A 72,089-nucleotide genomic window follows, 5' to 3' on the forward strand; every position below is an offset into this window, starting at 1 on the left:
TTTCCTTTTGTCCAATGAGAGGAAAAGAGATAGATAGATCCCTGACTGTAGCTGTAATGGTTGCCAATTCTTGATCAATTGCTTAGATTTTCTTTTTCAGGTCCTCGACAAGGGAGTTTGAGGATGCAAAGGTGTGGGTGACGACCTCAACCATCTTTTTCTGATTATCCAGAATCTTTGAAAGAACTTGGTTTTGGGCCACAGCATTTTCTACCTGCCAATTTAAAGCCGCTTCTGCCAAGGAAACCTGCTTCTTGGTTCTATCTGGATTAACTCCAACAGGGTTTTTGATTTTTCACACTTTTTTGGTGTTGGCATGAGGATGATCAAAGCTTTCTAATGGAGGGAAATTCTGTGAATAGGAAGGTGAAGCTTGATCAAACATGTAACATGGTAAAGGTTTTTGTGTATGGTTTTGGGCAATAGGGAGGGGTTGACATTTTGGTATCTGGGGAAGGATCTTTTGATAGTATAGGATTAATGGAGGCTTCTGGTTTTGGTTATGCTCTTCTTTACATGGGGAAGGAGAAGGAAGAGGTTGTTTCTTTGTTGAATACAGAACATAGTAGTCAAATTTTCTAGAGGATTCTCCAAGGAGGTCAACTTCTGGATCTCCTGCTTCATATCTTTCTTTGAGTTTTTGCTAGGAAGCTTTCTTCTTTCTTCTTGAATTATCTTCTTTAAAATCTTCATCTTCTTGGCAGTTAGCACAATTACAAACATCCCACCATATGTGGCCAGAAGGTGATTTTCCTTCATAACAAGGCTTTCCATCCTTGCCAAATGCCTCTATTTTAAGACCATTTTCACCAACATATGAAACCGGCTGGAGCATTGCCATTTGAGTCAGAAAGACTGTTACATCTTTCTTTCCTGGAGGGTCCGTTATGAATCTTGTCTCCACTTCACCATTTGCTTTTTTGATAAAGAAAGGCTCATTTGATTGAATTGGCTTAGTTGCTTGATGAAGCATCTCATATCTTGTAATCCATGATTCTGGAAAAATAGAAGTCATTTGTTCCCTATTTAGTTGTCTAGGAACAAATGTACACATTGATGTCATCCCTAGATCAACTTGAATCAGTAAGGCATCATTGGACTGAGCTAGATCTGGTACAGCCATATCAAAAGCATGATTCTGGAGTCTATATGCCAGCTGATAATGAAGTGTGGCTGCAAATGTATCTTGTACCTGAGAAGCACCTGTAATCTGAACTTGTACTTTAAGAGCATCACAAAGATGAGGATCTCTGAGAGACATGTTGAAGTTGGGAAAAAGGGTGACAAAAACTGTTACTGCATTGAGAGTGGTTTGAACAGTTCCAATGACTGCATTCTGGTATTCTAGAAATCTGGAATCAAGAAGTGAAATTCTGGAAGCTATAGGAAGCCCCTTTCTTCCGTGGAAGGTTAATGCCATCCTTATTGCACCAAAATGAAGATGAGTGTACCCTTGTTTTTGCCATGGAATCACAAACTCTCTAGGAAGGGCAAGAGTGATAAAATTTTCTGTTTCACTTACTGGGATATTAAACTGGTCAAACTTAGAGGCTTGAACGTATTCTTTTACAGTAAAAGGACGAGAAGGGCCTAACAACTTTTTTATAGATTGTCTAAAAGAGGTTTGAAGTTTTTCAAATACAGTATAAGGATTTACAATAGGGAAATCAGTAATAGGGATCTTACTATCTTCAGGAACATGAGAAATTTCGTACAGATAGTCTAACCTATTTGTAGTAGATTTGCGAAGGAAAAGATTTTGGCAACTAGGAATCCATCCAGAAGAAAGATACAAGACGACATTCTGCATTCCAGACCATCATTATCAATGGACAGTCATGCCTTTTGGCCTTAAAAATGCTCCATCCCAATTTCAAAAAGCAATGGTAACTCTGTTCCAGCCCCTCTTGACAAATGCATTAATCTATATAGATGATATCCTTTTGTTCTCAAAGGACGAAGAGTCTCATGAAAAGTTGCTCACTGAATTCTACAATTTGGTAAGATCACAAGGGGTAATGCTTACAGAAAAGAAAATGGTCATAGGACAGTGTTCCATAGACTTTTTGGGAGTAAATATTTCAGAAGGGAAGTATACTTTACAGCCTCACATAGATGTCTCTCTTGGTGAATTTCCAGACAAGCTCACAAGTGCTAAGCAAATACAACAGTTCCTCGGAATTGTAAATTATATGTCAGATTTCATCCCAAAGATTTCCAAGTACAGGAATTGTTTGGCTCAGTTATTGAAGAAATCATCTCCAGAATGGAATTCTGTTCATACAGAAGTAGTCCAACAGCTGAAGAAATTAGCAGAAAAGCTTTCCCCTTTGCAGATTCCAGGCCCAGGTAAACGGATATTGCAGACAGATGCTAGTGATGAATATTGGGCAGCAGCCCTTTTTGAGGAACTTAATGGCAAAAGAAACATTTGTGGATATAAAAGTGGTGCATTTAAGCCTTCAGAACTTCATTACCACTCCACTTTCGAAGAGATTCTAGCAGTTAAACATGGGATTGAAAAATTCCAGTTCCATCTTATTGGGCATAATTTTCTAGTAGAAATGGACATGTCCTCTTTCCCCAAAATGCTCCAATTCAAAAGGAAAATGCTTCCACACCCTCAGTTACTCAGATGGTCAAATTGGTTTTCACAATGGTCTTTTCAAGTAAAACACATCAAAGGCAAAGATAATCTCATCACTGATTATCTTTCTAGAAAGCCTCCTGCCCTTAACACCACCATTATTCCTCCACCCTTGTGTGTATATCTTATTAGTGATCCATCCTCATCCTCAAACCCTCCCATTGCAGAACCTAATGATATCCTTACTATGACAGACACCCTACCTCCAGAAATAAAAGACCAGATAAAAACTTTGACCCTTCAAGCCAGATCCAAAAAAATCATTAGAACCCTTCATGAATACCTTAAAAAACACCAGTGTCACTTTCTAGCTGTTTCTCCTGACATAGACCAACCATGGAAAACCCCTTTTGCCTTTTGGGTAACCAACTGGAATGTTGCGCATTACCTTTACATGTGGTATTTACTCAATGAGTATTACCTATGTCTTCATTTTGAACCAGAATTCTACAGATACATTTTTTTCCCCATGGAAATAAATATTTTCACAAATTCTAGTTTGAAATCCTGAAAAATGATGCCCATAATGGTGAATGGACAATGTATCCAAAAACAGAACATCCAAGATTTGGTCACAAAGTCACCTCAGCATGTCTGGTAGCCAAGCTGAATTCTAAAAATGATATCCGGGCAGATGGAATTCTTCACCCTTCAGAGATGCATTGGGTTACTAATTCAGATGGTACTCTCCACACACATTCAGATGTTCATTGGGTATCCTGTTATCATGCACTCACCATGGCTGAATCTCTTAACAAAGGAATCCTCCCTGAAATAATACCAACTGATCCAGACATCTGCAGACAACAATAGCCACATGAAGATCATTGGGAAATGCCTAATCCTCTTATAGGATACGATGACCCTTACTATCACAATCATAATCCAGATGACATTGACGAAGAATGGTTCCAAGGAAGAGATGGATGGGATTAAATAGCATTATTATTATTTTAAAAAAAAAAAAAAAAAAAGCAATACAAAGTCCTAGAAACGTCTTCAGACGTAATCCTTCATCCGTTACTGTTCACTATCTATCCCTTTGTCAGAAACATATCTCTGAAGAAATCCACTCCTGCACATAGGCCCCTACGTAGCATGACACTTGACAGAATATTGTAGGTGCATCTTCAATAAACTTTTACTCTTTATTTTCACGTAAGTGCATCTTCAATAAACTTTTACTTTTTTATTTATTTGCTTTCTGGTTGCAAGTTTATAAAGTGAATATATACGTATGAAAAAATTGGTGTGTTTGCTTATGATCTCACCTAAATTCAATAGTTTATGGGATCAAGTGTAATTGGAGTGATTGTTTAGGCTGGAAAAATATAATTTGCCTTAGTAATTAGGCCTTCATCACCATAATCCAACCACTTTCTAACTTGTGTTTTCACACTTCCCAACAATAGATTCTTGCTCATATCAAAGTGGTACCTTTCCTCTAGGGTTGTTCATTGGCTAGTATGGCCGGTTTTGGGAGGGGTTTTTGGGCCACGCTGTTGTCATCGGTCTCCTTCTATGGGTAGGTTTCTTGACAATAAAAAAGTTATTCACATAGCAAGCAGAAATTTGTGTGTGTGTACACGTGAACCAAATCACTTGTGTCAAGGAACTATCCATCCTTAACCTTCATGTGTGAGGTGACCAAAGTATATATTCACCCTAATCATGGATTTCTCTCATGTCAAAGTGGCATATATCTTCCCTCCATGAGCTGGTGGCATGGCTTGAGTGTATCCTAAGGTGACTTGCCTGTAAGCACACCTATTATGCTACGAATGCATGATCAGTGTACCATTCAACCTGTCCCCTTTGTCTATGACTCTATATCTACCGCCCACCTACATGGAATACACGCTGGTGTGTACCACACGTGGAATGTTACTGTTGGACACTGCACACGCAAAATGCAAAAATCTATGACTTTTGTCATGCAACATATATACAAAGAACCCTCATCAAAGGATGAATCACATTACCCTTAAAAGATCAATCAAATATAATCTAGATGATGACTAGATATAAAAGTGTAGTTTTCTTGAGTTACATTGATGGAATTCTAATTATATTAATACACTAACTCAATGACAATCCACTATTTTCATAAAAAATTTCAAAAAAAAAAAACATGTTTTGTTTTCACCGAACCCCTTAATCAAACCAATACCATCAAACATACATCATTCTTTGATGCATGCATGGTATTATGGAACATATCTGAGCTAAACTGTAGTCAAATGTTTTTTCATTTATTTGCCATCGAGGAGAATTGCCGGGGATAATTGAAATTAGATAATGGGTTTAGGCAGACATCATAGGATATTCTTCCTCAAAGTGTAACCAAACCTCTAAATTTGTTTTTTCTAGCTCAAGAAATTATTTTACCTAGTTTAGGTAAGAGGACATATAGGACCCTCAGAACCCATACCTTAAAGTTGACATGATTTGTTATAGGTAAGCAATCGCACCGATTTTTGGTGACTCTAATTCTGACACACTATGTTAGGTTTTAGATCCCTATAAATTAGATTTTTTAACCTAATTAATTAACCAAATGAATACTTAGGTTTATTATTCAAATCTAGGTCAAAACAATAAAGTCATATCATGTAAAGTAAAGGAAAATAAAGAACACAATGATATGATCACCCAGGAAAACTAAATCGGTAAAAAACCTAGGAATGATTTAACTTAGCTATCCTCAAGGTAAAAAGCAAATCTACTAGAAAGAATTGAAGTTTACAATAAGACTTAGACTACTAAGATCCTATTGCTATTATACGTAGAACTTACTACCATGACTCCATGATAGCTCCAAGTCCACAAACTACTTTTTTCTTTGAACTTTGCAACAAAAGTACCCACACTTGTGACTTTGAGACTCCACTCAAAGGTTTAGCAACACAAACTCTCTTGTTTGTGACTCCAAGACTACCCTTGAAAGTTTAGATCATCAGCGCCTTTGATGACTAGAGAAGGTAGCTGTTAAGACATATGTGTTTCACTTGTTAAGAACATATGTCATTCTTTTATGTAATTGGCTAATCCTTTGACAAAATGCACTTTACTTGTATTTTGGTAGATCTAGGTGTTTTTAATACTTCAAGAAACAAGGTTTCAAGATCAAGTGTTAAAGTCATTCAAGTCTGTCCAAGAAACAAGCTGAATAGTACAAATTCATTAAAGGTCGACAGTTGGCTTGACAGATACATCTATCGAGCTTAAGAAAGTTGTCTCAGCACATGTGCTCAACACCTGCTCGACAGCTCTTATCTGTTGAGATTTAAGAAAAACAGATTTTCTGTTCTATTTTCTTGGGATCCGTGAATGTGTTTTTGGGCCTTCTTTTCTCCTAACCCTAAACATATAAAATGATTATTTTAAGGACCATTAAAGAGTTCACAAGTTGCACAATTGTTGAGCAAAGTTTGTTCAAGCAAACTGTGGCCGGAGATGAAGTTTTTCCCTAATTCATCATTCTTGTGAAGAAGTTGATGTGTTTGTACATCATAAGGTTTTGTGACCAAGTATCTTCTTGATCTTCATTGTGTGGATGAACTGGAGAACTTTGCAGCCAACAACCTTCTCTAGTTGGTGATTGAAGTCACGCACTGGAATCCGCGCAATTGGTTAGTCACGTAATGGAAGTTGTGCATCAAAAAGAGAAATGGTCACTACAGAACAAGTTTAATTGGGTATTGAGGTAAGAGTTCAACTGTAGGTTGGTATAAGGTACTGGAATTTCTTTACTTGTAACCGCTTGTTGTGATAATAATGGAATTTCGAAAGTGGTAACCTTAAAATCACTTGATGAGATTTTTGTTGTGTATGTTTTCCTCATTCATAAACAAATCACCGTGTCAATTTATCTTCCGTTGCATATTTAGTTTAATTGGTGATTTGTTTGTACTACCACGCAGTTTGCATGTTAATTTGATTAATTAATAACTTGGCTAATTGATCAATTAATTTAATCACAAGAGGTCAATACGTTTTTGGCCTATCAGTAGCAACTTCTACAACATTAGATCTTAAGATTCTTCAAGGAATAACACCGATAGAAGACATGGGAGAGCTTTCTAGGTACAAAACCCTAGATACAAAGGATGCACACTCTTCTCTCTTTGAAAATCCTTATTAAAAATGTGTTTAAGGTTTCCTTTATATACTAGAAGAAGTAGATCTGAAACCCTAATCCTTTTTGAGCTTGAACTGCTGTTGGGCCGAACTTAGAAGTCTACAGACCCGTATTTCGATCAATCGAGCCTATCTCTTGATTGATCGAACTAGGCGAATTTTAAAATCTTCTTTATGCAACTTACTTGTTTTTTAATCTTAACTTGAATCACCTTGAGCATAGTCTAATAGTACCTATAAACTCTAGGATTTATATCTAGATAAGTTTGTATTCACGATTTACCAATTGTTCTAAACTTTTAGAATCTAACACATTATATCTCACACCCCATCACAATCTCACAATACACACTATTAAGGGGTCATGCCAAGAAGGAAAACTGGGTTTTATGACTATTGTCTCCCAAATTTATCATTAAAAAAAAAAAAAAAAAAAAATCTTTAAATGGCACCAATTAACTCCCTGTCTCAAGTTTAAGATGATTCATAAATAATTGAATGCCCTAATTCGTAATTTCCTTCCCTTTTATTTTTTTTCCCGCATCACATTGAACTCTATTTATGCCCAATCAATGTTGTTATTTGTCTTGAATTAAGCAAATTTGCATCTCAAAGCTCATTGGCTGGCCGCCATAAGATTCTAAAGGACAGATACAGTTTCCTCTGGTTGAATAAACTAATGTCATTCATTAATGTAAATGCACAAAGGACACTCATCAGAAGTTCAGAACATACAAAATTAAGGCATGTTATGTATATGGTGGCGTAATTGACACGCCCTTTTACATGATTTTTGTGATCCAACTTGTCTCGGTTTGTTCCATTCCATGATACACTTGGCACCAAATGAGATTTCAAAGAAGAGTAATACTTCCTGGAAATAGAAGACTACAAAAATGTCATAACTTGAATTAAAAGAAAGCTATTTTAGGAAGTTCATCCCTATATATAGCCTACCGTAAGTTGAACATCTTCACACTAAAACATCACCAAAGTAAGAGGAGAAAAAAAAAACATAGAAGATGAAGAATCAAATTTGTACTGGTGTCTTTGCTCTCTTCTTTCTGCTTCTTGTTACAAAATGGTCAAGCGTTGAAACTCAGACTTGCCAGCCTAGCGGCAAGATAAGGGGGAGAAAGGCTCCTCCAGGACAATGTAACAAAGAGAATGACTCTGATTGTTGCGTGCAAGGCAAACTTTACACGATTTACAAGTGTTCACCGCAAGTGTCTGGCCATACAAAGGCGAAGCTAACCATCAACAGCTTTGAGAAAGGTGGGGATGGTGATGGACCATCTGAATGTGACAATCAGTACCACTCAGATGACACACCTGTGGTGGCACTGTCAACAGGGTGGTTCAACAATAAGCAGAGATGTTTAAACTATATTACCATCTATGGCAATGGAAGGAGTGTTCAAGCCAAGGTGGTTGATGAGTGTGAATCCACTATGGGGTGTGATGCTGACCATGATTACCAGCCTCCATGTCCTAACAATATTGTTGATGCCTCTAAAGCAGTGTGGAAGGCCTTGGGAATACCAGAAAGTGATTGGGGAGACTTGGACATATCCTGGCCTGATGCTTAAATTAAATTCCAACATATTTTAAGTATACTATGCCAGAGTGAAGCTTAATTTGTTGTGATTGTTATGTTTGTGTATATGTATTGCGGCTATTGCCTATGCAAAAAGAAAAAGATTGTTATGTTTGTGTATAATCGTACTATGATGCATTGAAGTAAGAATACAGTGTATGTTTATTTTGTTGTTTTCTTTGTCTTTTTATATTTCTTGGTTATTCTAAGTATTTAGTGCACTATATCCTGTAATTATATCTTCAATATACCTTATACAGCATCTATTTGCCCTCTTATTGCAAGTTCATAAAGTGAATATGTACGAAAAATTCTGTAAATGTACCAATGATCTCACCAAATTCATGGAAAAGAAACTTTGGACTTATACAAAACCTACAACAAGATTTCTGCCTTAGATGGTCATCAGGAATTCATCACCATATTCAACCAATTTGTTGTATGACTTTCCGCCAATTTGTTGACTTTCCGATATATAGTAGTACGATGTATATAATTTATGGTTAACTTTTTTTTTTTTTTTGGTAAAAAATTAATGGTTAACTTTGCAATCTGCAAATGTCACTATCTTTATTTTATTTTATTTTTTATTTTTTATGATGTTAGTTCCAATTTCCCTCCATTTGAAATGGATCTATTTCATAATTCAAATTAAATATTGCAAATATAAAGGAATAGTCAGTGCCACATCATTTAAATTTTAAATGATAAGATATCAAATCATGGAAATAATTCTTAATCATGTAATGGACTGGTCCATTTCAAGTAAAATAGAGATGATCATATTCCTGCCATCAAACAAAAATGTAGCTTTGATAGGGTAAACCTTGAAGAATCTTTACATAGATTGCTGTAAAACTGGATGACATATTTAAGCCTAATCACCAATTTTCCCTTAGCCCATACCCTTGCCCAACATTGCACTCGATTTGGTTGAAATGCATTTCTTACCTTTGAGGATCAGAAGCTTTCACCGTTTAGCGCAAATCACATCAGAATGGTAAATTATCTATTTTATTCTGGAGAAGCCATTAAACTATTCTCAGACGGCTCTGAGTTTTCGAAGTTCAGGTCAAAGTAGCTAAAAACCATGACCAATTAATATTCCAGAAGCCAGTAATATTCCAGTTGAATTTATTCAAGTAACATTGACAGAAAAGCTGCTACTTGGGAAGTAATCCACTTTCAATCAGGAACATAAACATGTGGTTTCCACCTTGAATAAACCATCCCATAATATGATAAATCAAGCACCAACATAAGAATTTTGTAAACATTGGATGCTAAACATGACAACTATAAATAAATAACTACCATCGAGTATAAGGCTTGCATACATACATCTTTATCAACTTCCACAACCAGACAGAAATAGGAGATAGAACATTTACAATTACTGCCAATTACTTCCAAATAAATCCGAGACCCAAAACACAATGGCAGTAGAAACTTTTTACAGAAAATCCCAACAACCTGTCTACAACATGCTATCAGTCCTAGCCGGCAGCCGACGGAAGAAATTAACAGGTAATGATGGCATCTTATGACGAAACCTGGGGTGCCTCAGGAAGTAAAACCCAGACAGAAGAGTCAGCACCTGGAAAGGTGTTACATACAACACAATGGCAGCTGCAAAACAGAAGATCATATATATAAATGTGGCACGAGGATCTCGCCAGCTTAGGAGGGCCTGGACACGCTCCAGTTGGGAAGCCACATCACCCACAACAGTCTGAATTTTCCCGGCCACTATCCTTAGCCGATCATACCTTGCCCGAACAATGTCAGTCCCCCGACTGGTTGGAAATGCATCAAATTCTTCATCAAGCTCATCAGGGTGCACTGCATCTGCATAAGAGATTCTTGTGTCCATGTGGGGAGGGTATCTTGGGCGGTACCGGAAATTCCAAGCTCCTATCACAAACATGTATAGAAAAACAGTTGGCAGAATCAGCTCTGGGAAACACACCAGCATCACAAAGAGAACATGTACTAACACCGTCGTGATAGGGTTCTTCCACATGCAAACATCACCAAACCACCTTCCAACTGATAGTAATCCTGAGAAAACTGTCATCAACCGAAAAAAGTTCGCCTTACTACGCCTCATGCTCCAAAGATGAGAGTTTGCATCAGACATGTACTCAACTATCTCCTTCCTAACAGGGGGTTCTGCTCGACCAAGCCTAGCTGCCACTATGTTTACAGCCTGGTGACGCAGCCATTCCTGCTGCATCACACTCAATGGCCTTACGTAATGCATCTTTGGGAGAACAGGTCGAGTGTATATAAACATCATGCTCATCAGTGATGTGCTCGAGAACCGTATTGCTAGATGTATTTCACCCATTTTTTTGACACCAGAGGGGTGAAGGACTAGCAATGGATACGAGTGAGTGTAGACTCGGCCAGTCTCAAGAGTAGAAATTCGAATTCGAACTTTGCCAATTTTCATATCTTTGTTACCATTTGAACCACCAATCAGGCTGTTATCAAAAACCCCCACACTGAGAACCGTGGCTGGATCATAGACTTCCCAAGTGTACTGCTCATTGTACTTTGGGCTCAAGCTGTTGACTATTGTTCGAGTCCTGACCCACTTGTTCCCATACTTTGCTACACAATAAGTGTCTGATGTGCCCTTACCATCCCTTGTTTTCATAGGATGGAGCCCACCAGCATTCAGAATGCCAAGTTCCAAAACACCTATTGATTGCTTCCAAAGGGGCCTTGCTGAAGGTCGGAGGTCACTACTGTAGTGAGTAGGCTCATCCAGCACATGATACCCTCCTTCAAGACAGATACTGACATGGAGTCTACTAGAGAACTTGTCTTTCTCTTTCTTTCCATGATCTCCATCCATTGCGGCTGACATGGACTTCTCAATGTTGACCCAATGGCTTCTGATCATTCGGTTATCAGCACGCCTCTCAACTCTGATCAAAGGTATAACAACCTTCCCAATGGTCTCATCTTTGTTGGGACCTACACGATCTTCAATTGAAAGGATCAGATGATCTTCAAATGGTTCAGCAGCAACAAGCATGAATTCCTCATTCCAGATTGCATTCGAACCCCTAGCTTGAACCACTTTTGTCTTCAATAACTGACCACCAATTTGTACCCTAACATATGCATCCGGAAAACGAGACTTTTCAGATACAACCAAGTCTTGTGCCTCAATTACATTGACACGAACATACCACAATCTTGGTGAATGGTAAACTTTAGAGCGGAGATGTGAGGAGAAGGCTGAAGAGCCATCAGAGGAAGTAAATGTATCTGAGTGCCAAGCATCAGGAAAAGCCTCATCAGCTTGTGTGCCATACCAGACAGCAAGCATCAGCTCCCCCGCTTTCCTCTTCTCCCCACTCTTGTCTTCAAGTCTATACCATTCTGGAGCCAAAGGACTATCAGGTGGAACCCGTGTAGGAACTTCATTGAGATCAAACTTCAAACGCCCAACAAAATCATCTTTTAGCATATCCTTGTCCTTCACTACAACATCTAGGCTAGACCACTGTATATTGTCCTTAGCAAAGGCAAACACCTCATTCCACTCAGGATTTTGTTTTTTCTCAAAGTGCTTTGTAATTCCTTTGAAGTTCCCAAGTTTTACTTCAACAAAAGGGTCGAGGCTCCCTGTCACATCCTTAGAAGGAAGATCACGAGCTTTCACAACACGTACAAAAAGGTAACGTATTGGTTCAACAAGATCATATGTGCTGGATGGCCTATTTGTACGTATTACTCGCCCCCCAACAACCCGACCCCCTCCAAGGTGAGGACTCGTCTCTTTAAGTGAATAATCGTCAGATTGTGATGATGGACCCGAGTACATGTGAACAACTTTTGAAACCTGCGGTTCAGATTTCATCGCTTGCACCCCATAGTCGAAACTTGGCTGGGTTGACATGGGGGGAATGTTAAGCTGCTGTGGCTGTGCAGGATTCAGATTAGGAAGGTGATGGAATGTGTGTCTTGACTCGGCTTTTTCATTGGAGAATGGGTTTGGAACAAAACTAGGAACTTGTTTGTTAGGGCCTTGACCTTGGATTGGACGTGATCCTGAATTCAGAGAGGCTTCCATTGCAGGAAGTGGATTTGAAGATCGTATAGAAGGGTCATCAGTTACAAAGACTTTCAGACCAAGCTCTCCTTTTACACGTGACAAAAAGCTTTTTTTTTCCAGAGGGTAGTGCAAAACAACAGCATCAGAATATGGCACAAATGATGTCCCTGTGAGACGAACCCTTCCAAGGAAAGATCTGCTATTGTTGGCCTTATTATAGCTATAAACATAAGCATCAAGGGTGAGGTTAGAGAGGTTATTTGGATCAGAGACATTGAAGTAAAAGCTTTCATTCCAAACAGGATTCAGGTCTTTTTCTTTAGTAGTGGTACGAAATTTTTGTCCATCAAAGTGGAGCTCCACATAAGTATCAGATAAGCCTTGCCCATCTTTGGCTATAAGGTCATGCGCACTCACAACCTCAATCCCTAGTTTGAGATTACTCATGGGTTTTTCAATTAAAATTGACAAGAGACTGATAAAATAAATATTGCAGAACTTGGCAGGGGAGATGGAGAACCTGAAAAGGAAGGAGCAAACAGTTCAATATTGGTAAAAATAACCGACATAAACAGTCAGGAGAAGAAGAAGAAGAACCAAACAATTCGCACAAATGGATTTGAATACTAAACAGTAGAACATGTTAAAATTTAAATATCAACCACACTAACAAAAGAGAAATTTGTTTTACCTAGTATACCTACCATAAATCGATATTCAAGATGACAGTGATCCAATTCAATATCTTCGAAAAGAAAAGTAAAGGGTACAGGTTGAAGATATTTAAGTTAACCATGAAAACCATGGAATCTAAATGCAACTCAACTTAATGTAGTACATTTCCAACTATCTAGAGTCGATACATTAATCCTGTTTGCCATTTTGATCAACGAGGGTGCACATTTTCTGTTAATGCAGAACCCATAGGTCTTCTAATACTGTCTCAAGCTCGTCATTTACTACCCCTAAGCTGATGGGAAGCATGAACTTAATTATTTAATCAAATCTAAAATTCCTGCTCACAGTGTGCACCCATACTCAACCTCAATGAGTAGGGCTAACACCTGGAACTTTTTAACTTTGAATAGGAGGTAATAGAGTGACGATGCCATGATAAATTACATTTTTCCCAAATTACTAGGCTGGTGGGAAGTAATAAATTTAATCATCCAATAATCTAACCCCTTGTATCCATAGAGTGTCTTTTACTGATTCCCCAATTATCTGACCAGGAGACAGTGCATCAGGCATAAAGTAAAGGCAATAAATTTCATGACTCCTTAGCGAAGCTAACAAGATTCAAGACTACCTTGAACCCCCTTTTTTTTTTTTGGAGCAAAAAAACATTTTAAGACTACTTAACAAAGGCATTAACTTCCACATACAATTATTGTAAATTTAAAAATTATGCAGCAGAATATGGGGTTCGAACATAGAATGTTTTCTCTTACAATAGTTTCTTTTGATTTCCCTCATACTTTTCAGTAACCAAAAGTATCATATATTACCATGAAACTCCTAAGAAACATAAGAACAAAACAAAAACTGGTAAAAAAAAAAGGGGTAATTTTAAAGAAAATAATAATAAATCCATAGGTTCCTTTAAAAACATAAAGAGAGCAAAAAATTTATGTAGCTTTCCCTTCAACAAAGTCCACAAAAAGCTTCAATATTCTCTAGCTTTCTAATAGAACCCACGGATTACAATAGAACAAATTTTTAAAAATGAACATAAAAAGGAATAAGCATCAAAAAGCCCTTAACTTTTCCTTTAATTATTTTTAGATTCCAACTACAATAAAAAAGGAAGACAGGATATACAGAGTCTTCAAAAAAGATCTCATTTTTCATCGGAACAGAACAGAAAAGATTTTTTCCGATTCTCTCTCATGAATCGGATCCTCCAAAAAAAATTTAAGAAATTAGTGAATACGCAGAAGCAGAGAACCCAAAATCAATTTTCCGGGAAAAACTTTTTGCTGAAACAAACAGATGAACAGACAACTAATCTAATCCATCCGGTTATTCAAAAATTCCAGGGAATACTAAAAACCCAGAAGCCAAAAGCTACCTTTTAAGGAAAACTTTATACCCAAAAACAAAAAATTTTTAACTTTTCACAAATGGGTCAAAGAAACCATTTAGCTCAAAAGTCCAAAACACAGCATATTACATATACCATAAAACAAAAACAACAAGCACACATACATGCATACAAAATCATTTACAGCTGATTAAATTCAAACCCCATGTGTAAAACAAAGTTAACGATCATACCCAGAAAGAAGAAAAGGCAAACGCACCTTAATTAGAGCTACAGAGTTTCACTCAGGAGATGAAGAGATAAGCTCAGAGAAGTTGACGTTAAGCTAAGCTGAGCATCAAAGACTCAAAGAGCCTAATATGTAACAAAGAAAAGAAGCAGAAATGAGAGCCCAGGAACTTTCTGAGATGGTTCAAAAAGAAAGAGAGAGAGAGAGAGAGAGTCGTCGAAAACGAGTAAAATGGTTCAAAACTAAAGAGATAGAGAGAGAATATTGATTATATGAACAGAAAGGTCTAGGTCTACTTTGTGAATTGTGTGTGTGTAAGTGATATTTGTCATTTTGTCTTTGTTCATTTGTGCTTCTGTTTTTAGGCAGACTATAAAAGCAGAAAACATATGGAGACGAATTTCTAGGTTATCGTGAATGTGCTGCTGTGCATGGACTCGCTGCACTGGTCAAACACGTGTTTGTGAGTCTCTCCACCAATAAAATTGTAAAGTTATAACTTCCTTGCTAAGCTTTTTTTTTTTTTTTTTGACGGAGACGGGAGGTCTTATTTAATAAATAGTTTATACGTCGCCAACAACCGACCCTCGGCGTTTAGTCCTTTACTTGTCCTCCATTCTCTTAAAAATTACTATAGTTTTTTATTATAACTTTTTTCTTTTTTTTATGTGTATTTATTTTTTTTAAATAGATAATTATTTTATATTACTTAAGAGAGTATGTTATGTATAATATAACTTGTCTCACCTTTCCTTAAAAATTATCATAATTTTTGAGTGAAGTTATGATATGCTTTTATATTAAAACCTCTTTCTTTTTTTCTTCACCCTTGTGTGTGTTTCTTTTTTTTAAAAAAACTCCGAGGCGGTCCAAATTCTCACATATTACAAATATACAAAACTGAAACAGTTACTTATTTGTAATACAAAACTGAAACAGTTACTTATACAGACCAAAATAAATAAATAAATAAATAAATTCAGAGTTAATACCTTGTTCAGTTTTGCTAGATGCACCATTCATGGCACTTTTGCAATTTTTTGCCACCTGTATCATGCGACAAATTGAAGTTGGTTGTGCATAAACTCATTATTATTTTTACCAGTCACAGTCTAGAGACAGCTAGGTCAAGATGTGATTAAAAGTGTGTAATACATTTTCCGGGGAAAAAAAAAAATTAACACTTGTACTGTTTTTCATTTAGTTAGAGACACCTAAAAATTCTCATAAAATTTCAGATACTATTTTACTTAACTTGTGACTTGATTACATTACTTATATGTGAGGCCACTATTGATACTTGGTGCAAGGCAATTCAATAGCCACTTGGCACATGTATAAACTGCGGTAATTTGTGCCTCTAGACTTTTTCTTCTTCTAATAATCACTTACATAATTTGGGTCCACCACAGCACAATAAGAAAAAATAGAGTTGTGAAATTTTCCATAGAAATTAGACTTAACAGCCTTAGGCCCACAAATAATGTTAGGAATAGACCCAACTGCACTCCCAAGTCTGCACATTTTGATTAGTGCACCTATTTTTTCCCAACAGATACCCATAGTGGTCTAGGGTATAAGTACTAAAATTTACTCACAAGTTGACGGGTAAGCTTGGAAAATTGGTGTGTCCGTAGGCTGTAGACCCATATAAGAGAAGGAGAAGGTATCTCATGGTGCAACTCCAAGAGATAATCTTCCTTCTTTTTTTTCTTTTTTTTTTTTTAAAGTAGGTGAGACTCATATGTAGAGGTCTCATATGTTGTAAGAGAGTGACTTCATGGAGCTACTACCTAAACTAATATCCTGACCTACAAGCATTTTATAGGGGAAAATTGGAATTAAATATTAAAAATTTATATGAAAATATGTCATTTTAATTAAAATTTTAAATTATGTGGCACAATATAAATTGTTACATATAAGAAAGCACAAACTATATTATTGGGTTCATAAACTTTAGGCCATAAGTTATTTTATCTCCTAAAGCTTAAAAGTGATCATTTTCGGTAACATTTGACAAAATTAGCGAAGTTCCTTGTTACTACTTAATTACAATTGTCATTTGCATGTTTTAAGTAGTAATAGTTGGCAATAACCTCTTTTTTTTTTTTTTTAATAATTCAATACTATAATGAGATAGGAAGAATTTAAACCTTAGTCCTCATAATAAATAATAACAAGCTATACTATTGAACTACAAGGCTCTTAATGACAATAATTGTTAGAATGAAAAATGTCTTGGTTTTGCATATGTTTATTAAATCCAAAAATATCTCCTTAGTTCTAAAATATTATATTTATCCAAGTTATATAATTCATTATCTAAGTCAAAATTACTTTACCTCAATTAACATGGGGTGGAGTATTGTATCAAGTAAAAAAATGATAATGTTATGACTCGAACTCAGAGTATTACATGTGATACGTAATTTTCACGATTATAAGAATGTTTCACATTAAATGGAGCTACAAAATATCAAAGATTAAAAACCCAAAATGAAGAAGAAGAAGACGAAGAATGTGAGATCAATTGTCTTAATTGAATTTTTTTCAAATAATATTTCTATTATTTTTCTCCCTGTGTTTAACTAGGTTTAATATATATAAAAAATGCAACATGGACAACAAAAATCGAAAATCATTTTTGTAAGAAACTAACTAATGTTAAACCTTTTTTTTTTTAATGTTTATGTAAAAAGTGGAGGTGAGGGAATTTGAAGTTTTGAACCCAAGTTCATTTCATTAAAAGTACTGGACAATGTCATTGAGTTACAACCACAAAATTCTTGGTAAATAATGTTAAACTTAACCCCATAAAAGAGAAAAATGTCTCATACGTTGTGTTGTTGCTTGATCTTTGCCAAAAGGTCAAGAGAGGTGCACGTTATTATGTTGCTTTTCTTTTTTTAGTAATTCAATAGTTATAATGGTGAAGAAAAATTTAAAACCTGGACAAATCTATTGAAAATATTAAGACGTATCTTTTTTTTTTTTTTATTGAAAAATAAGATGTATAAGTTGAATTACAGAATACAGAACTCTTGATATTATTGTAAATTTGTAACGTCCTGCTACAATCATTATTGATCTCGTGCATAAATAAATAAGAGATATCATAACAAATGCATAAAGGTTGTCCTCAGTTCATATATATATATATATATATATATTTTTTTTTTTTGCTGATACACTCAGTTTATATATACAAATTATAAACACAAGCAATAAATGAACCTTCATTTATCTTTTAATAGTGGATTGGTGCTACTCACTCTACACCATGGCTGTTTAAAAAACACGTGTTAAGCGCCTCTTTGAGTCTTTGTGGCCTGATTTATTTAATAACGTATATTTGGGATAACTAAAAAGTACAAACATGCTTTTAGAGAACATCTACATATAAAAAGAGCCAATGGCTATATCTACAGTAAGTCAAGTTTTGGACACTAGCTACTAAAAACGCACTATTTTGGTCTTTTTAAAAAAAGCTTTGGGTCCGTTTAAATACATTTTATTTTGTTGAAAATTAAAAATTAAAAATATTGTAATAAAATAATTTTTAAATGTGTAAATAGTACCGTGAGACTCATTTTTAATATTTTTCTGAATAAAGTGGTTGTGTGTCTCGTGAACAGTGCTTAAACAGTACACAATGTCTTCTGCACAGTGTAATTCACGTGCTTGAATAGTGTAGGTTATTGTTCATAACCCTAAATGCACTGTTCATGTCCCATGAACAGTGCAAGAGGTGCTAAAAATAAAAAATAAAACGCAAAAACGCAAACGTAGGGGGAGAGATGCGCATCCAAATGCTTAGCGTTTGGGAAGCGCATTTTGCGCTTTCCATGTCTTGTGTTTGAGGTTTTTTTTTTTTTTTTTTGAGCCATGATTGTTGACTTTTCTATGTGAATAGTATACACCAATTGGTCATATGCACTATTTACAAGACCCACAAACCTCACTTTTTAGCAACATTTTCATTAAAAATGGGTCCTACGGTATTATTTACACATTTAAAAATTATTTTGTAACAGTATTTTTAGTTTTCAGCTGTATCCAAATGGACCGTTGTCAAATTTCAATGGAAATACACACCACTTCAATTTGGTAGGCTGAGATATTTCTTTATATTTTTTTAATTCGTACACCAGCTTTTTTGTTTTGAGAAGTAATTTGTACGCAAGCTTGGTTTGATTTACATGTTTTTGTTTTTGTTTTTAATATATATATATATATATATAATATATATAAATTAAAATGCCATCATATTTTCACAATTGTTATTAATTCCTTTCAAAATAAAATAATAATATATCATATTGGAACTAACAATAACTAAAAGTAAATGTATTGTGAAAGAAAAAAAAAATGCTATGTCCACACTATTTTTCATAACAAATTTTAGTAAATTGTTATTCTAATTTAAACTTAACAATGAAATTATTTTTTTGTCCATCAATAACAACCCGTAACAACCTACTACTTATGATTTGTCATAAAAATATTGTGGACATAACATTCTCTTGTGAAAATATAGACATCTTGTTGTCATCACAATATTTTCATAATTGCTGAGATGTCAATTTTTTACAATTCAAACTAAAATATACTAAAGTTATAAAGATAATATGAAAATGTTATGCCATTCTTTCTATTTTCTAGAAATTTTTTTACTAGTCAATTTTTGTTGAGCCAAAATTCACTTTTTAACGTACAGTTTTCTTGGGTTGAATTTTTGTATTTTGTTTTGTATATATAATTTTTTTTCTTTATGCACCATTTTAAGTAAAAACACATAATTTTACACACATACACACACACACAAAAACCAAAAAACAAAAACAAAGACAAAAACAAAAACTTAGGATTAAACACTTTTCATCCTTTATGTTTGGGGTAGTTCACAATTCCTTCTTAAACTTTAAAATCAAGAAATTTCCCCCTTAATATTTTGGAAAATAGCAAATATGTCATATCGTTATTCTCTCAATTAAAACCTAATGAAAGCTTACGATTCTTAAAATATTTTATTGTGTAATGTTTAAAAAAATACTCCCATTAAATTTTAACATCCCAAAAATTTTCTTCACATATTTTGAGTTTTAGATGGTAGTAATGCTTAGAAAGTTGGAATGGTAATATAAGGTGCTTTATTTATTACTTATAGAACATTGATTTTCTAGATTTAAATCTTTGAAATTTATAATTTATCAAATGGAAATTTCAATGACACGTGCCTCTTGTTATCGTCTTTTTTTTATTTTTCTTTTTTCTTCTTTTCTTGCCTAAAACGGGTGTTCATTAAAAAATAATTAAGCTAAAGATTGCACCTAGACTCATGTAGAATGATAAAGAAGAAAGTATGAAATGACAAAATTTTGATTGTGTATGATTGAAAGTATTTGATGAAGAGTTTTAATTATAGCATATGACATCATATATTACAAAAATTTAAATATTGCGACAAGATTTTAGCAAAACTCAATTGCTTATTGTTGGAAAATGATGATATTCGTTATCATTCTTAAAATTTTTTATTGAGTGGATATTACCTTTAGCAAATAGATATCGAAATTCTTATACATAAAGATTAACTTTGTATGACATACATTTTTTATGTATATAATTTCATGCTTCTTAAAATAAAAATTCAATCTTAATATTCTCACTCTTAGTAGTACTTACATTTGCCAACAAGCCAAGGCAAACCGAGTTAGATTTATAGGGCAAAACTCAAAAGTGAGAAGTAAACTTAAATTCTAAACCTTTCGTAAAGTTGTTTTAATTTTTTTTTCTTCTCTTTTCTTTTTAATGGAAAATGCTAAATTTATTGTTAATTCTAATAAAAAAAATTATAAATTAACATAATAAAAAATATAATTAATTGTCAACAAAATAATGTAAATAAATTTTTAAATATTTTATGTAGGGTCTGTTTTTGTAGCCCAAGCTCAAAGGATATGGGTTAAAGGCCCAACGAACTCAGAACAATGAATTTGTAGAGAGTGGGCGAAAGAGCTGGGCTGGTTATGAAGTAGACGGTGGTGGGCTAGATTACTTGTAGTGAGGATAACACGAAATAATGCTCAAACAACTCCATGAATGAATGTCCGAAGAGGTGTTTTATTGAGTGAACAGTGATTACAACATTCAGAGTTACAATCAAGCTTTTCTCCCTCTTTTTCTCCCCCACCTCTTATTAGGGACCCTTCTTCTTTATATAGCATCCTCTCCCATCATCTCTACCGTCCACCTGTTCTTCATCTGCGTGTCCACTCAAGTGCACGTCATGTCAGGTGTCTGCTTTAGTTCTTGGTGAGTGGCGGTAGCTGAGGTTGCACTGTTCAGGGGTTTTCTCCACATAAATGCGGCCAGAAAAGCTGTTGCAGCGTATTAAATACGGTGGTGGCAGCTTTTCCTTTAGGTATCTTATTGTTCTGATCATCCCTAGACTTACCCAGAACTTATCATTATCATTGGGATCGCTGGGAAGACTGTGTGGACCTTCTTCACGTTTGTTTGATCAAGACTATTTGTGGCCGAGGAGTGAGACGTCTTCGGACATGTGGTGGTCTCTTCGGATAGTACTCTCCCTCTACTTCTGGGCTTCTTGCCTTCAAATGGGCCGTTCCTACCCAACTATATCTCTTCGGAAGTATGATACTTCTTAACCCGGTACTCCAGGCCCGTTAAGCGGCTCTCAGTTTTTACCCCCCACATTTTATTTTTTAAAATAATTGATTCATCAATTTTCAAAGGCTTATGTATTAAATTTTATGGTATTCCTAATTTCATTTTTCTAGAGACGAAGTAATATAAGACTAAGAGGGGCTATGGCCTCCTTTGAAAATTTAAATTTATTATATATATAAGATTTGAAAGTTTAGGTCCAAAAATTCATACTTGATCCCCTCAAAACTGAAACTGATCCAAAGTACCCAAAAATTATAATGATAACTTGTCTCATATTTGAAGCTTACCCGTCCCAAAATAAAAAAGAAAAAATTTTATTTTATTGATAAGTAAAAAAAAACTCCTTATTTATTAGCGCTCCCCCCCCCCGCGCCCCCAAAATTAAAAAAAAAAAAAAAAAAAAAAAAAGTCTCTAAGCTAGTTACCACCCTGGTATCCATGTCACCTATGAACTTTAAGAAATTATTGAAGTATTTGCGAATTGAGCGCCAATGGCTAGTAAAAACCATAAAATCAATCATCTACAAACTTATTTATAGAGTGTTTGTACTTGTACTTACTTTTCAAGCTTCTAGTGCAACTAAAATAAGCATTTCCAATGGTAGTGTTCATTGATTATTGTGGTCGGGTTTTGACATTTTTTCCCTCCACATTTATCTAGTTGTTTTATAAAATTTGACTATCACATTGAGGAAGGGACAAATTCAAAAAAAAATTCAAACAAATTATTTAATTTTGTACATTGAAAAAATTTTTATAAATAATTTTCGATGATTTTTGGGGCTTAAAAGTTTCATTCATCAAAAAATAAAGTTTCATTTTGGTAGATCATAAAAGATTCAATTAAAAAGTATCGTGTCTTTACATCTGTTTATATTTCATTAATACAGAGTAGAGTATAAATTGATTCTCGAAAAAAAAGAGTAGAGTATAAATAATTTTATTTTTCAAATAGTAATTTTGTTTTGAAATTTAGTATTTTCTTTTTATTGAATGATCAAAATTTTGTAATCCATACTTTTGACCTTTCCTTCTTATTCTGAGAATTGGAAACAAATGAATGTAATCCAACGGTGAGCGAGTGTTGGACATTCGTGTGCCACTGCAAGTATAATTATCAATACTGGCGTGCTATACCAATACCTGTTCAAAATCCAACAGAGAAGAATAGTTTTGTGGATTTACATCATGTGCAAACTAGGTGCAATACCTTGGGTATTGCACCTGGTGCAATTCACCTATTCCCTTCATAATTTTTTTACTTTTTGTTTATTAGGTAAAGAACACATTTTTCAGACTCTCTGAGAGTCGTTGGAAAGTCAAAATCAACTCTCTGCCCACTGTCTTTTTTTTTTTTTGGGGGGCATGTGGCTACTTCCTGCTGGCTAGCAGCCCGGTTCACGGAACCATCAAAACCAAAAGAAAGCAAAGCCAAACAACATGGCCCCACCCATGCCAGGATGGAGATGCTGACCCTAATTTCCCAGTCTTGTTGAAATGATTTAGGGTATTTTACAAAATTTATCATTCATATTTTTGAACGAGAAAACATATAACTTTTGTAGACTAATTAAACCTCTTTACACATATAAATTTTAGTCTTACACCAAGCGTTTTTACTATATATTTAAAGTAATTTTTTATTTTTACCAAAAAAGAAAGTAATTTTTTATTGTTAATTTCATTTATATTATTATTATTTTGAAAATAGACTTCCATTCATATAACTGCGAAAATGGAGTACAACGGAGGGAAAACACAGGTATAGACAAATACATTTAAAGGAAAGAAAAAACTAGGAAGGCTCCTTTTGGTGGAGAAGGTATTGTAACACCGGGGAGGTGACTCCTTTCCAGACCTGTGTAGTTCTTGAAGTTCGAACAAGCTGAGCAAGGTCATGAGCAACTTTGTTGTGTTCCATTTTCAAGTGCCGAAGGGTCCAGCTTGGGAAAGAGGAGAGGAGGCCGAGAATTCCATGGAGGATGTGTCCCAGGGGGCCACCTATTTTCTTTGCATTTAAGGATTCCATAATGGTGAGGGCATCAGATTCAAAGGCAGCCCGTGTGATATTCATCTCCAGAGCAAGTATTCCTTGTTCAAGAGCAATGGCTTCCACTGTGTCAGCTTGGTAGCAGCCAGGGAGGACTTTGCTCATAGCAGAAAAAACATGGCCAGAAGAGTCTCGGATGGTAATTCCTATGCTTGAGGGGCTGCTGTCATGGGAGGCTGCTCCATCCACATTTATTTTGAAGGTGCCAGGAGGGGGGGACAGTCCAACACGTGGATGGATTGGTTTTTTGCTGGAGAGCAGAAGATAAGGCTCCTTTGTAGTTAATGATAGTTCTCTTTGCAGTCTCCCATATTTGGTTAGGGGTTGTTGAGGTTGAGTCATGGACTGTTTGGTTCCTGTTGTACCAGATGGACTAGGCCGTGACGAAGAAGGTTTCTAAGTCTTGATTGGTGCCACTGGTGGTGAGCTGAAGAGCTAGATCAGTGAAGTCCCCATAATTGGCATCCAGGTTCACGAGACAGTTTTTCCAATTACTCTAAACCACTTTAGAAATGTCACATTTCAAGAGGGCATGCATAGTACTTTTGGGGCATAGATCACAAATGGGGCAGATACCATCTGTACTCACTCCTCTAGTTTTTAGGTAGTGCAATGTGGGGAGGGCATTCATGCATGCATGCCAGACAAAGATTCTGATCTTGGCAGAGATATTGAGATGCCACATTCTTTTCCGGAGAGGGAAGCATGGGTGATCTCTTGAGCTTTCACCCCCATTAGATGGATGGATAATGGGGAGTGCTACATTGTAGGCACTTTTAACAGTGAATTCACCCTTCTTGTTCCCAATCCAGATTGTTTGAAATACTGAATGTAATTGTATTGTATTTCATTTATGAAAGAATGTACATAGATGCCTTTATATAGGAGGCATATGTGTGCAGTACAAGTAAATATGTGTGCTATACAAGTAACCTAACTGGGCCTAAAGCCCACAACATTATATATGTTAACAGCCCCCCTCAAACTCAAGGTGGATGTGAGACCAACTTGAGGTTGTCAACCAAAGTACGAAAGCGTCCCTTAGGATGTGACTTGGTGAAGATATTTGCAAGTTGATCTTTAGAGGAGACTGAGATCAGCTTGAGAGCACCATAGACAAGATGAAAACGGATAAAATGACAATCGATCTCAATGTGTTTAGTCCGTTCATGGAAGACATCATTGTGAGCAATATGAATAGCACTCTGGTTGTCACAATAAAGAGGAGTAGCAGAGGATGTAGATCCATCGTAGCAAAAGGAGCTCAGATGTGGTATCAGCAAGGGCACGATATTCTGCTTCAGTACTGGAGCGAGCCATATGAGTTTGTTTCTTACTTCGCCAAGATATCAGAGAAGAACCAAGAAGAAAGCAATAACCAGTGGTGGACCTGCGATCAGTGGGGTCTCCTACCCAATCAGCTTCAGAAAATGCACGGAGAGTAAGAGGAGACTGAGCAGAGTAGAAAAGACCATGGAAGATAGTGCCCTTTAGGTATCGAAGAATGCACAGAACAGCAGCATAATGAGTCGATCGTGGAACAGACAGATACTGGCTCACCTAGTGAACAGCATAAGAAATTTCTGGACGAGTGACAGTGAGATAAACTAAGCTGCCAACTAAGTGTCTATAAAGAGAGGGATTAGACAATGGTTTCCCCCCTGACGGAGTCAGATGCGCATTAAGCTCAACTGGAGTGTCAACAGTCTTGCTATCAGTGAGTCCAGCACGAGACAATAGTTCAAAGGCATACTTGGCTTGAGTAATATAAAGTCCATCTGTAGAATAAGTGATTTCAAGACCCAAGAAGTAGCTGAGATGTCCAATATCTTTCATCTCAAATTGCTGACTGAGAAAAGTCTTGAGTTCTTGAATGCCACTGAGGTCATCACCAGTTATGATCATATCATCCACATATAAGAGAAGTAAAATAATGCCTTTGTCAGTGCGACGAAGAAATAAGGCAGAATCATAGTGACTGGCCATGTAACCCAAGTGAGAGATGGTAGAGCTGAATTTGGCAAACCAAGCTCATGGAGCTTGTTTAAGGCCATAAAGTGCACGTCGAAGGTGACAAACCTTGTTTGAGTTAACAGAGAGACCAGGAGAAGGTTGCATATACACTTCTTCACTTAAATCCCCATAAAGGAATGCATTTTTTACATCTATCTGAAAAAGGTCACATTTACAGGCAGCAGCAACAGCTAAGAGGGCATGAACAGATGAGATACTAGCAACCGGAGCAAAGGTCTCTTCATAATCAATCCCATACTCTTGTGTAAAACTTTTTGCAACAAGACGAGTTTTGTAGCGCTCAATGGACCCATCAGAGTGAGTCTTAATCTTGTAGATCCACTTACAACCAACCACAGATTTTCCAGGAGGAAGTGTCACCAAATCCCAAGTATGGTTTTTAGATAATGCATCAAGTTCCTCTTTCATTGCAATCTGCCACAAAGGGTCAGTGGAAGTCTCACGATAGGTGTGAGGCTCATGTAATGTAGCAAGAGCAGTGTAACAATGATAGTCAAGTAAATGTGTAGGAATAGATCTTACCCTAGTTGAGTGACGAGGTGGAATGTCTTGTGCAAGATCTTCAGGCGGAGTAGGAGCAGAAGATCCAAGCTCAGGATTGGGGTTAGGTAGCTCGTCTTCAACCTGTTCATCTTCCACCTGTTCATTAAAGGGTGAAATAGGAAAGGGATCAGTGATATCTGGTGGTTGGACAGAGAAGTCTATAGCAACAGAATCAGGAGCAACTACAGGAGGATCAGGAGCAACTACAAAAGGAATATGTGCCTCATCTGGAAAAAGATCTAAGACAGAAGAGGAAGACAATGAAGCACTGAAATGAGAGAGCTCGACAAAGAGGCGATGTTCCCAAAAGACAACATTACGGGAGATACGAAGATGATGAGAGACAGGATCATAACACCTATACCCCTTTTGAGTTTCACCATAGCCAAGAAAACAACAAAGCCTTGACCGAGGCTCAAGTTTGTTATACTCACGTGGTTGAAGAAGAACGAAACAAGCAGAACCAAAGAAGTGAAGGTGGTGATAACCTGGAGGTGACCCAAAAAGGCGCTCATATGGAGTTTGATTTTGGATAACAGGACTTGGAATGCGATTAATAGTATGAACAGCATGAAGAGCAGCTTCACCCCAAAAAGGAGTAGGAACTTTAGCAGAGAGAAGGAGAGCACGAACAGTGTCAAGAATATGACAAAGTTTTCGTTAGGATCTACCATTTTGCTGAAAGGTACCTAGACAAGTTAGTTGATGAACAGTGCCATAGGAATGCAAAATAGCTTGGAAGACATATTGAGTATATTCAAGAGCATTATCAGATCGAAAAATTTTGATGCGTCTGGAAAACTGAGTTTCAACCATTTTTGCAAAATTAGAATATACTTCCAATAATTCAGAATGATGTTTCATATTAAAAATCCAGCTATAGCGAGAGTAATCATCAACAAAGACAACAAAACATCTAGACCCACCAATACTAGAGACAGAGGAAGGCCCTCAAACATTAGAATGAATAAGGTCAAAGATATCAGTGGATATGGATTCAATAGTATTGAAAGGCAAAACTGGTTGTTTTCCTAACTGACATGAAATACAATCAAAATTTTCTGTAGACACTAAACCTAACAAACCTCTAGAAGCCAATTGTTGTACTCGAGAAGAAGATGCATGACCAAGTCGAGCATGCCAAAGTGCAAGGGAAGGAGTGGAAGAAACTACAGCAGCTGCAGCAACAGAAACAGGAACAACAAGTGGAAGACGAAGGTTGTTCACGGGAAACATACGCCCAACTCTGGGACCGGTCCCAAGCTCCTGTCCTGTCATAGGATCCAGCACAATACACCCAAAATAATCAAAGGTAATACGATAATCCAACTCAGCTAATTGTCCCGCAGAAAATAAATTATAAGAAAGGTCAGGAACATTAAAGACTCCAGTAACCGAGAGGTTAGAGGTTGAAATTGAACCTATATTATGACCAGAGATTGTGAAACCATTTGCTGTGCGAATATTAAGAGGGTACGGTGCAGGTTTAAGGTCAGAAAATAAGGACGAGTGAAGTGTCATGTGATTGCAACAAGCAGAATCCATAAGCCAAGAGGTAGAAGACATACCAGATAAAGTTGAGAGAGAAGAAGAAGAAGATGCATTACCAACCATATGTATGACATTGGCGATGATATTTACAAGGTCAACTCTGGAAATGGAGAAAGTGGATCCAGAAGACTTAGACTGTGCAGAGACAAGAGCCATTGGTTGGACACTCTCAGTGTTAGCAACAGTAGCAGCAGAAATTGAAATAGCTGATTTGTTGCGATGATAACAAGTCTCAATATTGTGGCCAAAACGTTTGCAAAATTTGCAGAAACGTTTGATAGATTGGCCACGACGATTGTTGCAATAAGAAGAATACTTGTCCTTATTCTTCATTTAGAGGCAAAATTTGCAAAAAACAAACTGTAAAAATGAAATCTACGTGAAAAACTGGGTAAGGAGCACCTGAACTGCAAAAGCCAACTCTAGTCAAAAAGTCAACAATCAACACTAGTCAAAGTCAACTTAGAGTCAACGGTCAACGCTATCAGGTCAACAGATGACGTCAGTTGACGTGGTGGATGATGATGTCAGCAGATGACGTCACCTACGGCTGACGTCAGCAGGTACAGAACTGGCGCGTGGAGGAGTGTAACGGCGCGTAGAAGCACGTGAGAATGTCTGACGGTGCGTGGAGGCGCATAAGAAGGTCTGACGCCGCATGGCGACATGTGAGAAGGTCAGACGGTGCGTGGCAGCGCGTGATCTTCTCTACAAAATCTTTTGGAGGCTTGTGAAGGCACGTGCAAGCTCTGATGATGACGAGGTTTTCACGATTGAGTAGATCGGGGCGAGACAATCATTGTGGTACCTAAAAAGTACTTGTTGGAGCAAGATGCAAGGCGAAAACGATAAATGCAGTGGTCTGTGTGATGCGGGACTTCTCAACGACGGCGACTGTAGGTCCGGAGCCTAAGGACGACGGTTGAAAGATGTCGAAGGTTCTACGGCGAAAGGCTGCGGCAGTGGTTGTGACGGCGGAAGCGATGTTGAGAATAGTGACACCAATAAAGACAAGATTGCAAAGAAAAAGGTTAGAGCAGTGACTCTGATACCATGTTAGAAATACTGAATGTAATTGTATCGTATTTCATGATAAAAGAATGTACATAGGTGCCTTTATATAGGAAGCATATGTGTGCAGTACAAGTAAATATGTGTGCTATACAAGTAATCTAATTTGGCCTAAAACCCACAACACTATATACGTTAACAGGACACATCGTTGCTTCATATATGACCGAAGTAGCTGAGGTGGAGACATTAGAAGGTGGCAACATTAATGTATCACCCTCAGTGTTTTCCAACACCACAGATTCTTCAGGTAGGTTTACTAGGGTTGAAAACCTATTGTGCATGGCGGCATGATAAGGCTAATCAGTTGCAGGTTCAGGGGAGGCTAAGTGGTCAACAGGAGCAATGAGGGCTGATGGTGGATCCTGATCACATATCGCAAGAGTGGAATTCATGATGGTGAAGTCAAAGTGACGTGTTATGTTAGCAACCACTTTGGTCAATCATCCTACTTTAGTCTTAATTTCATTTCGGTGGTTGACATGCTTACGTGTCACAACAATCCAAGGGCCAAAGTCAGCTGGTGGGTTCATGGCTGCCTCGGCCTCGCCATTTGTATGAACTCTGATGTCCTAGTTCGAGTAAGTACAGCCATCCTTTACGTGTCCTATTCTACCACAAGCATTACACAAGTTAGGCAGATTTTTGTATTGGATGGGTTGAGAGAAGGTCCAGAAGGACCCAATAGTGATGTGATGCCATAGAGGCTTCTCCATATCTAGTTGAACACAAAGATGAGCAAACCGTCACCTAGCAATGGTATTTGTGATGGCATCTATTCTAATGAAGCGCCCTATCCTATTTCCAATGGACCTTAGTATTTTTGGGTGAAAAAATTCAATGGGTAAGTCGGGTAACCTTATCCAGGCAGCCAGGGATGTAACCGTTGCCTTAGCAGCCTGAAATTCAGGTTCCCACTTGTTCACAGACAAATAATGTTCACCCACAAACCAGGGTCCTCTCTCCAAGGTCGTCAGATAGTCCGTAAGTTGGGTAAACCTAACAAGAAAAAACTCATAGCCAAGGTCAATCATAGAGATAGTACCTTTGGGTCGCCAAATACCTGTGAGGCGTAAGAGCAAAGCTTTATAACCAAACGACTTACCCACCACCTTGACGATAAGGTTGTTCTTCCATGAAGCATATATCTTTTCTCTGACATGAGGAGGCAAAGGAATAGCCAGATCCAATGAATCCGTAGTGTCCCCAATAGGATCCATGATCCAGTCCTTGTCCACCCCTATAGGGCATGTGTCCGTGGCCTCCATTTCTGCATGCAGAAGGGCGTCCTTAAAAAATAATGACCCAGTGCTACTAGGTGATGATGTTTGCCCTGGAACTGCAACTGACTGATCCTGGTCATGGGCTAGAGAAGGCAAGGAAGTCTCGTCCTTTTTCCGAGTATAGTTCAATAGGGAAAGATTCTCTGGAGATTGCTTGGTAGTAGCAGTAGGAGAATGGCTATGCATGGTTCTTCTTTTTTATTATATTTTGTTCTTTGCTAAGTGTTTTCATTTGGTAAGGTTATATCAATGTAGTTTTCATATGGGCAGCAATAACATTCACCGAAAGAAAAAGTCATTTCAAACATTCTTTCTCATATTCTTGGTGAATACTATGGGGCTCTTTTTATTTATTTATTTTCTTTGTCTTTATCTTTTCTTTTCTTTTCTTTTCTTCATTTGAACTTGAAATCAAGTAGTGTGGATTGTGACTGTCCAATCCCAAAGATGGGGCAACTCATCACACTATAAATACACTTTTCTAAGAATTTACCATCACGAGCAAAATAAATGAAAATTATGTCCCCAACTTTACCAAAAAAACACACACAATAGGAGAGCTAGGAAGCCTTATTTGGGGCATACTTTTATTAGATAAATGGGGAGGAGGTAAGGGAAGATGAGGTTTCAATCCATACAATGGGCAATGGTTAATTTAAATTAAGATCCATCACGAATATAAATTTTATATATCCAAAAGTAGGAAAATACGTAAAAATTTTACAATTGTTTAGGCTTACACTTTTTGCTTAGGCCAAGTGGCGCTCACTCTCTAAAAAGAGTGAACAATTTTAGACCCCTTAAACCAACCAAATTAACCTAGTTAATTAGCCAAGTGATTAACTTAGTCAAATTATGCAAATCTAGGTTATCACAATCAAACAATCATATCAAGAATATAAAGCATCAGAAAAATAAATAACACAAAATATGATGACCCAGCAAACCACACAGTAAAAACCTGGGGAGGATTTGACCTAGCTATTCTCAAGGTAAACTTAAATCCATTATTTTGAAAGACTCGAAATTCATACAAAAAGACTTACAAGCTCCCCGCTTGACTTCCTAATGCTACCCACCAGTAGAACTTACTGACACGACCACGTGCAAGCTCCGAATCCACGGACTTCTTCTTTCTTGGATTCTCCACCAGTTACAAGCACCCACGCTTGTTTTTCTTTTAAGTTTTAATGGCAGCAACTGAGTTGATCATCAAGGTATTGATAATATCTCTACCTAAAAAACCCTAAGCTTTGTATAAAGGAAAGCTCCTCTAAATCTCACAAGAGATTTACACAAAACAGCAATATGAGCAACAAGGACTGCACTCCAAAACGTGGCTAGGGTTTTCTTTATATACTAAGAGAATTAGATATGAAACCCTAATCCTTAATGGGCTTAGGCTGAGTTGGAAAATCAGCAGAAAAAATATTCTGGCCGACTTTCGATCGATCGAGTCTAACTTTCGATTGATTGAGCCAGACCGAAATTAACCAATGCATCTGCAGCCTCTCAATTCCAACTTTACATGAATTAAACAACTTTGAGCAAGCCTAAACAAGACTAAACATATTTTTTTGATCATGGTTTGCCAACATTACATATTAGAGCTCTAAATACATCAAATCCTAAATCTTTAGAATCTAACAAACTCTCCCTTTGGCAATCCATGACAAAACACAAATTAAAAGCTCAAAGTTTTCAAATAAAAGCCCTTTACAAAAATAATGCTCATAAACACAAATTCAATCCTAACTACTATCCATCAGTTACAAGTGTTGACAGCAGCTCAATTGATTCAACTGTATATTCCTGAAATACTCAACAAACGCATAAACGCATGTGTAACAGAAAAACAGTAAATTAACAGATATGTAAACTAACTCTCCTCCTAAGTTAGATACATCAAAAAAAATTTATATTCTCCCCCTAAACAAAACAAACAGGTCATCTATGTCTCCCCCTTTTTGTCACGTATTGATAAATACTACCTAATCAGAAGGAAGACAGAAAACATATGCAACAAAGTAAGAGAAAATAGAGACAACTCCGCCTATGAACAACCAATGTTAAAAATAAGCTTCTCCCCCTATAAAAATAGGAAACACAAAATAAGTGTTAGGAAAAACAGTTTTGGGGAAAAATAGGGGGGTGGGGATAAATAAAAAGACACAAACCAAGTTTTTTTTAAAAAAAAAACTAAGTTGAGGATATACATGAAGAAAAAATATTCTCTCTTTCAATAAAATGTAAACATGGTACTATATGACCCATAAACAGTTGCATGAGTAGAGAAAATATTTGCACATTGATTATCCATCATATCTCTTAAGAAAAATATTTCTATAGTTCACCAAAAAAAAAACATGTACTAGAAAGTACATAGCTCAAAAATTAGTCAATCAATTTTTTGATCAAGTTGAGTACCCAATGTAGCAAAGTGTATGCATGTTATGTGTGAAAACAATAAGAGATATGACTGCAAAACTACAAGATGAATACAAAATCAATGCAATGCATGTGAATCCTAAACACAAATGATGCATGAAAAAAAAATTGGTCAAAAACATAGAAACTGAAAATTTTTCAATTTCGATTGATCGAGAATCGATTGAACATCAATCGAGTCAGGCAGACTCAAACCAAAAATTTTAATCGCAACTTCGATTGATCGAAAAACAGGTTCAATTGAAAAACAGGGCATTTTAATGCAGAAACTCCTCAAAGCACATTGTTTTATAAAAAAATGCATAAGTATGAGACGAAAAGTTTTTCAAAAACACTTGAATTCAACCCAGATCTTCCAAAAACAAGATGTTCAATCAATTTGTCCTTAAAGTGCAAACATTAAACACATTTTGCATTAAAATTAAGGAACATTTAATCTTGGATGGCCACAACAAAATCACACACAATATAATGTACCAAGTTTAGTAAAGAGTAACTTGTGTAGTGTGTGCAACTAGCAAAACCTTGAGATACATGTGAGGTGATATGTGAATAAAAATCAACCACAAAGTCTACAAAATCCATCACATAGAATTCAAAAGAGACTATCACCTAAAGAGTTACATCATATAACTCCCACATTTCCTAGATCATAAGCTTGCAATCATGTAAGTTTCTTGAATTTTGCCTCATAATATATACACCAATTTTAATTATGTCATTTGGCATCAAGCCTAATAGCACACACCAATTTTAATTTTGTTATTTGGCTTCAAGCCTAATAGTATACACCAATTTTAAGCATTAAGCAATTAAATTGAGGCTTTACCTTATATTCTTTTTGTGCATGTGCTACACTTTCTTGAGCACAGTATCTTACGGTATGCACTAAGGTGTTCATGATTGGCTAATGAATAGTAGTGAAATGAGTATTTATACCTTTCTCGAAATGATCAAGTCTGACAGTCAAATAATATGTGACTTCAAGATCAAGGCAAAGTAATCAAAAACCATAATCATCTTTCCCACACAACATGCACTACAAAGTTTCAACTAGTAAGGTGCAATAAATAAGTTCATCCAAGCTAAACAAGGTGCATAAGCTTGTTATGTAAAGATAAGGTGGTCAACCTTGATTTCAAATCCATGATTTGTAATGCAAAACACAAAAATATTTTTGGTTTAAAAAATTTATGACCAAGAACAAAAAGCACACATTGTGTTAAATTAGCAATGCAAAACTATACATGACAATGTTTTACTAAGCTATAGAGGTTACACAAACCAAAAATATCAATTTCTGAATTAATCCTTGAGTACATGTACAAACTAGTACATACTCACACAAAAGCATAAAAAGCTTAGCACTTATATAACACAAACAATTCAAGTTTCTCTACAATGTCAAGTATGTTCTAAATCAAGAGAGATATATCATAATTCATATAATCCTCAAGAAAAATAAAACAAGACTCAAAAACAATATTTTTGTCTTTTTGAAAATTTTCAATGTTTTTGGATTTTTGTTAAATAAAAAAAAAACTAAAAACAGAAACAAAACAAGTCTACAAACAATTGAAAGAATTAAATCAGGGACAAGTCAACAACACTCACCTTGGAGAATCTTTTCTCACCCATATAGTACAAGTCTTTCGCTTTGTAGGTGAAAATCTATGAGAGGCATAGTCTATTTGAGGAATTACACCAATCTTTTGAGAGAAACTGAAATCCTACAAATTCCTTTCACAAGTCAACAAGCTCAAATTTTTCAAAAGAATATGAAACAATTTATATGGACTTATGGCAGGAGAAATATCATCACAAATCCTAGATTGACATACAGAATGCTAAAATTTCAATTTATGACAATTATGACGAATGTGACTGGAGACACCACAAAAGTGACAAACATGAACAAATTTAGGAACATCAATATTCCTAACAGTAAATCTATTCTCAGATTTTGGTTTTTGTCTCAACAAAGAATAATTTGGTCTAATATGACCAACAACACCACAAAGGCAACAGGTAGGCATAAAAATAGATTTATTATACTCTCTAATAGCAGGTTTAGACATAGATTTAGAAACTTCAGCTTCTACATCAGAACTTTTACTTTTGTCTAACCTAGCAAAATAAGTCTTTTCTTTATTATTCCTCTTGAAATGAGGGATATAAATTTTTTTAGCTTTAGGCTTAAGAGAAACAAAAACACTTCTGTTATCAACAGCAGGCTTGGTACTAGTCAAATTTTCAATTTTAGTTTTAGATTCAGCTAACTCTTGTTCCAAGCTTTTCATCTTCTCATCTTGAGAAGAAATTTGATTTCTCAAAAATTCATTTTTTTTCTTAGACTCATCCAATTTCACAATCAATTCCTTTTTTTCAAGATTAGCCAATTTTAACTCTTGTTCAAATTTCTCAGAAATTTTCAAAGATTTAAATAATTCCTTACGAAGAGTTTCACAGACATCAATAAAATAAACAGAAACAACAATGTCCTTTTTATTCAAATCATCACAAACATGAGCAGAAAGACACTTCAAATTATCTATGATAACAGGGGTCAAGGATCAGCTCTTAGATTAAAAGATCTAAAACAGAAGAGCTACCTACTCTGATACCACTTGAACTGTTTTAAATCCCTTAAACCAACCAGTTTAACCTAGTTAATTAGCTAAGTGATTAACTTAGTTAAATTATGCAAATCTAGGTTATCACAATCAAATAATCATATCAATAATATAAAACAGTGGAAAAATAAATAACACAAGATATGATGACTCAGGAAACCACACGGTAAAAACCTGGAGAGGATTTGACCTAGCTATCCTCAAGGTAAACTTGAATCCACTATCTTGAAAGAATCGAAGTTCATACAAAATGACTTACAAGCTCCCCGCTTGACTTCCTAATGCTACCTACCAGTAGAACTTACTGACACGACCACATGCAAGCTCCGAATCCAAGGACTCCTTCTTTCTTGGATTCTCCACCAGTTACAAGCACCCGCGTTTGTTTTTCTTTTGAGCTTCAATGGCAGCAACTGAATTGATTGTCAAGGCATTGATAATATCTCTACCTAGAAAACCCTAAACTTTGTATAAAGGAAAGCTCATCTCATAAGAGATTTACACAAAACAGCAATATGAGCAACAAGGATTGCACTCCAAAACATGGCTAGGGTTTTCTTTATATACTAGGAGAATTAGATCTGAAACCCTAATCCTTAATGGGCTTGGGCTGAGTTGGAAAATCTACATAAAAAACATTCTAGCCGACTTTCGATCAATCGAGTCTAACTTTCGATCGATCAAGCCAGGCCGAAATACACCAATGCAGCTGCAGCCTCTCGATTCCAACTTTACATGAATTAAAGAACTTTGAGTAAGCCTAAACAAGACTAAATATATTGTTTTGATCATGATTTGCTAATATTACACATTAGAGTTCTAAATACATCAAACCCTAAGTCTTTAAAACCTAACAAAGAGAAATAAAATACTCTTAAGTTATAAGATAAGAACAAAAAAGTGGAGGCTTTTTTGTTTATCTGATTCAAAGTTTCAAAATAAACTTTTTGCACTTCTATTCTTTCTTATGTAGGCCACAACCTTTCATGCCATATCATTTCAAATACATCCCGACCAAGAATGATGTCATTTATCTTCAACTTCTTTCTCATCTAATCTTAACCCGTATGAATTGGCTATAACCAAAGAAGATGGCTTGCTTTTTTATAGAGTGATGACATATTATGGTTTTGATGTTGAAGTTAGATGTTGTGGGTTATGTAAAGGCAGTGATTGGCTTTGGGTCTTGAGTGTTTCATGTGGAAAAGTCATAAATGTATTATTGATGATATTAGTTTTTATTTATTTATTATGTTTAGAACTCATAATGTATAGGTTTTTGTAGTTTTTAACTACTATTTAGTGCAATATCGATATGAGCCACAACAATAAAAGTAAAAGTCAATGATGATTTAAGATTTATTTATTTATTTATTTATTAATGTGGAAGCCTTGCTAAAGGAAATTAAATCTTGATAAATGGAAAAAAAAAAATTAACCACTTTTTCTTTGCTTTTCACGTTCTCCATATGTTGATACTTACAAATGATTTTATTCTTTTGAGATAATAAAATGAATATTTGAGATTTGGGTTATGTAAAGGCAGTGATTGGCTTTGGGTCTTGAGTGTTTCATGTGGGAAAGTGTTGACACCCCATTTTGCAACCCGTATTTAACCACACATGGAGGGTAAAAGGGTAATTTTGCCTTGAAAATATGCATCTTGATTCTAGCCATTAGATCCTTGGATTCATTTCACCAAAATGATCTTGATGTTGTAATGATCAAATCGACTGGTCATAAGCCCTAATCGGACCACTAGATTGAAAGTTATCATCAAATCAATTTTTAATGGCTAAGATGTACTATCACAAATTGAGTCCGACTATATATGATTATGAACAATTTATTTCAATTGGTTATATGAGTAATCAATTTGAGATCAATGATGTGTCATAATTTGATTGGTTAGGACTACATTTTATGGTGAGGTTGCATACATAATTAGTTAAACATTAATTATTCAATGAGTAATTTGTGTAATTATCTTTTAATTAGAGTAAATTTGGAACCAATTAATTCTGAAATGGGAGTGATTGGAGCCATTTAATGTTAATTGGGAGCTAATTTGGGACCTATTAACGTTAATTGTGCTGAAACCATTTTCTACCAAATGACCTCTGCCCACCATTTCATCAATATCTCTCAGAATATTTTGAATCTATGAATGAGGTTAATTTTCCCAGAAACTAGACATCTGGGGCTTCAATTTGAGCATAAGAATGAGACAATTCTGATCAGAATTGAGTCAGATATGATTTTTCGAAGTTGGCTCTATAAGCTGTTATAGCAGCTATGGGAAAACCGAATTTTGGCTTGTTCCCCACTCTTACCAATCTCTCCACTTAATGCACCATATTTTTCCCAAGGCTAAAATAAGGTCTAGATTCATAATCCTTGTCAACCCTCATTAAATGGCCTTCCATTCATATTCTCTCCACTACTACTATATAAACCCTCCATCTCCTTCATTCCAAGGACCAAAAAATCCCCTCTCTTCTCCTCTCTTGAGTTCTAGTGAAGTAGAGTAGTCTTGTCATATCTTGGTCTTCCTGAGACTCAAAGTATTGAGTGAGACTCACTCTCCCTCTCCTAGTTCTTCTTTTTTCCTCCACCCTTAGGACCTCCACCAAGAGTCTCCTCCTCTACCGTATGAATCTTGCATGAAGGTATAATCCCTTTCCCTAACTTGTTTTTTGTGTTACCATGATGAGAATTTAAGATTAAAGTATGATAGTAATTATTTGAATCCTCTTGAATATGTTTGAATGTTTTTATGTGTTCTTCACATATTCCTGGTTGTTCATCACATGTTCATACATATCACTAGTTTTAATCTTAAATCTACATCAAAAATATGAAAAAACATGTTTGTTTAATAATTCTTTCAAATCCTTGAATCTAAGTTATCACCATCCACACACATTCACTAGAATTTATTTTTCAATCTAAATGTAATACTCAATAAATTGAATTCGGGTTTATCACACACACACACACACATCAAATTCAACATGCAAATTGATTGATAGCATATTGGATGATGTGACATGATTGTTGGCTACCATAGTCTAGAAGACCGGTTCTATCGGGCAAGGTGGGTGCCTAACACCTTCCCACCTTGTAACATAGCCTCCGAATTTAGATCAAGGGTTAGTAAATCAAATTCTTGTCCATGTAATTTTCAATTTCTAGATTGTAACTAGGAAACAAAGTCATGTACTTTATCTTAGATTGTATCTAGGACCAAAGCCATGTAATTTCCTATGTTCAATGTAAATTCAATTTCAAATTAATAAAATGAGGAATTTTTCAATTATGGTTTTCTTATTTTTCCAATAATTAAATAAGTGGCGACTCCATTGTAAAACCCTTAATCTAAAGGAGGAAAATATAACTAGTCGAACCTCTATTTTGAGAGGCAATAACACGACTCCATCCATTCATGTGGGTTTGGCTCAACAAACATTAAAAAATGGGGCCGGGGGCGCGGTCTCTCACAGAAAGTCATAAATGTATTATTGATGAGATTAGTTTCTATTAATTTATTATGTTTAGAACTCATAATTTATAGGTTTTTGTAGTTTTTAACTACTATTTAGTGCAATATCAATATGAGCCACGACAATAAAAGTAAAAGTCAATGATGATTTAATTTTTTTTTTTTTTTTAATGTGGAAGCCTTGCTAAAGTAAATTAAATCTTGATAAATGGGAAAAAAAATAACCACCTTTTCTTTGTTTATCACGTTCTCCATATGTTGACACTTATAAATGATTTTATTTTGTTGAGATAATAAAATGAATATTTGAGATTTGGGTTATGTAAAGGCAGTGATTGGCTTTGGGTCTTGAGTGTTTCATGCGGGAAAGTCATAAATGTATTATTGATGAGATTAGTTTTTATTTATTTATTATGTTTTAGAACTCATAATTTATAGGTTTTTTTGTAGTTTTTAACTACTATTTAGTGCAATATCGATATGAGCCACGACAATAAAAGTAAAAGTCAATGATGATTTAAGTTTTTTTTTTTTTTTTAAATGTGGAAGCCTTGCTAAAGTAAATTAAATCTTGATAAATGGAAAAAAAAAAAAAACCACTTTTTCTTTATTTATCACGTTCTCCATATGTTGATACTTACAAATGATTTTATTTTGTTGAGATAATAAAATGAATATTTGAGATTTGGGGCTCGATATCTAGTTTTGAAAATGGAGTAGTTGGGGAAGTGTTTAGGAGATTGCTTGAATATTTGTAATTTTAGCATATGAAAGTATTTTATACTTTGAATTTAAATTTATAATTTTAGCATATGCAAGCATGTTTCTGGAGATGTGGGAGTTATAAGATGTACCTCAAAGGTAATAGTCCCCATCAAGCAGTTATGATTGTGTGTGAGTGTATTTGATTTTCTCATATTTCAAATCGTCATAATATTAAACACTTATGCACTTTTGCCTTGTTTTCACACACAACAAATTCTTTGTTACTTTTGATAAATGTGCATGTACAATGTGATTTGGCCATCACAAGGAATACATGTGTTAATATATACTTACTAAACTGTCTTAACTTGTTTTTGAAATATAAAATTGGCTAGACTTGTTTTTGTGTGTGTGTGTGTGTGTGTGTTTTGGATTCTGAATGCTTTGCATATATGTTAAGAGATGTTTTTGAGAGCTTAATATGTTGCTTGGATCTTTGGTTGAATAGCTTGCTTATTGCATTCATCTCTTTGTGTTTTTCCTCTCTTTGAAAAACCTCTTTTCTTCAAGCTCGACTGCTTCTCAACAGATTCTCTTCTATCAAGCCATTTTTCTTCTTGTCTTGACAGATCTTATCTTAATCTTGATCCATCAAGGTTTCTAGATTTCTTCTCAATAGAATCTCAACAACTTCTTCGATCTATTGAGAAACTTTCTGTCTAGCTGATAGATTCTCGACAGCTTCTTGATCCATCAAGGTACTTTTGCTATCGACAAATCCTCGACAACACCTTGACAGTTTCAATTCTATCAAGAATTAGTGCTCGACAAATACTTCGATCCTTCGAGCTACAATTTCTATTTAAGGGCTGAGCGTGAAATCAGATTTCATTTTCTCTTCTCTCTCTCGACAGAAACTTCTTTCACTTGCACCAAACACTTCTCCTCACTCAAATCTCTCTACCCACTTCATTTACGGCCAATATCAAGCTCAAACTACTTGGTATGTGTTCTAAAACCCTTCATTTACGTGCATTCATGCATTTTAGACCTAGGTTTTGGGGTTTTTGAGATTTTTGTGAAATTGTTAGGTTGGGTGTTGTTGTATTGATGATATATGCTCATGCATTGCATTTTTATTTCATTGTAATAATGTTTGATGCATTTAGATGTGTGTTTAATTATTGTTGAATGTGTGCTGATAGGTTTGGATTAGGTTTTTGCCCATGAAGCAATTTAAAGCTTGCACATCACATATTCATGCGTATTTCATGCATACATATCCTTTCTTTTCTACCTCTTTGTTACTCTATTGTGATGTGTGTTTTTTCTTCTCTCTCTCTCTCTCTCTCTCTCTCTCTCTCTCTCTCTCTCTCTCTCTCTCGGTTTCGGGTCTTCCTCTTTTGCTCCTATTCCTTCACAGTCGATTCTGTGATGGAAAGGCCCAACAAGACTTACTAGAGAACTTCAGAAATGTAGTACTCATCCGAAGCGTCAAGTTATTCTGTTGGACTTTTCTAACACTCCCCAGTGTCATTCGGACTCAGGGCTGGGATTCTCTATGTGAGAAACCCTTGAGGTGTCCCATCGTGTTTATACAGGAGTTTTACTTCAATATACACAGTATTGATACCTTTGTACCTCAATTTGCCACGACATTCAGAGGTGCATGTATCATAGTTACCCCAGATCTTATATCTGAGGTATTAATGTTCCACGGGTAGTGCATCCTGACTACCTCGGCTATGATTGTCTTAGGACTGTGTCCAAAGATGAGCTTTTGTCTCATTTCTGTGAGACACCTTTCATATGGGGTAAGAAGCACAACACCCCATGCTTGGGCTTTGCAAAAGGTCCGAGATTCCTTAAGATGGTGATAACATTCACTCTTACTCCACTGTCTCACTATAACTCTATCACAGAGCCTCGTACTCTTTTGTCCCTCTTAGAGGATCTTACTATAACATTCACTCTTTTGTCCCTCTTAGAGGATCTTACTATAAACTTCCCCTCTCACTTCATCACTTTTGTCATTGATGTTTATCAAGATATGGTGACCCGTGATAAGCTCATCTTTCCTTTGGCTATCACGCGAATCCTTTTCCACTTTTCCATCTCCATTCTTAATTCTCCTTACTACACCGTTATTGGTGCCATCAGCGCTGCTTCTGTTTGGCGGAGCGAGGCCCAGCTTTGACAAAAGCGGCCACGAATGGAGACCACTGATCCTGCAACTTCTATTTTTCCTACCACCTATACTCCTTCTTCGGCTAGTGGTGTGACCCTCGAGACCATGGTGCAGCTTCAGCACATGGATGCTCGCCTTGACACTCTTACTGATGAGTTGTGTTTTAAGTGACCACCCGTGTCGATCGTATAACACGTTGACAAGCTCGCCTTGGTAGTTTTACCGCTTCTCCATCTCCTTCTCTAGAGGCTTCAACTGATGAGAATGGCGATGATGGTGATGATCATGATAATGAGGAGGATGCTAGCTCTTCCAATGATGATGAGATGACGCCCTCTCAATAATATACCCCTTGTCATTTGTGACAAAAATGGGAAGTAGTTTTGGGATGAAAGAAGTCTCGTATTTAGGGGGGAGAGTTAGCATAGGATATTTTTGTTAGGGGGAGTGTCTATACATTTTGAGGGATGTAGTGAGATTATTATGTATTTTCTTTCTTTTACTTTTACCTCATGTATACTGGTTTTGTGACTTTTTGACATACATTGTACTTATCTTTTGATATATATATATATATATATATGATGATGTACGTTTCTTGACCTATCTCTCTATTTGTTGTTTCTTCTCTCTCTTTATACACATATTTCTTTACGTATGCAATCATTTATTTCTATTTCACACATGATGCCTTGATGAGTTTTGTTTAAGTATTTTAGAAAGACAATTTCTTAAAGTCTACCATGCCATGAACTCTTTTATTGCAAAATTTTTCTAGAGTTTATATTAAGGTTAGATTAGTTTTATGAGTTTAGTGATTAAAGACTTCTCTCATAATTCATCTGTTTGTTATGGTTTTGTCACAGATTGCCAAAGGGGAAGATGGTTAGACGCATATTTATGTAATTGGCTAATCGTTTGACAAAACACATTTTACTTGTAATTGGATAAATCTAAGATGATTTTAGTACTTCAAGAATCAAGTATTCAAGTTTAGTATTAAAGCCGTGCAAGTATGACCAAGAAACAAGTGAAGAAGTGTTGTTTATTAAAGCTCGATAGATATCTCAACAGAATCCTTTCTATCAAGGTTTAATGTTGAAGCTCGATAAAAGCTAAACCTATTGAGAATTATGAAATTAGAATTTCCAAATCTGATTAAACGCATATTGTAGATACTCAATTTTGCACCTATAATTTAATGAAGGAGAATGACTTGAATAACTATCAATATACCACAAACTACATCACATGCATCAATTGGTTCTTGCATTACATGCATCAACTTTTCTTTTCATTGCATGCGTTAATTCATTCATACATATCATAAAAATGATCCTGAGATTCTAACAGTTGCAACAGTGTTTCCGATTTTCAAATCGAGCTATCGAATCGAAACATATCGCATGATCAAGTTTGCACGATAAACATGCATTGTGTTTAGGTAGGGTCGACCACACATGATTAGTTTAAATTAATTCTGATTGGTTTAACCATTAAAATTAATTAAAAAATTTTGTGATTGGTTGACAATTAGTGTTTAAAATAGGATTGCTTGCATAAGAATAAAAGAGATGATTGGATAACAATAAAATTATGGATAATCTGAACTTTACCAAGATTTATTTTAGGGTATTTATCTACAAGATAATTGTTCTTAAGCCAGAATTATTCAGAAAAGAGATGAAAAATCATACACAAAGGATGAAAACACATCTAGGTACAAGGACTGGCCAAAAAAACCCTAAAAAAGGAGTCCAAACGGTACCCAAACGCGAAAGAAAGATCGGAGTCCAAAGGCAAATTTGGCACTCTAAAAGGGCCGAATTTCCATGTATTGGACTTTGGTCCAACGACCTTCGGGTGATGATAATGCATACCCTTTTCGATCTTTTCACAAAATGATATGTTTGGATTCAAATCCTAATCGTCCTTATCTATTGTGGGGGGGGGGGGGGAAGCCCAGAGCTACTTAATGGGCCCAGAACCCACTGATTAAGGGCCGTGGTGCCTCCGAGAATTAATAGACGGTTGGGGGGGGGGGGGGGGGGGGGGAAGCCCAGAGCTACTTAATGGGCCCGGAACCCACTGATTAAGGGCCGTGGTGCCTCCGAGAATTAATAGATGGTTGGGGCGGCCCACCTAAAGCAGGAAGCCCTGAAGCAGAAGGGGAGTGCCGTCCGAGGAGGCCACCATTTGTCCGAGGATGTCTTTCTCCTCGGCTGTGATAAGCTTTGATCAAACGAATGTGTGAAAAGTCCGTCTAACCGCCCTAACGATCCCAACGGTGATGATGGACTCTGAGTGGATCCGAAAATAATCAAAACTAGAAAATATCTGAAGGAAAGGCTGGTACCACCGCATTTAATGCGCTGCAACAGCTTTTCTGGCCGCATTTATGTGGAGAAGACCCCTGAACAGTGCATTCTCAGCTACCGCCACTCATAGTGAACTAAAGTAGACGCACGACATGACATGCACTCGAGTGGATGCGTGGATGAAGGACAAGTGGACGATGGAGATTATAGGAAGGGAGACTATATAAAGAAGAAGGGTCCCTGATAATGGAGAGAAAAAAAAAAAGAGAGAAAAACTTTACTAGAGCTCCAAACGTTGTAATCACTGTTTATTCAATAAAGCACCTCTTCGGACATTCATTCATGGAGTTATCCGATCTTTAGTTCACGTTATCATTATTGCATGTGGCCAAGCTTACTGATCTGTGCTTCATAACCAGCCCAGCTCTTTCGCCCACTCTCTACAAATTCATTGTTCTGGGTTCGTTGGGCCTATAACCAATCCCTTTTGGGTTTAGGCCACAAAAATCGACCCTACAATTGGCGCCGTCTGTGGGGAGAGCTTGCGCAGGGGTGGAGACAACAGTAGGTGATGGCGAAACACGGTGAACAAGAAGCGAAGTCTAGGGCGCCTCACCAGGAGGACCCTTTCCTTAACCTAGAGCGAAGGCAGGACCGCGAGGGTAGCGTGCACACCGTACCCCTTGGTCAGAACCAGTCACATGGCGGAAGCCACATATCCTATGCAGAGAAGAACCGAGATTTGCAGCGGGAGGTTGAAAAACTAAAAAGGGAATTACGCTATGCAAAGAGGAAACGGGCTCCCTCGTATTCTGATGAGGACCCTGATGATGAGCCGGACGTCACTTATCAACCCAAATCCAGGACACCGGCTAGCGAGACCTATACCTACGAACAGGAATCTCCTCACAAGGGGCAACGCGGAAGTCCATCCCGCGGAGACGTCGGAAGCGACGCCATAAGCAAGGCTCTAAACCAGATTTCCAGGTCACCCTTCACGTGCAGGATCGAAGAGGCTAGACTCCCTAGGCGCTTTAACCAACCAGCGTTCACCATCTACAACGGCAAAACAGACCCCGTGGAACACGTGAGTCATTTTAACCAGAGGATGGCTGTCTACTCTAGGGACGAAGTGCTGATGTGCAAGGTTTTCCCCTCCAGCCTCGGGCCAGTTGCCATGAGGTGGTTCGATGGGCTGAGCCCAAATTCCATCAGCTCATTCAAAGAGCTCACCCGAGCGTTCGGTTCGCGATTTGTACATGCCGAAGAGTGGCCCGACCTCTATCTTCTCTGCTGTCCTTGACCATGAAAGAAGGAGAATCTCTGAAGGTGTACTCGGATAGATATTGGGAGATGTTTAACGACATGGAGGGAAATTTTGACGCGATGGCCTTGGAAACGTTTAAGCTCGACCTCGCCACCGACCACGGTTTAAGGACATCCCTATCTGGTAAGCCCGTCACTAGCATTCGCCAGCTAATGGACCGCATTGAGAAGTTCAAAAGAGTTAAAGAAGACCAACAGCAAGGGAAGGGCAAGGAGAAGGTTATCCCCCTGGAAAGGAGGGATTTCAGGTCAGAAAGGTACACCAGCAGCAAGCCGAGGAGAGACTTTCCTGTGCAGTCAGGAACAGCCAATCCCCAGACCGTCAACACCGTATTCAGAGACCCAGTCCACCAAGTTTTGGCAAAGGTCAAGAACGAGCCCTTTTTCAAGTGGCCGAACAAGATGGCGGGGAATCCTGACAGACGTAACCGCAATCTCTACTGCCAATACCACCAGGATCATGGGCACACAACTGAAGACTGCAGGGATTTGTGGATTCATCTGGAACAACTAGTCAGCGAGGGGAAATTACGACATCTCCTGCATCACACCAGCGGCCGAGGAGGTCCGACGAGCACAGACTCCCGGAGGGACGACACTCTGAAACCCTCTCTGGGAACTATCAACGTTATCTTTGCGACACCAGGGAGAACAGGATCCTGGCCGTCTAAGGTCCTGTCTGTGGATCGGTTACCTGCGGGGGAATCTGGCTAGGGTCCGAAGAAATGCAAACTTGATGAACAGCTGGTTTTAGGCTTCTCGGACGCTAACAAAGTGGGTACTATCCAGCCTCATGATGATGCGTTGGTCGTCACCCTTAGAATTGGGGGGTACGATGTGAAATGGGTGATGGTTGACCAAGGAAGCGCTGCAGAGATAATGTACCCTGATCTCTACAAGGGGCTGAACCTCAAACCGAGTGACCTAACAACATATCATTCTTCGCCGATCAGTTTTGAAGGAAGGGTTGTTACCCCGAAGGGCTAAATACGACTGCCTGTGCAGACTGGCTCAGAGGTGGTGAAGGTGGATTTCATAGTCGTAGACGTCTTCTCACCCTACACGGCAATTGTAGCCAGACCCTGGCTTCATGCGCTGGGGGCGGTTTCTTCCACCTTGCATCAAAAAATCAAGTATCCTTCCGAAGGCCGAGTTTGCGAAGTCTGGGGGGATCAATCCGTAGCGAGACAATGCTTGGTGGCTGCCATTCAACACGAGCCCGAAGTTGGGTCATCAACCAAGGATTTATAGTAACCAAAGCACCGATCATCGCCCGTTGAAGATCCGATCCATGCCGTGGGGTGCGAAGATTTGACAAAAGTCATCATTGGGGATGATCCCGAGAAATTCTTTCAACTCGGATCCCAGTTGCCATTGCAGGAAAAGGAGGAGTTAATGTAACTTCTTAAGGGGAACCTCGACGTATTTGCTTGGGATGCTTATGAAGCCCCGGGGGTGGATCCGGAATTTATATGCCAACATTTGAGGGTAAACCCCATGATCACCCCCAAGAAGCAGCCCCCTCAGCGTCCGTCTAAGGAACACGCTGAGGCAGTCAGAGAAGAAGTGGCAAAGCTCAAACAGGCTGGGGCTATTAAAGAGGTCTTCTACCCAGAGTGGTTGGCGAATACTATGGTGGTGAAGAAAAAGAGCGGGAAATGGCGAGTATGTGTAGATTTCACCGACTTAAACAAGGTGTGCCCTAAAGATCCATTCCCCATGCCTAAAATTGATTGGCTAGTGGACGTCACCGTCTAGCACCCCTGAATGAGCTTCTTGGACGCATTCCAAGGCTATCATCAGATACCCTTAGCCCTAGAAGACCAGGAAAAGACTGCTTTTGTGACCCCCATGGGTAACTACCACTACAAGGTGATGCTGTTCGGTTTAAAAAATGCGGGGTCTACTTACCAAAGAATGATGACAAGAATGTTTGAACCGCAGTTAGGAAGAAATATCGAGATTTACATAGACGACATGGTGGTAAAAAGCAAAGTGGTGTCCGAGCACGTAAAGGACCTGGAAAGCACCTTTGAAATTCTCAGAAAGTACAAGCTACGCTTGAACGCTGCCAAGTGCTCGTTTGGCGTGGGGTCAGGCAAGTTCCTGGGGTATATGGTGACTCACAGGGGAATTGAGGTCAACCCCGACCAGATAAAGGCCATTAATGAGTTACAACCTCCTCGGAACCTTAAGGAGGTTCAAAAGCTGACAGGAATGATGGCAGCCCTAAATCGATTTATCTCTCGATCGGCGGATAAATGCCGGCCTTTCTTTTCCTTGATCAACAAGTGGAAAGGGTTCGAGTGGACAGAAGAGTGTGCCGCGGCCTTCCAACAGTTAAAGGACTATTTAGCTCGACCACCGATCATGTCCAGCCCTGAGCCTGACGAGGTCTTGTTTGCGTATATCACAGTAGCCACCCATGCTGTAAGCTTGGTCCTGATCCGAGCAGATGGCGGTGTGCAGAAACCCGTTTATTGTGTGAGCAAATCGCTTCATGAAGCCGAGGTCCGTTACTTACCGTTGGAAAAGGCTATTTTAGCAGTGGTGCACGGCACACGAAAGCTCCCGCATTATTTCCAAGCCCATACAATCATCGTCCTCACCCAACTTCCGCTCAGGGCTATACTCCGAAGTGCAGACTACACCGGGAGAATTGCAAAATGGGGAACGATCCTAGGGGCTTTTGACATCAAGTATATGCCACGTACCTCAGTCAAGGGCCAGGTGCTTGCTGATTTGGTAGCCGAGTTCACAGAGCCGCGAATAGAAGAAGTTAAGCTGACACCGGACATGGATGAAAAATCGGTTGGCATGGTTTCCCGACAAGAGCCCTCCCTTTGGGAAGCGTACGTGGATGGTGTTGCAAACCATAGAGGCTCTGGAGTGGGGCTAGTGCTGATATCCCCCGAAGGAATCGTTATTAAAAAAGCATTAAGGTTAGGCTTCCCGGCGACGAATAATGAGGCGGAATACGAAGCCCTGTTGATGGGGATGAGTATGGTCCACAGGATGGGAGGAAGGGTAGTAAAAGTATTCTCGGACTCTAGATTGGTTGTGGGTCAAGTCCAGGGAGAGTTTGACGCAAAGGACGAAAGAATGCAAGGATATCTAAGCCGAGCTAAGCGCTTACAGTCAGGGTTCGAGTCTTTCAGCCTGCTGCACATTCCTAGGAGTGGCAACTCGCACGCCGACTCTTTAGCCACTCTAGCCACCTCTTCGGCACAAGATTTGCCGAGAGTAATCCTCGTTGAGGACCTGCATGAGCCTACCAAAACGGGAAGAGGAACGCCCCAAGTACATCAGGTCAGGGCTGGACCCAGTTGGATAGACCCGCTGGTTAAGTTTCTGAAGGAAGATATCCTGCCCGAAGAGAAGGGAGAAGCCGATAAGATTTAGAGGAAGGCAGCCAGGTTCTAGTTGTCTGAGGATCAGAAACTATACAAACGCTCCTACTCAGGGCCGTACTTGTTGTGCATACATCCCGAAAGGGCCGAGCTGTTATTAGAGGAACTGCATGAAGGAATCTGTGGAAGCCACACCGGAGGAAGATCCTTGGCTCACCGAGCAATCACTCAGGGTTATTGGTGGCCGAACATGCAAAAGGAAGCCCTGGATTATGCCAAGAAATGCGACCAGTGTCAGCAATTTGCTCCGCATATACATCAGCCAGGTGGGACTCTTAACCCACTATCCAGCCCATGGCCTTTTGCCCAATGGGGCTTGGATATCGTGGGACCATTCCCTAAGGCTGCAGGAAACAAGAAATATCTGCTAGTCGGCACTGATTACTTCACCAAATGGGTCGAAGTAGAGCCTCTTGAGAACATCCGAGACGTAGATGTGCAAAAGTTTGTATGGAAGAATATAGTTACTCGATTCGGAGTCCCATATGCCCTTATCTCGGACAATGGCCTGCAGTTTGACAGCAAAGCATTTAGGAGCTATTGTAGTGAGCTGGGGATCATAAATAGGTACTCCACCCCCGCTTATCCCCAGGGTAATGGCCAGGCAGAAGCTATCAACAAGGTCATTGTGAATGGCTTAAAAAAGAGGTTGGACGACGCGAAGGGTAAATAGGTGGAAGAATTACCACATGTGCTTTGGGCTTACAGAACCACTCCACGCAGGTCTACCGGAGAGACCCCCTTCTCAATGACATACGGGGCTGAAGCCGTCATACCTTTGGAAACTGGATTCCCGACACTGAGAACTAGCTCGTTCAGTCCGGCGGGTAACGACGAGCTGCTAGGGAAAAGCTTGGACCTCATTGATGAAAGGAAGGAAAATGCAATGGTCCGATTAGCACATTACCAACAAAAGCTTAGACAGGGCTACGATGCCAACGTAAGGCTTAGGCCTCTGGAACCGGGCGATCTCGTACTAAGAAAGGTGGTAGGCACTGCAAAAAATCCAGCGTGGGGAAAGCTAGGTCCTAATTGGGAAGGACCGTATCGTATTACTTCAGGAGCTGGGATTGGGGCATACTTCCTTGAAAACCTAGATAATCACGTGATACCACGCCCGTGGAATGTAAATAACCTCAAAAGGTATTATCATTAATCAAACTCTTCTTTTAATCAGCGTATCGAAATGTTACGATTTATTTAAGTGTTTAAACTTAAATCCATTCATGCCTGTAGTCTTCGGACCAGATGATTTGGGTTAGTTAACACTGTCACGATTCATTTAAGTGTTTAAACTTAAATCCATTTATGCCTGTAGTCCTCGGACCAGATGATTTGGGTTAGTTAACACTGTCACGATTCATTTAAGTATTTAAACTTAAATTCATTCATGCCTGTAGTCTTCGGACCAGATGATTTGGGTTAGTTAACACTGTCACGATTCATTTAAGTGTTTGAACTTAAATCCATTCATGCCTGTAATCCTCGGACCAGATGATTTGGGTTAGTCAACACTGTCACGATTCATTTAAGTGTTTAAACTTAAATCCATTCATGCCTGTAGTCCTCGGACCAGATGATTTGGGTTAGTTAACACTGCCACGATTCATTTAAGTGTTTGAACTTAAATCCATTCATGCCTGTAGTCCTCGGACCAGATGATTTGGGTTAGTTAGCACTATGTTACGATTCATTTAAGTGTTTAAACTTAAATCCATTCATGCCTGTAGTCCTCGGACCAGATGATTTGGGTTAGTTAACACTGTCACGATTCATTTAAGTGTTTAAACTTAAATCCATTCATGCCTGTAGTCCTCAGACCAGATGATTTGGGTTAGTTAGCACTATGTTACGATTTATTTAAGTGTTTAAACTTAAATCCATTCATGCCTGTAGTCCTCGGACCAGATGATTCGGGTTAGTTAACACTGTCACGATTCATTTAAGTGTTTAAACTTAAATCCATTCAAGCCTGTAGTCCTCGGACCAGATGATTTGGGTTAGTTAACACTGTCACGATTCATTTAAGTGTTTAAACTTAAATCCATTCATGCCTGTAGTCCTCGGACCAGATGATTTGGGTTAGTTAACACTGTCACGATTCATTTATGTATTTAAACTTAAATCCATTCATGCCTATAGTCCTCGGACCAGATGATTTGGGTTAGTTAACACTATCACGATTCATTTAAGTGTTTAAACTTAAATCCATTCATGCCTGTAGTCCTCGGACCAGATGATTTGGGTTAGTTAACACTGTCACGATTCATTTAAGTGTTTAAACTTAAATCCATTCATGCCTGTAGTCCTCAGACCAGATGATTTGGGTTAGTTAACACTGTTACGATTCATTTAAGTGTTTAAACTTAAATCCATTCATGCCTGTAGTCCTCGGACCAGATGATTTGGGTTAGTTAACACTGTCACGATTCATTTAAGTGTTTAAACTTAAATCCGTTCATCCCTGTAGTCCTCGGACTAGGTGATTTGGGTTAGTTAACACTGTCACGATTCATTTAAGTGTTTAAACTTAAATCCATTCATGCCTGTAGTCCTCGGACCAGATAATTTAGGATTAGTTAACACTGTGCTACGGTTCCTTTTAAGTGAACGGCAAAGGAAATAAACGCTAAGGGAAAAACTGCTTCATTAATCTAAAAAGTGTATTACAACTTCTTGCAAAAAGAAAAACAAGAGGGAAAGGACGGTCTTATGCATCTACTCTTGAAACTGGGGAACCCACGGGGTCTGCAACCTGGCCTGTCTGAGCGGCCACTTCCGGGGCATGGCTCTGGGATTCAGCCAGAATCTCTTCTTCGTCCAACCCCTGACCGTTGTCTTTGGCTAGCTCAACTGGCAGAAGAGCCTCTCCTGGCGCATCAGGGGCAGAAGGGGAAGCCCCACCGACTGGACTTGGCTCTGGGGCCTTCAAAGGCTGGGGGGCAGAAGGAAAGTCGGCCTCTGGGAGCGCTCGGATATCTGGATGGTAGTATATGCTCCTAGGTGACCTCAGGGTAGAGTCCGAAGGGACCCCCGCGGCATCCAGTGCCTGAAGCCAGGTCACGTCACAGTAGTCACAAGCAACCGAAGCAAATTGCTCCGTGAGCTCCTTCCCAGTCTCGTCCACTCCTAACTGATATGCCACTTTTCTCTCGGCTTCGACTGACTCCTTGGCCAGTTGAACTGCTTGCTCAGCGGCTTGGACGTCCTCCCTGGCTTTTTGAAGTTCAGCCCTAAGATCCCCCACCAGCTCCCTTGCGGTCGCCAGGTTGATTTTCGACTCACGCAGCTGCTTGCGTTGCTCTTCGGCCTGGGTCTCGGCGGTTTGGAGGTCGGCCTTGTTGTTGTCCCTCTCACGGGTCAAGGTCTTAAGTTGCTCGGACAGGCCGGCATAGTCATCCTTCAACTGGCCGAGAACCCTCTTAACCTCAGACTGAGACTGGGCTACCACTTGGGCCTCGAGGTGGAACTTTTTGTTCCACTCCTCAGCCACGTAGATTTGCTGGGTAATCTGCACGACGACATGTTTAACCCAAAGTAAGTGGGGGTCAGAGCGAACTAAAAATGAAACTCAAGTTAAGGGGGTAAGTTCATTTACCATGGCCATATCCCTCTTAAGGGACAAGAAGAGCTCCTGCTGGTTGAAGCGCCTGTAGGACACCATATCGTGGGGCAGGAGGAGTGGCTGCTGCAAGGCCTTAGCTACATACCCAGCTCTTCCCCCATCATAATTCCTGAGGGAAGTGTCCCAGAGAATGTGGGCACCGTCCAGCTCAAGTCTCGGGCACCACGTGTGAGGTCCTCCTCAGCGTACATCGGCTCTAGTTACCTCTTCTCGGCTTTCAGTGGAAGCGGCCCTTTTTCCTCGGTCCCTCACCGTCCTCTGCTGCTTACTCACCTTTGAGGGCATCCCTACCTCCCTCTCTTCCGGCTCGTGGGGCCTCTTCCTCTGTGGGTCTGGCGTGGGCCTCGAGCTGTGTTCAGGAGCCTTGGGAGGCGCTGGGGGCGGGACCTCTGTCGGACGAGAGGCCTCCGGGCCTTTTTGCTCGGCCTTTCGGCCCCTATTCTTCATCATAAGCTTCAGGTTCACCATCTCCTCGTCCGAAGAGTCGTCGGGGAGTGCAGTTACTAGAAGCGGCTGGACACTGGAATACCTGTCACCTCCTTCCTCGGCGTCCGAGACCTCTACTGCTTGATTTGCCCCTGAAGCTTCCTCTCCGAAGTGGAACTTGTCTATTTGCTCTTCTAGCGAGGAGGTGGAGGAACCAACCCTTTCACCCTCAACCTCCGGTCCAAGTTGAGCTTGTTGTAGTGGCTGGACGAGATGGGGTACACCCTCAGGGTTCGGGTGTGGTGCTAGTGGAAGGTCGTGTGGAGCCAAAAAGCCTCTGAACGAAACGTCGATGCGGTTAAGGCGTTCGTCTCCCTGGACTATCGCGTTGCCGACCGGTTAGAGGTCTTTTCGCTTCGTCGTGTACCCTAGGATGAGAGGAGCTGATCGGAGTCGTCCGTCCTCACTCACAAAGATCTCGAACCGCAGCAAATAGTTAAGCACAGCGAAGTTGGTAAGGTGAGCCGAGGAGATATGTTTCTTCTATCTGTTACAAGTCGCGGCAAAACGCTGTTAGAAATTGAAAAGCGGCAATACAGGAAGAGTCAAACGGCGATCCTGGGCCTATGGTTAGTGTGCTTAAGTCTAACGTGTCCCACCTGGCTTCCCTGCTCTGGTCGGACAGTGAGGGCCATCATACCACGCGCCCGAGATGATCACATAGTCGTCTTTCATCCCTTTGTTGGTTTTAGGAAGGCAAGAAATGAGCCTAACGATGTCGGACCGGGACTTCAAATAGTATCCTGCCCCTGCTGGCTGTGGAACTCATACATATGCACCACGTCGTGCCAAGTGAGCCCCAGTCCTAGGAGACAGTTGAGATCCTCGATGGCTCCTAAGATCCTAAACATGTTAGGCGCGCATTGCCAAGGGGTGATCCTATGATTTATAAGATAATTAGTGGTGATAGGGCCCATGGGAATCGTCATCCCTTCCTCGAGGAATGCAATGAGAGGGATCACAACCTCCCCCGTTTCCCGATCGGTTAGTATTTTCTCTGGAGGGCAGTACTTCACGCCCACATTAGGAGGTATGCGGTACGTGGCCCTAAACTTCTCCAACTGGGCGGGGCTATCTACTAAATACTCTAATTTACCCATCGCTCAAATTGAAAAATGGACGGCCGAAGAGAAAGCCGAAGGATTGAGATTGCGAAAACTTACAAGAACTAGGCTGGGGATTGACCCCTGAGCTCGCAGAAGGATTCCTGAGGATTCTGAGAAGAGGCAATATCAGCGGTTGGAACAGCTCTGAGCATTTGTGTGCTTCTAGGCTGGTCTGAAAGTTGCAAAGTGAGAGGAAATGTCCACAGCCGAGATTTTATACGAGGTCAAACGGAGAGGCCAAAGTTATTTGTCCCAAATCTCAATGAAAAACCCCGTCCGTTGGATCAATAGCCCACCGTTGGATGCGATGGATAGGGCGCCCCCTGGCGCACTTAATGCAACGCTTCGGGAATCAGGAAGACAACGGCATTTATGATGGAACGCGCGCACCTATGCCTACGCGCGTGCCAGGCTGAACTTTTGTCCTTTTCCAAGTTTTTGTCTCGCAGCAAATCAAAATCCCATTTTTTCCCTTCGGATGCGAAGGAAAAATTAAGATTTTGAGAGGCTATTGTGGGGGGGGGAGGGGGGAAGCCCAGAGCTACTTAATGGGCCCGGAACCCACTGATTAAGGGCCGTGGTGCCTCCGAGAATTAATAGACGGTTGGGGCGGCCCACCTAAAGCAGGAAGCCCTGAAGCAGAAGGGGAGTGCCGTCCGAGGAGGCCACCATTTGTCCGAGGATGTCTTTCTCCTCAGCTGTGATAAGCTTTGATCAAACGAACGTGTGAAAAGTCCGTCTAACCGCCCCAACGATCCCAACGGTGATGATGGACTCTGAGTGGATCCGGAAATGATCAAAACTAGAAAATATCTGAAGGAAAGGCTGGTACCACCGCATTTAATGCGCTGCAATAGCTTTTCTGGCCGCATTTATGTGGAGAAGACCCCTGAACAGTGCATTCTCAGCTACTGCCACTCACAGCGAACTAAAGTAGACGCACGACATGACATGCACTCGAGTGGATGCGTGGATGAAGGACAAGTGGACGATGGAGATTATAGGAAGGGAGGCTATATAAAGAAGAAGGATCCCTGATAATGGAGAGAAAAAAAAAAAAAGGAGAGAAAAACTTTACTGGAGCTCCAAACGTTGTAATCACTGTTTATTCAATAAAGCACCTCTTCGGACATTCATTCATGGAGTTATTCGATCTTTAGTTCACGTTATCATTATTGCATATGGCCAAGCTGATTGATCTGTGCTTCATAACCAGCTCAGCTCTTTCGCCCACTCTTTACAAATTCATTGTTTTGGGTTCGTTGGGCCTATAACCAATCCCTTTTGGGTTTAGGCCACAAAAATCGACCCTACATCTATTTTTTAGAGCCCTTTGACCTCTATAAATAGGGATTGGACCTTATAAATTAACATTTTTTTTTACACTCTGAGAGGCACACATTTTGAGGCTCTCAAATTGTTGATATTTGCTGATCCTCTCTGAGATTTGCTACTTAAATTAGAGTTTTTAGGTTTCAAAGATAACTGAATAAATTTCTTTGAACCCTAAAACATCCTCTCAAGAACAATGAGTGCTCATACAAGAAGTTGTTTTCAATCGCCCCCTCTTTGAACCCTAAAATTCCCTCTTTGACCATCCATACCCTAAATTTCTTTCTTATGTGATTGTTATAATCTCTTTCTAGAATGTCAATAATCTGCATGTGAACAATTCTTTTTCTTAAAATAAAATAGATCTACATCTTTATTAGATGTAGATCTGGGTTTTTATTGAAATAAAACAAATCTACATCTTTATTAGATGTAGATCTGATTTTTTCTTAATACAAAAAACAAATCTACATCTTTCTTAGATGTAGATTTGAATTTTTCTCAAATAAAAACAGATCTGCATCTTTAAGAGATGCAAATCTAAATTTTTCTCAATTAAAAACTTATTTGTATCTTTTTTAGATATAGATCTGATTTTTTTTTTTAATACATGCAAATTTGAAATAATGAATAAGATTAAACATGATTGTGTTTGTGTTTTTTTTCTTTAATTCATGTTGCATAAATTTAGATTATGAGTGAAACCCTCTTCCTAAAAAATATTTTTCATTCTTTTTAAAACATAAAAAATAGATCTGGTTTTTCTATATAAAATAATAAAAAAATAGATATTTTTTTAGTTCTTAAAAACATATATGATCTTCTATAAATAAAATATAAAAAAAAAATACATTTTTTTAGTTCTAAAAAATAGTTCAAATATTTTTTAAATCAAAAGACATTATCAAAAGAAGAGACTTCATTCATAAATAAATTTTTGTGATTTAATTTTTGGTCTCACATGTTCAACATATCATTCATGACATGCATGAGATGATATATTGCTCACAAGAGTCTAGAAGATCAGACTCTATCTGTGTAGAATGAGTGCCTAACACTTTCTCATTCCATAACCTAGCCATTCGGATTTAGATCATTGGTTAACTAGATCTAGCCTTATCTTTATTTTATGGGTAGAATGTAACTAGGACAAAAGCCATGTATTTTTGGTAGATTGTAATTAGGACCTAAAGCTATGTAATTTTAAAATTTTTTCAAGATATGTAATTTCTTTTATTCAATCAATAAAGAGAACAATTCAGTCATGTATTTGTACATTTTTTTTTTTGGTATAAAAATAAGTGGCGACTCCATACCATTTACCTATAAAGAGAAGTGTCCTAAAAAGCACTCCAAAAACCTTTCTTTTTCTTAGAGACGCTTTTGTCAAGGTCTCTTACACATATCCATGAATATTTGTGTAAAGTTTCTTTTCTCATAACTCCAGACATATATAAAAATTATTTTAAGGGCCGTCACAAGTGATGCAAAAGTTATTGCAATTGTTGTTACACGCATATTGTGACTGAAGATAAAATTGCCCTAGTTCATTATTTTATCTTTAAAAGCTACTATGTCTTTATGCCAAGGGTTTTGTGACCAAGAAACTTCTTAATTTTCATTGTTGGATAAACGGAAGAACTTTACGGCCAACATCTTCCTCAAGTTGGTGTGTTAGTTAGGTATTAGGATTCATGCATCATTGGTTGGTCATATACTGGAATTCGTGCATTGAACGAAAAGATTGCCGCTACATCACAAGTCCAATTGGCTATTGGGGTAAGAGTTCAACTGTAGATTGGTATTAGGTACTAAGATTTCTTTTACTTGTAACCACTTATTTTAATAATAGTAAATTCTCGAGAGTGGTGACCTTAAATTCACCTAGTGTGATTTTGCCTCGGTAATTTTTCTCATTCGTAAACAAATCACTTGTGTCAAAATTATTTTTGGCTGCATTTGACTTGGTGATTTGTTTGTGCTACCACGCTTATTGTATGTAATTGAATCTAATTAATTTACTTAAACAATTAATTAATTAATTTACCAAAAGAGTCCATACATTTTTTGGCCAGTTAAACTGAAACATACAAAATTATGCCCAACCAAGCCACAATTGAAACAGAGCAAAACAACCTTGGCTTTTGGAGTTTAGGTCAAGCAAACCAGACTCATGATATCATGTTCATGAGTTTAACCCAAAAGCTAAACATGATGTCTTGAATTTTTTACTTCTTAAAAATTTCACAACAGGCAATTTGATTTTTTTACCTTTTTTTTTCCTTCTTTTTTGTTTTCGTTTTTGTTTTTGTTTTTTGTTTTATTTTTTGTAAGTCGAACACGTATTTTCAATTATGAACTTATTGATTATCACCTTATGAAAATTTTCACAGAAAAACAGATTACAGGCATATCACAAACCAGCAGCTTGTGGCTGCAACTAAACTAAAATACTTCCACTGATAAAAATATATATAAAAAATTAGTTCTCCACAAACCACAGAGAACTCTATTCTACATCCTTGCTCTTATATTGTGTCTTATTCTGCAACCAAATTTGGTATATTGATGTTGACCAACCAGCCCTCACAACATGGATTTAGATGAATGTTCACAGAGTTTACAGCTCCTCAATGCATTAAATCCTCCCTCTTTATCAACTGCCAATTCACTAAACAATATCTAATCACAAGCCTCCATATCCTTCTAGTGGAGGAACATTTGAAATCAAATGATGTCTACTTCCTGGCGCAATCCTAGAAAATAAGCACAACATATCACCCACATAACCTAGTTTGATTACCTTGTCACAAGTACTCAATCATGTTTAGCATTGCACATAAAACCATGCTTAGGAGTTGAAACAGGAAACTGCACAAGCCTCAACCTATCCACCTCATCATCATTGTTTTGAAATTAGGTCCGTACGGTCCAACCCAGTTAATCTTTTTTGTTTTTTTTTTCGTAAGTCGAACACGGATTTTCAATTATGAACTTATTGATTATCACCTTATGAAAATTTTCACAGAAAAACAGATTACAGGCATATCACAAACCAGCAGCTTGTGGCTGCAACTAAACTAAAATACTTCCACTGATAAAAATATATATAAAAAATTAGTTCTCCACAAACCACAGAGAACTCTATTCTACATCCTTGCTCTTATATTGTGTCTTATTCTGCAACCAAATTTGGTCTATTGATGTTGACCAACCAGCCCTCACAACATGGATTTAGATGAATGTTCACAGAGTTTACAGCTCCTCAATGAATTAAATCCTCCCTCTTTATCAACTGCCAATTCACTAAACAATATCTAATCACAAGCCTCCATATCCTTCTAGTGGAGGAACATTTGAAATCAAATGATGTCTACTTCCTGGCGCAATCCTAGAAAATAAGCACAACATATCACCCACATAACCTAGTTTGATTACCTTGTCACAAGTACTCAATCATGTTTAGCATTGCACATAAAACCATGCTTAGGAGTTGAAACAGGAAACTGCACAAGCCTCAACCTATCCACCTCATCATCATTGTTTTGAAATTAGGTCCGTACGGTCCAACCCAGTTAATCGAGAACCGTCCATCTGACCGGATCTTTTAACCCCTAAAACCTGCTCTACACAAAAAATCCAGTGGACCGTGCGAACCGAGGTCAAACTGCCTGGGTTTGAGAACCGTGACCAGGTCTTACGGTTCAAGCTAAAGCTTAAAAAAAAAAAAATAAATAAAAAAAATAAAAACTTTAGTTCATCTCCTATGAAACTGAGCTATTTGTGCCATTTTCTGTGCCTTATCAACCCAAAATTTGAAATTGCGGTCCCAAAACACACTAAATCAAAAAAATCCACGTACAATGAGATGAAAAGAACAAACCTTTTCTTTATCTTCCTCATCTGCGTTTTCCTCATTCTTCCTCTCTTGCATCTTCCATCTTCTATCGCCAGTCACTCGTACCAAAAGCCAAGATTTTTTCTTTTTCTATGAGTTGTCTACCACTACAGTCTATGCATTGACAGACACAACCCTTTCCCATGTGAAAAGTTGGACATGTGGCTACGTCTCCGCCTTTCATTTTGGTTTGTAATTTTTTAAAAACATTTTTTTTTATTTTTAATTTGAATGGCACATCATAACGACATGCTACAAATCCATCAATTGCCACCTATTTGTAATTTCTTATATTTTAATTTAGGATAAAGTTTAGCTACAAAATCGATTGTAATTTTACACTACAAGCTCACTTAATATCTTTTTATTGGAGATGAATTTTGACAAATCTATTATTGGATTGCATTTTCTTCTTATATCCTCCATGTTTGCAAAATTTCAAGAAAATTAAAAATTAATAGCTATATCATCAATAAATTTTTAAATTGCAAGTTTTTGTAATTTAAAATCATGTATAAAATATAAGATTATAGATTATATAATAAATGACATCCGATTGACACAAAAATTGACATGTGTATTAAGAACGTAAAGAACATGTAATTCAATGGTTAGATTTTCAAAATATACAGTAATATTTATTTTATTAAATGATTTTGTAGCCTAAGGTTACAACCAATTTTGTAGCTAAACTTTGTCCTTTAATTTATTTATTGCTTTTGTACTGTAAATGTAATTGTAGATTAAAAAATGCTTAAAACATTGTATATATTTATAATGAGTGTATAATGTTGTAAGCATTTATTTAATCTTCAATGTAAATCTTACCTTGATAGTATATTGTAAATAAATAAGTTTTCTATTATTATTATTATTATTTTGTTTAACAATTGATAATATTGTGTTGATTTTTGAACACTATATAGTAATATTTATTTTATTAAATGATTTTGTAGCCTAAGGTTACAACCAATTTTGTAGCTAAACTTTGTCCTTTAATTTATTTATTGCTTTTGTACTGTAAATGTAATTGTAGATTAAAAAATGCTTAAAACATTGTATATATTTATAATGAGTGTATAATGTTGTAAGCATTTATTTAATCTTCAATGTAAATCTTACCTTGATAGTATATTGTAAATAAATAAGTTTTCTATTATTATTATTATTATTTTGTTTAACAATTGATAATATTGTGTTGATTTTTGAACACTATAGTAGAAGTTGTGATATTAAAAATACATTTGAAAGATGGTCTTTATATTTATTTGGTTTATTTTAGACAAATTTTATACTTATACTAATTTAATATATTAATTTATATTTTAAATAATTATTAAATTAATTATGATGTCATCACGGTTCGACCTTGGTTGAATCTCAGTTCGACCTCAAAAATCTTAAACCTCTTCCCTTTACGGTTCAATGAACGGTCCAGGTTTCAAAATCATACTCATCATGCTTGAATCTAATCGATTCCCAACCCAAGTTGGCTTGAGAATGAGAGGTGGGATAAATTATATTTTGGAAATGACAGTGACCAACTTTGTACCATATTTGTAATTTTCAAGCAATAGTAGCTTTAATAGTTTTGTAGAGAGGGAAAATTCCTAACCAATTTATTTCAAATTTGAAATTAGTCGTCTACAAATTCTATTGAAATGTTAGTTACCTGTGGCTCTTTCTCCCTTTGATAGTCATTTCTTTTGCTCACCTCTCTTGCGTTCTTTCTTCTTCTTCTTCTTCTTCTTCTTCTTCTTCTCTCTCTCTCTCTCTCTCTCTCTCATACGATTTTATATTTTTCTATAAAATTTAGAATTGGAAACTGTCCTCAAATTTGCTTAAAGTTCATAATCAATTTATGATTCTATAACCAAAGGTCCTAATAAATTGCATAGGCTAGATAGGAGGTAGTGCATATTTCATTAATAGCTAGGCTAGAAGAAGGGTGAAATCTTACCAACACCGATACATTGGATCCAATTATCAAAAACTAATAATAATAATAACAACAATAATAATAATTTAAAAAAAGAAAAAGAAAAAAAAGAATGGACCCCATAACTACTTTATAAAAAGGGTACTTGTTGATTAAGGGTAAGGATTATTGTCCTTGTCCAACGTAAAGTCATTTTCATTAGAGCCTCACATTGAAACATCTGTTTCAATGTCAAAAATAAAATAAAAAATAATAATAATAAGGGCCAAGTGTAGACAAATTATTGTAATCATTGAAAAAGTATTTTATATCTAATGATATCATGTTATCTGTGTCAAAATCACAAAAATAACTACTCACTAATACATGCCTTTTATTTTTAGTGAGGTAGTTATTTTTTGTCAATAAGTCTCACGTTTATTGGATTTTAATATTACTAACATAGTATCATTTGATACCAAATACATTTTCCTAATTATGGATGGGCAACTTGTGCTTGACTTGTAAGCCATTTTGTAGAAAAATATTTGATGAAGTGAATAGAATAAAGTCTTATCTTCCACATTCCAGCATGGAAATGGCTTCTCAAATGAAAAGACTATAATGCTTTTATATTGTTTTGAAGAATTGCTTTTAATCATGGTTCTTGTCATATGGCTTTTTTTAATTCAATTGAGGGGAAAATGAGAATTTGTTCATAATTTACAAACTATACTGTAAAATGCCTTTGTTTTAAAACTATTTAGCAAAATGTCACTGTTTTTTGAACTTTATTTTAACAAAATTAAGTTATAGGTAGAACTCGACATTAGCAATGTCAAGTTTTATGCATATTTTGCCACTTAAATTTTTTTGAGGATAGAACTTGATTTTGAGGATATCGAGCTTTACACAAAACTCAATTTTGTTAAAATTGAATTTAAAAAAATATGAGCATTTGGTAAATAGTTTTAAAACAAGGGCATTTTGATGTATAATTTGTAAATTAGAGACAAATGCTCATTCTTCCCATTCAATTGAAGCACATTCTTATGTGGACATTTTAGGCATGGAAGTTGGAACTATTGGCTTTCCAGTCCTCCGAGAACCACCAAAATGAAGAAGAATGTTTCCCAAATGCTCAGTACAACTTGTTCAGTATATCATTAACTTCTTCACGAGAAAAGCGACAATGTACGTGGAAGTAATGTTTCATAAGAAAATATAGTGATATCCAAGCAACGTTGTTGACCATTTCTTTTTTACAATCTATAACAATATATGAGCAATGTTGCATACACAAAAAATTTCGAAACAGTTGAATTGGCAAGTTTTTACTGATTCTCATCTAATAACATCATTAACATTATTTTTTTACTTATTACTAACAATCTGTCACATCAATAGTTTTGAAATTTTTTTGTTTATATAGACTTTCTCGAAGTGTTTGTGCCTTTCAAGAATCCAAGATTAAAAACTAAAATCAAATAAATTTGTTACCTTGAAATTGGTTTCCCGAGTTGTGAGGCCTTGAAAGTGGAACTAGTTTGTCTGAATTAGTGAATTCCTATAAAACGGAACATAGATATCTATGGTCAGTATTTAATTTATTTTCTCACCTGCCATTCACCTGTTGACTAAGACAATATTGTTTCTGTTCATTAACGGCACACATTTATTTATTTATTTATTTATTTTTATACCGATGTCAACATTTATAAAGATAAAAGTCCAGGAATACAAACAGGAAGATCATTGGAAAATTTCTGGGATGGTTAGTCATCTTAATGGCAAGAGAAGCCAAGCTATAGAAATTCATCTAATACGTTGTGATTATCCATTGAAAGTGGAATTACTTTGTTTCCTACCAATCTTTTCAACAGCACAATTTTCTACGTTAGTATATAAATGGAAGAGATTCATTTACAAGAGGCAAGAAAATACATTCCAAAAAAAGTTAACACATCCAGTAAATTCCCATACAGTGGCTTAGAATAATTTACAAAAACTTTATTTCATTTTCTAATTATCCTGTATCCTTGTCGTTGCCAAAGGGTCCACCCCTGCAATAATTGTATGTGGGGCTAGAACTGGTGCTTTTCTACAAACTGGACATGTTGGGTGTAACCTTATCCAGGGGTCGATGCAATTCTGATGAAAGAGATGAGAACAGTGAGGTAACAATCGAAGCATATCAGTTTCTTTATAATCCACCAAGCATATGGAGCAACAAGGAGCTGGTGAGGTAGCCTTTATTTGTGAGTACACGAGCTTTGGATAGCTGTTGAGAGTAGCTTCATCAAGACCTTGTTCAGGAATTGTTATGGAATTCGGATCACTGGTTCTTGGAGAAGTGTTTGGCATTGGATGAGGTGACTGGTTGTGTGGTAAACGAAGCCGGTTGCAAGCGAAAGTGATGAGTAGAATCAGAAGGAAAATACCAATAGAGAATATGATTCCATATGCAAAACCGCTAATACCATCCGTAGTTCCACTAGATGATGGAAAATTGCTGGTGCTCATCTTTCCTTGAACAATTTAGAGGCAATTGGAATGTGGTGAAGGGGGAAAATAAAAGTCGTGTATATAATAGGATAAGAAAGAAATTCTCACTGGATGGTCAACGTCTGTGTCATTTTCTAACGAAGAATCCCCCCTAACATTATCACATTACCAATTTTTATTTTATATATATATATATACTTATTTATTTATTTATTTATTTTGTTCTTTGCTTGGTGTTTTCATTCCGTAAGGTTATGTCAATGTAGTTTTCATACGGTGCAGCAATAACATTCACCGGAAGAAAAAGTCATTCCATACATTCTTTCGCATGTTCTTGGTGAATATTATGGGGCTCTTTTTATTTATTTATTTTCTTTATTTTTATCTCTTTTTTTCTTTTTTCTTTTTCTTTTTTTCGTTTGAACTTAAAATCAAGAAGTGTGGATTGTGACTGTCCATTCCCAAAGATGGGGCAACTCATCATACTGCAAATACACTTTTCTAAGAATTTACCATCACGAGCGGAATAAATGAAAATTATGTCTCCAACTTTACCCAAAAAAAATATATATATATATATATATATTTATATATACACACAATAGGAGATCTAGGAAGCCTTACTTGGGGCATACTTTTATTAGGTAAATAGGGAGGCGGTGAGAGAAGATGAGGTTTCAATCCATACAATGGGCAATAGTTAATTTAAATCAAGATCCATCACGAATATAAGTTTTCCATATCCAAAAGTAGGAAAATATGTAAAAAGTTTATAATTGTTTAGGCTTATATTTATTGCTTAGGCCAAGTGGCACTCACTCTTTGAAAAGAGAATTAAAATACTCTAAAGCCACAAGATAAGAACAAAAATGTAGAGACATTGTGTTTATTTGGTTCAATGTTTAAATATAAACTTTTAGCATTTCTATTCTTTTTTATATAGCTCACAACCTTTCATGTCATATCATCTCAAATACATCCCGACCGGGAATGATGTCATTTATCTTCAACTTCTATCTCATCTAATCTTAACCCGTTTAAGTTGGCTATAACCAAGGAAGAGGGTTTTGCTTTTTTTATAGAGTGAAGATGGAATATGGTTTTGATTTTGAAGTCAAATGTTGTGGGTTATATAAAGGCGGTGATTGGCTTTGGGTCTTTGAGTGTTTCGTGCGGGAAAGTCATAAATGTATTATTGATGAGATTAGTTTTTATTTATTTATTTATTATGTTTTAGAGCTCATAATTTATATATATATATATATATTTTTTTTTTTTGCTTTTAACTGCTATTTATTGCAATATCATATGAGCCATGACGATAAAAGTAAAAGTTAATGATGATTTTAGATTTTTTTATTTTTTTTTTATTTTTAAATCTAGAAGCCTTGCTGAAGGAAATTAAATCTTGATAAACGGAAAAATTTTTTTTACCACTTTTTCTTTATTTTATCACATTCTCTATATGCTGATACTTACAAATGATTTTCTTTTGTTGAGATAATAAAATGAATATTTGAGATTTGGGTCTCGGTATTTGGTTTTGAATTTTTAGGGAGGTTGCTTGAATTTTTGAAATTTTAGCGTATGAAAGTATTTTATACTATGAATTTAAATTTATAAATTTCAAATTTTAAAACCATTGAATTAATTTAAAAAATAAAGTTTACAAATACTATAATCGAAAAACTTGACTGTTCCAACTTCAAAATTTTAGATTAGTAATTCTACTCAATATTCGGAAACCAATTCTTTGACAATTTTTTTTAATATAAAATATGAATTAAGAAAATTGAGTTTCAAAGCATTCAACAAATGTTGTGGTAAAACATAAATATTATATAGCAAAATGAGTATGAGTACTATAAATAGATCTTAAAAACATAAAAATTATTTTAAATAAATTTGTAAAGTATCCATACATTGCACGGAAAATTATCTAGTTATATATAAATAGAGAATTACTACGTCCACAACATTTTCAAAAGCATTAAACAACAAGAATGACATTTGCTTGTAGTACCCTAAAGACTCATTACTTAAATGAGGCAAAGGGAGAGCGAGAGGGAAACTCAAAGAAAAGGAGAGAGAGACACACAAAGAGCCAGATGTCATATCAATGTTAGACTTTTGGTTTTGCATAGGGCTGAGTCAAGCACTCTATTCTCAATTTATCTACTAGACTCTCTAAAAATTATAATTTGACTACCCTCTAAAATTTAGAGTTTTATGTATTTTAAGATTTTGTGAATTTGAGTATTTGGAATGGGCGAAACTTAGATACAGTACCTTATGTACCCCTTTTAAAGTTATAACACTTGTCCACTTACTTAACATTGAAACTAGCATTAATACTCTTCTATTTCTATTTCTTCTTTTATTTTTCCCCTGTTTCAGACTCTATAACTCCCGCGGGAAAACCAAAACTCACACACAGCTCCTACACTTCTCTCTCACTCTCTCTTTTCTTCTCTTTCTCTCTCTCGCTTAGATTGGTTGAAGCACTGAACCTAGCTCTCTGAATTCTCTCTCTCACTTTCTTTTCATAGTTGGCTGGTGTTGTATATAAAGGTATATATAAGGATAGGTTATAATAATGATATAAGGTTGGAGAGTATTCATTTGTAAAATGAATAATATTGTATTTCGAGATTTGAAATTTTCTTTGTGAAAATTCAAGTTTCAGGATTTTCAATCGGTTGAAACTTTTGTTCAATTGATCGAATTGATCAAGAAAATTGATCTAAAGTTTCTACCTAACTCAATTGATGCTCGATTCCTATTCGATCGATTGATCGAAAAGAGCCTTTGATTGATTCTCAATTCCTCTCAATCGATCAAGCCTCGTGAAAACTGTTTTTTGCAAAATTTTCTACAGAATTGTGATAACCATTCTGAACATTGGGAAAGGTTTTAAATCTTGTAAATAGTTTTTTGAGTCATCGTAACTCTTCATACATACCTTTTGAAGGGTTATAACCCTATTGGTATAAATAGAGGTTAATGTTCACTTGAAAATATGACTATCTCCCCAAAAATAGTAAGTTAACAAAGAAACAAAAGAAATCTTGTGGGTATTATCCAAAATCGCTATTTATAGAACCTAATAAACTTGGTTGTATCCTGAGGACAAGTTTGTAGAAATCCTCTAGCAACTTGTGTATGGGGACAAATATTGTCTAAGGATAACATTCAATTGTGCCTCCAAGTCAATCACTAATTTCTATTTACTTGATGTATTCATTTTGTACAATCATTGTTACTCCTTGATTTGGTAAAATCCCCAACAGTTCGCTGGCACTAAAGTGATTCGTCAGTATGCATTGACTAAATCTCATTATAGGTTTTCAATTCTAGTTGCTGGGCATGTGTTATTTTGAGGTTTGGTAGAGTTTTTTTTTACTCTAATCTGGGTATCAATTTTTGTTAATGGGTCTGTGTTATTATTGCTTTGGCCTGTTTTGATTTGGATTTTCAATTCTAGTTGCTGAGTTTGTGTTATTTTGAGGTTTGGTAGAGTTTTTCTTAGGCTATTTCTGATAAAGGTTTCAATTTTGGTTAATGGGTTTGTCTTAGTATTGCTTTGGTTAATTTTGATTTGGGTTTTCAATTATAGTTCCTGGGTTTGTGTTATTTTGAGGTTTGGTGATAATTTAACTAATCGGCATATGTTAGTATGTTTGTCTTTGGTGTTTGATTGATAGTTCAAATCAGAAATTCAAAATTGGAAAGGCAAAAGATTCTTAGAACAGAAATCATATACTAATCTTAGAGAATTAAATACAAATATCTAAATCATCAACATCCAACTGTATCTCATAGAAAAATGATGCATTTGCAGGCCTTCTCATCTCAAAATAATGAATAAGGGTAAATGTTTCTCCCTCTTTCATTTCCCTCATCTGTTTAGATTATAAATGATTATAGGTATCTTTAAAAGTAAAACCAAGATTTTTCCTACCTCTAGCATTTTTATTCATGAACTAAAAAACTAATTTTTGCCTAATCCTAGACCAATTGGCTAATTCAGCTTCAACTGCTTGGGTAGCTAATATCTTCCTTTGTGATGGCAATTTATGTTTACTCTGTGGAGTGACAACTTCATGACTGTGTTTCGCTTCAAAAATGATAGTACAATATTTACCATTTTGTTGACGACTGATAACCATTTGGGTATCATAACCAAATCTTAATTCTATTCTAGATTTCTTTCCTTCATATACAACTTCCTTCTTTTAACCAACTTTAAAACAACAAAACTTGCGGGATTTGATCCTTGTTTAATTTGCCTTACTTTTGTTCAGCTAGTCTCTACAAACACTGAATCCAACATATCTAACATATATTTATATATATATATATATATTATAATATAGATATGCCTCTTCTTCTGAGTCAAACCTCATTCCAATTTTTAGAGTTATATCTTTTTTAGTGTCTGCATTTTCTCCAATTTTTGGAGTTATATTATCCTTTGAATCAACAAACACAACTTCTTCAAGGTTACCCTTTGTTCGGGGGCCTTTTTCGGTTGCCAGTCATGTGTGATCCATTGGAGAGATGACCTTACTAGGCTCGGGTTCTTTTTGGGGAGTTATGTCCGGAACTCAACATTGGGCCACGTGGTCCAACGGCTACCGGCGTATATTTAAACCTACAAAATCATTAAAGCCAGAATCTAAGAATCATGATAATGGTTGAGTAAATATGTAATATGTATTTAATATGATAGCTTTATTTAATAGTTGTAATAGTAGTTGAAATAAAGTAATTTGTATTTAAAGATGAAGTAAGCCTGGAGTCAATGATGTAGATTTAAAGATATGGAAGCAAAGTCACTTATCTTTGTATGGTTTATAACTCCAGTTATATAGCATCACTGAACCGATAGGATTCTAGCAGAATGCCAGCGGTAGAGGCTAGTTAAGCTTGCCCTTCTTATTATGCATTTAAATGAGTTTAAGCCTTGGTTAATAGTTGTACTAGTAGTTGAAATAAAGTAATATTTATTTAAATGTGAAGCAATCATATACTCAATGATGTAAATTTAAAGATAATGAAGCAAAGTAACTTATCTTTGTATGGCTTGTAGCCCTAGCTGTATAGCTTCTATGAGCTGATAATATCCCAGCAGAGTGACCCTAGCGGCAGAGGGACAGTTTGCCATGATAACTTCAAGATTAAGGGAAAAAATGGGTACAACTAGAGGGAGAGAGAGTATGTCCAGCTGTGTGTAGGGGCTGGTTAAGCTTGCTTCTCTTATCATGCACTTAAATGAGTTTCCCTTTTGACAATGCTCTTTTAGTTGTTGTGAAAATAGGAATAGTGTTGCCTTCAATGGAAAGGGTTTTTGTAAGATGTAATTTATGCCTTTTAAGTTGTGCCTTCTAAGAGAATGGCTTTGATATGAGATCTTGGTGCTTTCTAGGAGAAGAGATTTAGTAATAGAAGTTCGTGCCTTCCATGAGAAAGGCTTTTAGTATGAGTGTTTCATATCTCTTGAGAAGTGTGGAGATGTTAAAAGATATAAATGTGTTATGAGATGTAGTATTTGTAATATGTGTGATATATGAAAGTATAAGAGATATGGTGGTTAAAGATAGTAAAAATATGAGATTATAATTGCTGGAGAAGTTGTAGAGATTGCTTTCCAAGATGAGAGATTTTGTAAGAAAAGGGTATAGAGATGTGTTTAGGTATTTGGAGATAGAAGCAGTAAAATAGGTGTAGAAGAGTATTGAGATGTGTTTATGGGTAGCAAAACAGTAGAATTTCAGAGTGAGAGAGTATGAGAGTGGAGCTTAGTGAGTTATGATGTGTTATATGTAATGATGTAGTAAATGTGTATGAGATTGTGTAAGAGAAGTGAAGAAAGAGATGTTTAGAGATATAGTCAACAAGATATATGTATTTTCAGAATATAGAGAGTGAGATGATGAGTATAAGAGAGTAATAGTATTGTCGTGTGTTTAGCCAAGTTGCTGGGATTATATGAAGGCTTATGAAGGGCATTTATGCGTTAAGGGCTGAAGAGTTCAATTCATAATTTGGAATCTAAAAATTCAGAAGTTCAGCACTTCATTAAGAGCTTCAGAAGATGATTAGAGGGAGAGAGAAGTTTATGAGAGAGTTCTTTCTCTCCATTGGTGTCCCCCTTTTGAGGTGTTGATGAAGGGTCCCCTTTAGAGCTAAGTTTAGGGGGGTATTTTAGCAAATAATCTCAGCCAAAATCTATCCCAACTAGCAATGAATTTTCAAAGAATCCATCTTAAGATTTGGCCAAAATGGTATGTTTAGTTTTAAGGTATTCTTGCTATTTCAGGTAACAGCTGCTGGGGAAAAGTAGCAGAAAAGGAAAGTATTTTAGCAAGAGAAATGTACTTTCTTTAGTCAGTTTTGGTTTTAGCCAAATATGGAAAAATCAGTAATACTTAGGTTGCTGGGTCAGCTGTCACAGCTGTTCTGAAAAGGTCATCCCAGCTGTCAGGAAAAGTTACAACAACTATCATGAAAAAGCTGTCCCAGATATCTGGAAAAGCTGTGACAGCTATCATGAGACAGTTGTCATAGCTGTCATAAGACAGTTGTCATAGCTGTCATAAGACAGTTGTTTGTTTTGGGCAGAAGCCAATGAGGTCAGATCGGTGATTTCAGACTGCTGGAGAGGTCATTTCATGGATTTGGCTGAAAAATGGTAAGATCTCTTTTAAGGGTATCTTGCTATTTTGGATATAGCAGCTGGTTGCTGGGATTTCAACATTAAATGGCTGATGATATCACTTCCAGCCAAGTGGCAAGTGCTGAATACATTGTTGGGGTTTAGCTAAAAATGTTTTCTTTTTCGGGTGTTTGTATTTTTTGTCCAAGGTTCCATTACAACACATTTCTAGTAAGTAATAGAAGGATTGGTTGAAAGTCAATGAAGCTTTAGAGATTTAGTCAAGGTCTCATTGGGTTTTGACTTAATCTTGTTGAGTAAGAATGGTACTTAATGCTCTACTCTGTCAACTAGCATAGAAATATATGGTTTAATTGTGGCAGACAACGGCTAGATGTAAAAGATATCATGAATATTTTGTATAGAGAGAGATAAAAGATAGCCAATCAGATTAGGCCACATGTTTGAGTTGGATTTTAGCTGAAAGAAGTAGTGTAGTTTATGTAGAATGACATAATGAATAAATTTGTATAGTAACAGTTGGGGATTGAATGAACAGTTATTTTCCTAGCAGTTAGATGGCTGGGAATATTGAGTATTTGTCACATGATGAATGTTAAGATTTAGGAAAAGAGCAATAGAGAATTTTATCATTTAAAATGCTATGTGATAAGAGATGCTTACCATATATTACCCGCTACACACAGACTCATCAGAGTTCAGAGAGTTGGAGAAGACACGCTAAGCAACATGTCTCTCTTATCAACTTTAAACTGCTGGAGCTTTATTGAACATACCTCTTGGTCCTCCAAACCACGACTCTCAAAGTTTCCCTAAAGAGACTTATGAGCTTGGATCATAAGCCGAAGATGAGATGACGTACCTCGGGTTTTGTTGTGATTTTGTGTAAATATGAACTCTTGTTGAAGAAGCCACTTGCCATGAGTGTAAGAGAGGTAATATGGGCCATGCGCTTTGATTCATTGCTTAAGCCAGATCCATATGTTGATGTTGATGATGTCGTGGGGTTATGATCCCAATTGATGAAGAGGAGATGTGGACCATGAATCCGCCTCTTGAAATAAGGATATCGCGGGCCATGTGAGCCCAATCCATGTAGTTGAATGAGATATGAGTTTATTCTGGACTTTAAATAGATTTACCCAAAAAATCAATAATATATTGATGTGGCATGGGTTGCCAATGAAGTAATGCCACATGGGCCGAAAAAAGGGTCCTCAACACCCTTCATATCTTTCTCCATAACCTATAAATTAACAAACACAACTTATTGCTTTTGATGAACAAAGTTCACTAAAACTATAAAGGAAATGTTGAAAGAAGTTGAAAAAAAAAAAAGTTGTTTTGCAATGTATATGTATGAAGAAAGAGTCAATAGAAGTAACATGGATTGATGTTCTAAACCCATGCCGTATCATACTTCGTAGAAAAGATTTCAATTCATCAATGTGTAATGCAAAGCTCATAGATGCTAGGAGCTTTTACATGGGTCTAGTAGCTAATGAATCAAACTTCAAGATTAGAATGAACTCTACAAGGGACATAAAAGGGCATGGAACATTAGTCTCCTCAATTGTTGCAGGGAATTATGTAGAGGGTGCATCAAAAATTGACACCCAAATAAGAAATAGCCAAAGGCAAACCCTTCCAAACCTCAAAATAACACAAACCCAACAACTATAATTGAAAACCCAAATAAAAATTAACCAAACCAATCCTAAGATAGACCCAATAACCAAAATTGAAACCTTCATTAAAAAAAAAAAAAAAAAACTCTTCCAAACCTCAAAATAACACAAACCCAGAAACTGTAATTGAAAACCCAAATCAAAATTAGCCAAAGCAATACTAAGACAAACCCATCAACCAAAATTGAAACCTTTATTAGAAATAGTCAAAGGAAAACTCTACCAAATCTCAAAATAACACAAACCCAGCAACTAGAATTGAAAACCCAAATCAAAACAAACCAAAGCAATAATAACATAGGCCCGTTAACAAAAATTGATAACCAGATTAGAATCAACAAAGAAAAACTCTACCAAATCTCAAA

The 72,089-nt window shown here is 37.0% G+C and overlaps 5 protein-coding genes and 1 long non-coding RNA gene across 6 annotated transcripts; 2 read left to right on the top strand and 4 right to left on the bottom strand.

Moving 5' to 3' along the window:
• The first annotated feature begins 7,673 nt into the window (after positions 1-7,673).
• LOC112024481 (kiwellin-1-like) lies at positions 7,674-8,681 on the top strand. The gene has a single exon (XM_065780424.1). It carries the CDS (start codon positions 7,810-7,812, stop codon positions 8,374-8,376), a length of 567 nt encoding a protein of 188 aa, XP_065636496.1. The 5' UTR covers positions 7,674-7,809; the 3' UTR covers positions 8,377-8,681.
• Positions 8,682-9,665: 984 nt separating this feature from the next.
• On the bottom strand, positions 9,666-15,068 carry LOC112024480 (FT-interacting protein 3). The gene is made up of 2 exons (XM_024057107.2): positions 14,760-15,068; positions 9,666-12,976 (listed from the first exon to the last, which is right to left on the bottom strand). Exon 2 carries the CDS (start codon positions 12,901-12,903, stop codon positions 9,862-9,864), a length of 3,042 nt encoding a protein of 1,013 aa, XP_023912875.1. The 5' UTR covers positions 12,904-12,976; positions 14,760-15,068; the 3' UTR covers positions 9,666-9,861.
• Positions 15,069-23,220: 8,152 nt separating this feature from the next.
• On the bottom strand, positions 23,221-23,817 carry LOC112024482 (uncharacterized). Its single transcript, XM_024057108.1, has one exon. The coding sequence runs from the start codon at positions 23,815-23,817 to the stop codon at positions 23,221-23,223; it is 597 nt and encodes a 198-aa protein (XP_023912876.1).
• A 21,239-nt stretch (positions 23,818-45,056) lies between these two features.
• Positions 45,057-45,791, top strand: LOC136070462 (uncharacterized). The gene has a single exon (XM_065780438.1). The coding sequence runs from the start codon at positions 45,057-45,059 to the stop codon at positions 45,789-45,791; it is 735 nt and encodes a 244-aa protein (XP_065636510.1).
• A 12,225-nt stretch (positions 45,792-58,016) lies between these two features.
• Positions 58,017-59,051, bottom strand: LOC136070444 (uncharacterized). Its single transcript, XR_010631672.1, has 2 exons — positions 58,920-59,051; positions 58,017-58,751 (listed from the first exon to the last, which is right to left on the bottom strand). It is a non-coding gene; the product is annotated as an uncharacterized LOC136070444 (long non-coding RNA).
• A 3,823-nt stretch (positions 59,052-62,874) lies between these two features.
• On the bottom strand, positions 62,875-63,375 carry LOC111987508 (RING-H2 finger protein ATL70). Its single transcript, XM_024019228.1, has one exon. The coding sequence runs from the start codon at positions 63,373-63,375 to the stop codon at positions 62,875-62,877; it is 501 nt and encodes a 166-aa protein (XP_023874996.1).
• Positions 63,376-72,089: the final 8,714 nt, after the last annotated feature.

Source organism: Quercus suber, unplaced genomic scaffold (genome assembly GCF_002906115.3).
Source record: "Quercus suber isolate HL8 unplaced genomic scaffold, Cork oak 2.0 scaffold_235, whole genome shotgun sequence".
NCBI classification, from domain to species: Eukaryota; Viridiplantae; Streptophyta; class Magnoliopsida; order Fagales; family Fagaceae; genus Quercus; species Quercus suber.

What these genes read in the sequence shown, in the direction of transcription:
- LOC112024481 (XM_065780424.1), top strand. Translation starts at nt 7,810, where the DNA reads ATGAAGAATCAAATTTGTACTGGTGTCTTTGCTCTCTTCTTTCTGCTT.
- LOC112024480 (XM_024057107.2), bottom strand. Translation starts at nt 12,903, where the DNA reads ATGAGTAATCTCAAACTAGGGATTGAGGTTGTGAGTGCGCATGACCTT.
- LOC112024482 (XM_024057108.1), bottom strand. Translation starts at nt 23,817, where the DNA reads ATGACTCAACCTCAACAACCCCTAACCAAATATGGGAGACTGCAAAGA.
- LOC136070462 (XM_065780438.1), top strand. Translation starts at nt 45,057, where the DNA reads ATGAAAGAAGGAGAATCTCTGAAGGTGTACTCGGATAGATATTGGGAG.
- LOC111987508 (XM_024019228.1), bottom strand. Translation starts at nt 63,375, where the DNA reads ATGAGCACCAGCAATTTTCCATCATCTAGTGGAACTACGGATGGTATT.